The 72,089-nt window shown below is 42.8% G+C and overlaps 4 protein-coding genes across 8 annotated transcripts; 1 reads left to right on the plus strand and 3 right to left on the minus strand.

The window, feature by feature from the left end:
- Positions 1-1,801: 1,801 nt before the first annotated feature.
- Positions 1,802-10,625, minus strand: s100u (S100 calcium binding protein U). The gene is made up of 3 exons (XM_084311750.1): positions 10,469-10,625; positions 6,367-6,497; positions 1,802-5,717 (listed from the first exon to the last, which is right to left on the minus strand). The coding sequence occupies exons 2-3, from the start codon at positions 6,484-6,486 to the stop codon at positions 5,229-5,231; spliced, it is 609 nt and encodes a 202-aa protein (XP_084167876.1). The 5' UTR covers positions 6,487-6,497; positions 10,469-10,625; the 3' UTR covers positions 1,802-5,228.
- A 3,787-nt stretch (positions 10,626-14,412) lies between these two features.
- On the minus strand, positions 14,413-15,625 carry s100a11 (S100 calcium binding protein A11). The gene is made up of 3 exons (XM_084312768.1): positions 15,519-15,625; positions 15,230-15,382; positions 14,413-14,715 (listed from the first exon to the last, which is right to left on the minus strand). The coding sequence occupies exons 2-3, from the start codon at positions 15,356-15,358 to the stop codon at positions 14,581-14,583; spliced, it is 264 nt and encodes an 87-aa protein (XP_084168894.1). The 5' UTR covers positions 15,359-15,382; positions 15,519-15,625; the 3' UTR covers positions 14,413-14,580.
- A 1,850-nt stretch (positions 15,626-17,475) lies between these two features.
- Positions 17,476-32,070, minus strand: pbxip1a (pre-B-cell leukemia homeobox interacting protein 1a). 4 transcript variants are annotated; one of them, XM_084312246.1, is made up of 10 exons: positions 31,938-32,070; positions 30,906-31,031; positions 30,088-30,172; positions 29,773-29,840; positions 27,329-27,974; positions 26,247-26,489; positions 22,669-22,712; positions 21,895-21,990; positions 20,751-20,931; positions 17,476-20,546 (listed from the first exon to the last, which is right to left on the minus strand). In XM_084312246.1, exons 2-10 carry the CDS (start codon positions 30,975-30,977, stop codon positions 19,450-19,452), a joined length of 2,532 nt encoding a protein of 843 aa, XP_084168372.1. In that variant the 5' UTR covers positions 30,978-31,031; positions 31,938-32,070; the 3' UTR covers positions 17,476-19,449. The 4 variants fall into 4 exon arrangements, with proteins under 4 accessions (XP_084168372.1, XP_084168374.1, XP_084168373.1 ...); XM_084312248.1 differs by lacking the exon at positions 31,938-32,070 and adding an exon at positions 31,743-31,846; XM_084312247.1 differs by lacking the exon at positions 31,938-32,070 and adding an exon at positions 31,711-31,787.
- A 1,902-nt stretch (positions 32,071-33,972) lies between these two features.
- cks1b (CDC28 protein kinase regulatory subunit 1B) lies at positions 33,973-40,978 on the plus strand. 2 transcript variants are annotated; one of them, XM_084312493.1, is made up of 4 exons: positions 33,973-34,108; positions 34,341-34,408; positions 34,598-34,725; positions 40,163-40,978. In XM_084312493.1, the coding sequence occupies exons 2-4, from the start codon at positions 34,350-34,352 to the stop codon at positions 40,210-40,212; spliced, it is 237 nt and encodes a 78-aa protein (XP_084168619.1). In that variant the 5' UTR covers positions 33,973-34,108; positions 34,341-34,349; the 3' UTR covers positions 40,213-40,978. The 2 variants fall into 2 exon arrangements, with proteins under 2 accessions (XP_084168619.1, XP_084168620.1); XM_084312494.1 differs by having other exon boundaries at positions 33,995-34,108; positions 34,338-34,408.
- Positions 40,979-72,089: the final 31,111 nt, after the last annotated feature.

Consider the following 72,089-nt stretch of genomic DNA (forward strand, 5'->3'; position numbering starts at 1 on the left):
CTGACTGGAAAATCTATAGGGGTCATTTGTCTCGGAGACTGACACAATAAACAATAGGGAACCATGGTGACCACAATGCTGTCTGTAACACAATATTGAGTGTGCACATGTTGCTTTTCTCTACAGTCTCTAGTAACAACAATGCACACATACTGTACATTTACTTGCATAGAAATATTTGCATTAAAACATTTCTTGCTAGAGGACATTAAAAACATACATTCTGTGAGGAGAAAGATACGTATATTTACCACCACACTATCATCCATGTATATTTCTACACTTACTATTTTAAATCTATTATATTTCTATATATTCATAATCATTTACGTAGTTACATTTTGCTTTGCCCCATACTACCATCTCCTCCGATCAATTCCTTTGTGAATTAATATCACAAACATGACGTGTCACCAACTGTCCTGCACAGCTCATCAGCCCTTTCAAATCAAACTATACCTGATTAAGAACAATTTCTCTCCCCCGGGCTGTCGTTCTCAAGTCACCTTACAGATCAACAACGCTCGTGAACATCCATGCATTGCCCGATGTCTTCCAAGATATCTGAACTCACTGCTACGAACACAACACCTGATCAAATAAACGGTAAGGCCAATCCCAGGGACCGCTGGTCTGATCGAGGAGAAACGGATGGCATGAATCCATGCAAGCTGTCCATCTTACCTGAGTGGTGGGGAGGGCCTCCTTTTGTCTCTGAAGAGGGAGCGAGATAAGGGCAAGATGGACGAGGAGAGAGTTTGGCAGCGGCTTAAATATCACCTGTTCCCCCTCCCCTCCTCCTACGTCCGCCTCGCCCCTGTCTCTCCATCCTCCCCCTCTGTGATGCTCCCTGTCTCTCTTACACACACACACACACACACACACGACTTTAGAGGGGCAGGTGCTCAAAGGATGAAAAGGGCACTGTGTCTGTGCGCATGCTAAGCGAGCGTGCGAACCACGCAAGCCCGATTTTTGGCCCCCTTTTTTATGCTTTTTGGGGGGGTTTTGGTGATCAAATATTGAACTATAATAATCAGTGCAGGAGCTCACTTATCCTTGAAAGACACTTTCATCACCGACTTAAACTTGAAAAGAAACTTGGCATAAAAAGGGCAGGTGCTCAAGCACCCTTTGGGCTCTATGTGTGCACGTGCCTGCACACACCCACACGTCTTTGCACACTATGTATATAACTCTGTTACACAACTCTACATATCTGTTACTATAACGATGTACATACTGTACGGTTTCATGTTCTACCTCGGATACTTAATTATACATACGGTTATATGTATGGGTATATACACACATATTTAAAACCTTTTTCATCCGTTTACCTTTTAGTTTATTTTTTTATCCCTCATTTTATCCTATACTCTGTTCTGTTGAAACAAAGTCCTTACTAGCCCCTAAATGACATCATCATTAGAATGTTCAGGTTTCAAGTCTAATCTCATTATGTGAGAGATCACACCTGATAGGACCATCCTACACCATCTCCTAATCGTAACCAACGACGCATATTCTCGTTTTAACCCCTCCCCCGAGGGCTAGGAATGGAGGGATGGGCTATACCAAATAAAACAGTTACGGCAACAAAAGGACACTTTCCTTTTTTTTTGTCATGACCCTGAAAATCTAATTGTTTTTGGCAATTGAAGATGCTGTTGTGCCCAATCAACCAATTAGTAGTCTGACATGAGTCATCAGTTTTATAGTTAAGTCAGGGACACACACACACACCACATCCTCTGCAGGCCACAGTGCTCCATTATAAAGTAAAGCACAGACTCCAATGTTCACGTCACAGTTTTTATTTTTTTTTTTATTATTGGTCGTTACACGGATTGGTTACATAGAAAAAAGAAGCAAAAATGATACAGCATTAAAAATGAGGGTCGTAACATTGACCATGGCATTTGCCTTTCTCTGGACATGGCAGTGGCTCAAAAATGAATCAGACTATTGGGTGGCAGTTCTAGTCTGATTGTAAACATTCCACAGTTGCAAATGTGCTGTATTCAGTACCTCAGTCTATACCCAGGAATCAATTGACCGGCTTCAAACACGTCCTCTTTTCTTGATCCTCTGGTCACAACCGTTGCTGAGGGAAGCAACAGTCATGGTTTTGAAGGATCGAGAAAATAGCTTGAGACAGTCAATTTGCATAACAAGCCATGTCTTTTATTTTTTCCAGTAGATTTATTAATCAAACTTTTTTCTCTCTCTCTCTATAGTTTGGTGAGATAAGGGGCTGATAAACACCACCAATCGCACTGCAAACAGGTTCACCTTGGAAAGAAAAGTCATAGATAGCTAAGTGGTTATGTGTTTTAGCTTGTCTAACCGATGGGAAACAACTAATACGGTATGCAGCTTGCCAGTGTATATACAAGATACAAGTGGCTGAGGCCTATGTACACATTGTAAGCAGGAGGCCAGCTGTAGAGGGAGCAAGAGAGTGATATGTTTTTCACAGGAAGTACCTAAAAAGTTAAGTAAAAAAACAGTACTGGGCTATATATAAAAAAAAAAATATATATATATATATATATATATATATATAGGTGTAAATTGGATTAATGATATAGTAGTCTATGTGATTAAAAAAATGCCAGACGAGGCTCTATTGTGTGTTAACTACAATAGATCATGCAGTAAAATGCAGAGTATAGAGTAGTATGTTAGGAAGCCGGAGTGGAGCGGAGTACAGATGAGAGTGTATTTACAATGGGAGTGTCACGACCTCATGACTCAACAAGTAGCTTTTATTTGCCGTGTTCATGTGCCACCAAGAGGGTTTGAAGTGCCAGGTGCTTTTACAATACATAAGGTGCTGAGTTTAGTGCTCAAAACGTTCCTTAGTACGATGGAGCAGACCCTGCATGCAACATGACCCTGTTTGTCATGGTTGCATTATTGATGACAAGACCATTTACAAATCGCTACTCGAATTAACGATTCGTTCCCATAACGACTTAATCTCCATAGTGGTCCGATTAAAGGAAGGAAAACTAAATGTAATTTTTTAATATATATATAATGCTGATGACATGCAATATTGTAAGCAAATAGTACACTGTTAAAAATCACACTACATAGTTCCCCGTCTGATGGCTCAACATTCTGTCCTGTATTTCACGGCCAAAACATTTCGACGACGTAGTGGTGCTTGGGACACACTGCTGCCACCTGGAACGGGCTCGGCAGCCCTGTTTCACTGGAGCCCAGGATTACTTTCAAGTCATTGTTTGTGTCGAGAGGGTGTGTAGCCCACCAAATGCCTAAACCAGTGGTTTCTTAAGCCATTGGGCTCAGGGATCCAGTTGCAGGTCATACAAGGTCTCCCAGAGGAACAAGGGTGTGACCAACTGCAAAACACGCAAACCTAATGGACTGGTAGTAGCACCAGAAGACAGCAGAGCATGAAACACCAAGCAACTTTAGAAAAGCCATCAAAAAACGGTTTCTTCTGTGGCCTTTCACGTCACTACCCCTGTCTGACTGGCTACTGTAGGTGTTTGCTGTTGATTTAATACTTAATATCACTTTTATTTTTCCCTAGATTGAGTTGCATGGAAAAGTTCCCCAGGACCATCCAAGGAGAACAGAAGGTCCTCCCCAGGTCACCGCTCCTATATATATATGGGTCTATTTTTGGCTCCCTGGGGGCCATAAGGGTACCCTGGTGTGCATTCCACCCTGGGGCCTTAATTATTTAGCCAAGGGCCATTATTAGGACAGGCCACACCTGATATTCCAGCTCTTAATCCATGGCTGACTGAGACTAAGGAGCACCGATACTGCTCTGAACCTTCATGACAACTATATATATATATATATATATATATATACACACACACACACACACTCTTGTACGTATATATATATAGAGAGAGAGATGGGTGGAGTGAGCAGCATATACTGCAGAAATGACTAATATTAACTAAATTATTACAATGTTTTGACTGACATGCTAGGACAGCTCCATAGGAATGATTTGGTTGGAGAAAGAGAGAGAGGGGGGTAAATCGCAGTGGGTACGAGTGGCATGATCACATGGCCAGACCCCATGCGTGCAGTGGGCGAGCCAACAGTGACGCGTGCAGGTCTGACCTACTGTACTTATATAGTGGGATGCACGGCCGTGTTTTGTTGCATGACGCAACGCCGGAAAGCTATCTGAGACATAAGAGAGACAGACCCAGATAAAACAAGAAAGCGAGGAGAAGAAGGGATTAAAGATAAATAGTCTGGCTGTAGTGGTTCGGTTGTCGCACTCACGGACACAGCGGTGGCGTGTGTCGGCGTGCTGAAGGCACATATTGGCATACTTTGCATCTAAACTTGGCATCTAAATTTTCATATAGGGATATAGCACGCACATGTTAGAGAATGTCCATGGTTATTATCATTATCATGGTACAAGTCATCGTAATGAGGTATGTGTGCTATATAGTGGGACGTACATACATACATTGACATAGTGGTAAGTACTGATACAACGCGAGGAGTGTGACACACATTATGTCTCATCTATCAAATATAACGAGAGGGGTTTCGCTTGGGATTGTAGTGCTTGGCATTTAGTGTGTTTCATTTCCAAATTATATACATGTACATAATATATGAAAAACATAATGTATTTTTTGTAGTGGTTCAGCAACATCTTTGGGCTGTGTTTCTGTAGTGTAGCGTATGGGTGTGTTTGGTAGTGTGTAGTCGTGTAGTGTGTAATGCTGTAGCGTATGGGCGTGTTTGGTAGTGTGTAGTCGTGTAGTGTGTAATGCTGTAGCGTATGGGTGTGTTTGGTAGTGTGTAGTCGTGTAGTGTGTAATGCTGTAGCGTATGGGCGTGTTTGGTAGTGTGTAGTCGTGTAGTGTGTAATGCTGTAGCGTATGGGCGTGTTTGGTAGTGTGTAGTCGTGTAGTGTGTAATGCTGTAGCGTATGGGCGTGTTTGGTAGTGTGTAGTCGTGTAGTGTGTAATGCTGTAGCGTATGGGCGTGTTTGGTAGTGTGTAGTCGTGTAGTGTGTAATGCTGTAGCGTATGGGCGTGTTTGGTAGTGTGTAGTCGTGTAGTGTGTAATGCTGTAGCGTGTTTGGTAGTGTGTAATGCTGTAGCGTATGGGCGTGTTTGGTAGTGTGTAGTCGTGTAGTGTGTAATGCTGTAGCGTGTTTGGTAGTGTGTAATGCTGGGCGTGTTTGGTAAGGAATGTATTGTCCCCTATGAGACCTCCTCCTCCGTCTTCTTCTCCCCCTCCTCCACTGGAGCTGCGGCTGGCTTCTCCTCAGCCTCCTCCACCTTCTCCCCTGCCGCCGCCTCCTCCTCCGCTGCAACCTCAGCCACCTTGGCCTCCTCCTCTTTCACCTCCTCCACCGCCGGCATCTCCTCCTCCACCTTGGCCGGCTCGGCCTGCGTCTCCTCCACCTTCACCACCTCCTCCTTGGCCTCCTCTGGTTTCTCCTCCTCTTTCTCCGCGGCGGGGGCCGTCTCGGCAGTGGCGGGGGCCGTCTCGGCAGCAGCGGCGGGGGTGGTCTCCGCCACAGCGGCGGCGGTGGCGTTTGCGGCGGGCTCCTCCGCGGCACGTTGCTGGGAGAGCGAGGTTGCCAGGTAACCCACCAGCTTCATGTACTCCTCGAAGCTGACCTTGCCGTCCTGGTCTGCGTCCAGTCCCTGGCGCATGTCCTTAACTGCCTCCGAGCTATCCGTGTCCTGGATGGGGCACAGGAGAGCCACGTGGCATGATGAGGGCACAGGACGATGACCCAACACCGTAACCCTAGTACCTACGCACGCCGGGTTATAGCGTCACACACAGGATTGGTAACTGAACCTTGATCAGTGGCTCTGTTTACCTCGTCATAATGCCGATCAATGTCATTAAATCATATCAGCTCATGTTTCCCTATTCACACACTGGGGATTAACGCAGCGGTCGTTAAGTCGCGATTAGGACGGTAACGTCATTCAACAGACAGGTGGGGATTGGGGCGTGAGGCTACTACTGGACTTACTGGCAATATCGTTTTATGATGTAGTAGAACGTTAAAAGAGGTTAAAGGAGCATTTCCTCTCTGTGCGTTCAATAGAAAGCTAGCCTAGCTTAGCACAAATGAATGGAAGCGGATGCATACCGGCTAGCCTAGCTTAAAATCTTGGAAGAGGGGTTAGTTGGCCAATGCCTAGGATAGCCGCTACGCATCCAGTCCACTTCCATTAATTAGTGCTAAACTAGGCTAGTTTGTAGCTGGATAGCTTTCTACTGAACGCACAGAGGAAATTGGTATCTATCTTCTTTTCTGACGCATTTCCCATAATGTTGGCGTGTTCCTTTAACAGTGAGTGCATATAGATTCCTAACCGTCAAGATGTTTCCCAGCTGGCTCTTGACGAGGCTCTGGAAGTCCTTCCCGCCCAAGCTCTCCTTCCCCTTTGCCGACTTCAGGTAGACCTTCACCACTGTTTGAATGGCCGCCTCCATCGCTCCTCTCTCTGGTAAAAGAAAATAAAAGGGCAAAGGTCAAGGCAAAGGAAGAGGAGGGTGATGAGCGAGGGAAAAAGAGGTGTGTATCTGTAAGAGTGAAAGACAGCAGGAGAGAGTGTGTGTGTTTGTGTGTGTGTGTGTGTGAAGAGAGAGAGAGGGAGAGGGAGTAGGGGCAAAGTTTAAGTTTCAATTAGTTACATTAAGTGGAAACAGGCAGAAATGCTCATTCAAATTCAAGCAGTCATCGTGCCTGGGAATTTGGTTCGATACAAAACATTTGGCTTGTGCTACTGTTTTTACGAATGAAGAACAAGAGTTCTTACTATGCCTGGAGAGAGCTTAAAGGGGAACACTACTCAATTTAACAAGTCTAATGTGTTATTTCCATGGCCTAAGACAGTTAAATCAATATTTGTGAACGTGTGCTACTCTCTCCCAAAGCCAGAAACCAGAGAAGTAAGATTCAAACTTGTGATATGATCAAGTACAACATCTGACAATCATTGACAACGAATGGGAGGCTTCGTGTTCGTTTTTATACACAAATGAGCTTTATTCTATAGTAGTGGTCTCAGTTCTGAATTCGAAAATGTACCTATGAACTCTGGGTGCTCTCAGTGTCATCAACAAAATATTTCCCAATTCATTGTCTATGGAGCAGCTTCAGACTTTATACTTGATACCATCACAAGTTTGAGTTTCTAGTTTTTGAATTTGGGAGAGTTGCTCATTTTCACCAATAGTTTTGTACCGTCTTAGACCAGAGCAATAACATGTTTGAATTCTGAAATCAGGGCGTAGTTCCCCTTCAAGGCATAGTAAGAAGAAGAACTCCAGTTCGAAATGAAGAAAAACAGCTAATCGGAGAAACCCAGAGCCCCTAACTGAGAATCGTGTCCCGAGCACGAGATTATACAGCATCATGATCAGCCAGAGACCCGTCGTCTCTCTGATGGGACGAGGCGAATAACCCGACAGAGGATCTCCTCCGGCCCGGCCTCCAGCCTCCCGCCGGCGCTCGTCATTTTCAGGTGTGCCGACGAGTCTCGGCTCCGCTCGGGAGGCGCGCTGAAGGGATGGATGGGTGACATGATATAAGCCAAAGGGGTGAGATGGGAGTCTGATTGAGAGATAAGCTGTGTGTGATGCACAATGGAAGCCGTGATCTTTGATAGGTCATCGGATCTGATGAAGCCACCATGGGGACACAGTCTTCAGATTACCCAAGGATTATACCTTCCCTTCCTACCGAGCGACTCCGGCGTCTGATCGTCTCTTTCTCTCTCTGCTGCTCTCTAGCTCTCTCTTTCCTCACAACTCTCTTTCTGTCTCCTACTCTACCCCCCCCCCCCCTTTTTGTTTTGGTCTCTGCCATCTCCTCTCTCTTTTCCTCTACCCTTGCCTTCATCCCGTTGTGTACAAAATGCATGCAGACCTTGAAAGTGTTTCAAAATGCACAAGGAATTCTACAGATTTCCCCCCCGCCGTTACATTATATGCAGAAGTTCATTCTTAACAAGAAGCAGTATGTCTGTGAAGGCTACATTGATGTGATATGGTTCTCATTAGCGACAACAGATCTATGTGTCCGATTATTCCACAGACTGCACTAAAATACAATACAAGCCAGTGAGTGACACATCCATGTAGGAATTCCATTCATTGCTGTCCATGGGAGTTCACTTAGACAGGAATTTACAGGCCAACTCTAAGCCAGTTTGCCCCAAAGCAGTGAGGAGATGTTAGAGTTTCATAGTTAGGCAACCATACTTGTCTGTCAACTCTGGTATTCAAATGTGGGAGAGCAAACAACAGCTTGTACTCCACAGAGGGAAACACGCTGGCTCCGTTTTTTTTTTAACAGGACGGACAGGCCTATGTGTTTTGCTCGAATCAATCTGTCACATCAACCATGGGAGGACATGCTGCACTCTGGCACCCTCCACCAACCCCTTTCATGAGTTCCATGTCTCACGCACTTGTGCAATCAGCATCCACAATGACCAATTAGGAAACGACACTCCTACGCAGAGCTTGTCGCTACGCCTGTGCGTTTGTCACAGCCCGCAAAACAGCTTGACAGTGCAACGTCGTCCAACTTCCTGCGTACAGTAGGAGTGTTAGGAAACATGCCTATTAGCCTAATTATGCCACGAGCTGGCGCAGCAGCATATTAAAAGATAGAATTTCATTGGCCCTCCTGCAGGTTGGCCATACCCACAACCCGGTACCAAGTCTCCTTATGCGGTAGCCTATTGTTCTGACCCACTTTGCTGAAGGAGGAGTGACCCTACAGTAGCTGAAAAACACAAATGATTGTGTCTCAGTACTGTTGGTTAGGAGAGTCTCTACAGAGAAAGCAACTTCGAGGCTTGATATACCTACAAATAAAGGCAATTAAAAACGTATGATATGCCATGGTAAGTGTTCATCAAATAGTCAAATAGAAATATTCATTCCAATCTAGCGTCAGGTATTCATGACTGTCTTTGTAAGGGGCTTTGCCAGGTGACTGACACACCCTCTCCAGCATAGAAACCAAAGGGCCAGCCAACACCTCACTTGTAGGCTCTCTAAAAGGGGCAAGGCTATTGGGTCTATTCTTGCTCTGACATTTATGTTCATTCTAACATGTATTATTTACTAGTATCTGGCATATCAAGTGGACAACATCCACCACATGCCGAAGAAGCACTAACATTGACAAATGAAGGCGAGACAAGTTCCATTGTCCCACGTCAGAGAACCTCCACTCGTCCCTCCCAGCTTTCCGACATAAGAACCAAGTAATCCCCATTATTTGTCTTAAAAGGCCAAAAACAACGGCGCAAATAATTAAAACATACACTCGAGGTTTCCCATTTCCCCACCAGAGCCCAAAGGAGATTGAGTGTAGCGTTTCCAAACGCGAATGTGATCCGGTAGGCTACGTGCGCAGAGTAATGACAATACTATGGCTGCATGAAATATTAACAGAGGAACTAGTTCGCCCGGGTTGTGCCTAGAAACTCAGAGTGAAGAAGGGTCGCACTGTACAGCGGCTGTCTGTCTCTCATCCCAAACATCAAGTGGGTAAACAATACAGACGCTTCTTGTCACATACACACAATTCTATCGATAAATGACAGGGTGTTCAAGTTCACGTTTTGTTTTATGTCACATATAATGTACATTACAGTGAAATGCTTGGTTCTGATTGATTGATTGAAAACTTTAACAGATTGCAGAATGGGTACAGTACATACAGTACTGTATGAGCCCCCTGAGATTGTGCTTCATAGTAAAAAAAATAATAATAATAATAAAGGCCAAACACTATACAATACAAACTAAAGTACAACCTAAAGTACAAAATGCAAACAATGAAGTACACAGAATGCATTTAATGCAAAAATGGAAATAAGTGGCATGTTTGATCCTCATCAACCAGGCGAGCCGACAGCTATTCGATTAATCAGTTTGTCCGAGTTGTCAAACAGTTGTGACATTATTTGCACGACAACATAATACAAAGCTACCGAATTCCAAGTTTTAGCTTTGCGCAAAGTTGCACCTTTACGCACACAGGCCTGATATTGAGGTCAAACACTACACGGCCACCGTTTCGTTCCTTTTTATTATTATTTTTTTTTAAATGTATTAGTTGCATCTGTAAATGGTTACAAAACAGCCAAGTCGCCCCCCCCCCCCCAAAGGAGACCACTAAGACAGTGTAATAATAATAATAATACTCAATAGGTACGGCTTGTTATAATTGCCAATTAGTCACGCAATGAATAATAACGCGTACTATTATGAAAGAATGCGACACCAAGCAGACAAACTTCCGAGAGATTCCGAGAGTCGACACCACCGACACTGGAGACGTGCTGCAGTGAGATCGCAGCTTCACGATCTTCCAAGAGTATATCGAAAACGTGGCATAAACCATGAGCTTTAACCCACGGAACAAACCCGCACAAAGACGCAGATAACTCACCATAGAACGTCTGCGGGACAAGGGACGTGTAGAAATGAGCCCAAATGTTTGTTTCTTCCCTCTAATTCTCCGCCTTTCTCCGCTGCTTTGAACCCAGATAACTTGCCAAACTAGTAGGGCTGCAGAATCTCTTCCGTGATTTAGTTTTTTCTTCAAACTTTTCCCCCCTGACAAGTCAAAGGGCGTGTACCTGGGAGTGTGAGTGTTGAAGAGAGGACTCTTCGAGAGCCACATCACTTTTTAGGGAATTACTTAGTTCAAATGTATCAAACTCTTAGGTTATTAGTTGCTCTTGGGATTCTCTTTGGCGTGCGGCCCGGGGATGGTTTACATGTGTGATTTCTGAACAGTTTCACAGCAATTATCCAGGCGTGCGGCTTGGAGTGGATTCATTGACATGGAAGAGAAAACAGTGCATGGTGGGAGTGATTGATTGATTGATTGATTGATTGATTGATTGATTGAACACTTTATTAACAGATTGCAGAATGGGTACAATACAGTACAGCTCAATACACACAATTGTTAAGGGGATGCAGACCAGAGAAAGACTTTCGTCTTGTTTACATCAGGGTCCCCCATTTTCAATTCATCAGGACATATATGACATACATGACATACAGATATTCAGTACTGCTACATCTATACATTTATGACATACCAGATTTGCAAATACAGTACTGTTTGTGATTCAGAAGGAGTTAAGAAAAGGGAGTATATACATTTGACGTAGAAACTGTACATTGGAGGAGGTTGGGTGGGGTTGTGTGGGGGGGTACATTGGGATATTGTCAACCATACTGGGTAATTTACATTGGAGGTGGTTGGGGGGGGGGGGGGGGGGGAGAAACACTGTATAAACAAGCAAAACTGTACATTGAGGGGGGGGGGGGGGACACTGTACAAACAAGCAAAATTGTACATTGGACTGTTGACAACCATACTAGGTAAGTGACTGTACATTGGAGGGGGTTGGGTTAGGACATTTACAGGGGCCAGTTTTCAATTGCAGTCTCCCGTAGGTGTCCCTTGAGAGTGGTTTTGAAAGTGGGTAGTGATCCACATTCCTTTACAGCTTTGGGTAGGGCGTTCCACATTGATGTGGCATAATTGCGAAACGTGTTTAGTCCCTTATTTGAGCCGAATCTGGGTTTAACATGATTTGTGGCGCTCCCTCTGGTGTTGTGATCGTGGTATTCACTGACCTTTGGGAAGTATTTTGACATGTACATGGGTACCTTGGTCATGTAGTGTATCTTGTAGACCAGGCCCATTGCAAGTTGCTGTACTCTGTCGTCTACTCTAAGCCATCCTAGGTTGTCAAAGTGTGCAGGGGTGAGGTGGGTTCTAGGAGTAAGGTCAAGCAGTAGTCTGACCAGTTTGTTTTGAGATGTTTGTAATTTTGTTTTTAGCGCCTTTGAGGTGCTTTGGTACCATGAGGTGCACGCATAGTCGTAGTACCCTTGAATGAGTGCTCCAGCCAGAGTCTTCAGGGTATTCTTGTTTACCAGAGAGGAGATCCGGTACAAGAATCGAGTTCGTTGGTTGACTTTTTTTATTACATTGGATGCCATTTTGTCACAGGAGAGATTAGGCTCTAGGATGGAACCCAGGTAGGTAATTTCATCTTTCCTTGTGACAATATTGTCACCCACTGTAACTGAGAAGTCGTCGGTCTTGCTGAGTTTGTTATTTGAACCGAAGAGAATGGACTCTGTTTTGCCCATGTGTAATGATAGTTTGTTATCAGCGAGCCATATGCAGATTTTGCCTAGTTCCGAGCTGAGGGTTTTTTCAACCTGTAACTTGTTCTTGTCAGAGACCAGCAGGGCTGAGTCATCCACAAACAGGAACAAGTTGCAGTCACAAGCTGACGACATGTAATTTGCATAAATTAGGAACAGTAGCGGGAGGGAGTTGTTCCTCTGAAACTCACTGAAGAAAACCTTTAAAACCCATTCCTGGATGGATTTATATATATATATATATATGCTCATAACTAGCAGTATGACCTACTAGTTTATCATTTACAAATATGAATTTTCAGATCCCACTGCAATTCTACATACAATTCCATTTTGCGTTGCTTAGTCAAACCATTTGTCCTTGTATCAGGGGCTCAGTCAATGTCATACAGAAAATACATGTTCAAACCAATTCATTATTAATCACAAATAAACCCAGTATGTGGGGCATAGTAGGTGGCACAATAGCTGGTGGTGTACTAGCAACCAACTCGGAGTAACATCCCTTTAAAATTACAATACAATCATTGCTTTGCCCTTGATGGACAGTTGTGATCATGGACCCTCAGATAGGATTGACAGCAGGATACCTGCGCTGCGCACACATAGGCATGTAGCCTACACATACACACATATTGGTATTTGAGGATATTACACTGACTTACAGTAATTTCCTAACCCTTATCCTGAACTTAACCATAACCGATACCTGCCTGAGCCCTGACCTTAACCTCTAATCCTAAAATCCAATGTTCCCCATAACCTTAACCCTAAACTTAAAGTACCACTTTGCAGATTTTCAACTTTAATCCTATGGTTCTGTAGGGTGGCTGAGTGGCGCAGTGGGCAAGGCGCTCGCCACTAACGCAGGAGATGCTGGTATCGAGCCCAGCTCTCTGCGTTGCTACCGGCTGGCCGGTCGTTCATACTAACACAATTGGCAGTGTTAGAGGGTGGGAAAGCCGGTGGGTGGGGATTGGACGTTGTGGACAGCGACTCCTACAGGTCGGTTGGGTGACGCCGGTGCGGCAGAAACAGGAAGTATCGGGGGCAGCGTGAGCCTCCCACGCGTTACTCCTCGCCACTGAGAGTTCGAGCTGCTGCGGTGAAAAGATGCGACAGGCTGCCTCCTCGTGTACCGGAGGGGACACGTGATGCAAGGCTTCTATCCTCACTACAGCCGACCAGTGGGAGGCATAGTCTAGCAACGTTCAAGACAGGGGAGGGAAGAATTGGAAATACGAAATTGGGATGGGAGAAAAATAGAAAATGGGGAGAAAAAGTGGATAAAAAAAAATCCTATGGTTCTGTGCGGAGAACATGTGATGATACGGACATAAAACTTAGCAATGTCTTCTCTCCCCTATAACCTTGTCCTTAGCCATAACTGCTACATGCCTGATCGTAACCTGAACCATAACCAGAAAATCGAATTTTTCCCCTGTGACGACTGCCCCAAATGTCCTCTCTCACACACACGCACACACATGCACGCACACACACACACACACATACACACGCACGCACACACAGACCAAAATGAGCTGTGTGTCATGCTGTGTCACTCTTTATCTCCACTCGTTGGTTTGTCAGCAGTCACACCCACTGTGGCACCTTACTGTGTTTAATCAGGATACAAAGTCCACATTTACCATCGGAATTACATTTGAAAGTGCCCCCCTCACAAGAAATGGAATAGCTATGACACAACTGGTGAGTAAGCCAGAAAGAACAAATAGCCTTGTCTAGACGTTTCGAATGAGGGAAAACCTGGCCATGATGCCACAAATACAGTTACTGAATTAACAAGCGCAATGTTATTAAACTAGGAAGTAGTAGAGAGCCAAGCACAAATGTCCAGCCCTCACAAACACAATGGGATGTCTTTGGTGAATAGCTCTATCATTAGGCCTACATATACTACTCTGGCCTCGCTGACAAGACGGGCCAGGCTACACCGTTGCATCACCGCACCTTAACGGTCGGGTTTAACTGGCAGCTTTGTGCAGTCACCATGGAGCTCATTCAGGATGAGTCTGGATGAGGATTAGCCTGGATGGTTGAGTTGTTGGTACAGTAAAGCCTATAGAATTACAATCCAATTGTGTCTTTAAATCAAGGCTGTAATACACTCCCGCTCAAAATGTGCACGTCTGCATGTCATATACTGGTCATCAATAAACCACAAGAGACAAGGGGTCATTGGATTAGAGTTCAAAACAATGGATTCTTTAATTCCCAGTGTGCAAATGGTTAACCAAAACAGTTACACATGTGCCACACTGGCACACAAATAAATCAAAGAGGAAAACTTGCCCTTGAGGATACAGAATACTGTCAAAAGCCACAACAATAGTAGGCAAGAATTTATTGGCTGAAGCCTCCTTGCTTGCCGGCCAGTTTTCCAATCAGCTGCCAGAACTCTGGGAAAGTCAGCTCCCCGTCATTGTTTTCATCCAGTGAGCCCATGAGCTGGTCGATTGCTCCTGGATCGCTGGCGTTCTGCAGGCAATCAAGGACAGGGGACAGTGACCCATTCATGCTTATTCAGGCTTAACACATTCAGTTACAGTAGACAGCTTCCACAGACTCTGCCATCTAATGGTAGAGTGTGGTAATAAATAGGGTACAGCGGATCTGTGCAGTTGCAAACACCCCCCACAAAGAGGAAAATAGATGTTCCAAATCACAATTAAAGCTGCTGTTTGAGTGCCCTTGTGTCATCATCCTCAATTTACAACCACTGATCAAACTAAACAAGTGGGAACAGAGGTGTTTGTAGATCAATATATATATTACAGATCTGTTACTGTACTTACATAATTACAGTCATTGAGTTGTGCCACCTTTGGCGGTTTTGTCTGATTTACGCTACATCTCGAGCATCTTCACACCGCTTTTGTAGAAAAGATGCCATCCTTTCAGAAACAGCTAGTAGCAGACGTGGTCTGAAGATGCTGAAGATACCAGGTAAGAGAGTGTGAGAGATTAGTTAGTTGTGTGAGAGATATTTTACCTTGACAAAGGTAGGCAGCTGAGAAACCACCAGGCTCCTGAACTCGTCTTTGCTCAGGGTGTCTGAGGATCCGTCCTTCCCGGCGTACGTCTTGAACTGAGAGACGAGGACATCGATGGCACCTTCCATTGTGTCTCGTCGTCGAGATGATTACTGCAAATGCGGAGGAGAGGAATTAATAGCAGGCGGCAAACCTCATGCATACAGAATTGACAAAATACAGGATTTAGTCACAACTGTAATCGTGTGAAATGTACGTTTGATTGTTTAGAGGCTTACTGCGTCTCACCTGTGGTGTTGAGGTATGGTCTGTGGTGTGAGCAGGACCTTCTCAGTTCTCAGTCTCAGTTCCTCCATAGTTGACCCCTCTCTATTTATTCCCTCCATCTACTTTCCTTTAATGCAGACATCAGCGGAAACACAGAACCAACCACCCCCATCTCCCCTATCCATCAGCATGGCCTTATCACACACTGATTCCAATTATTCTGGGGATGCACAGCTATACACACACACTCAAACACTCACTCACTCACTCACACACACACACACATACACACACAGGCTGCTGGTTTCACCTTCAAATAACTCATATTGATGACAGGACAAAAAACCCTTTCAGTTATTTTGTTTGCAGAGGAATATACTGACAACATCTTTGTTGTTAGGCCATTCTAATCAGGTGACAGAATCAAGCTTGAATAAGCATGAATTAGTTTATACACAACATCTCATATAATAGGCAGCTGGAAAAATAAGTTCAATTAAATTACATTACATGTAAAACACAATTCTGGATTATTAATAGAAAACGCAGTATAAATATTTCCTTTATTATTATTTTTTGGTACACAGGTTGAACGGTCCTGTGTGTCAACACTTATGCAGTTGTGTTTTCTATGTGTCACCACTTGTGTGAAATACATTGACATGTTATGTCTGGCATCCACAGGGACTTCTCTGCAGAATGTGAGGTATGTTCATAGACAGTCATCCTATCATTCCTATTCAAATCAATGTCCACGAATAGTCGTTTGACTGGTACACTGTAAAATGGCTGCCACGGAATGTTTGATAATGTTGTCATGGAAATCATTGTTGGTTCATTGGATGACACTCGGGGGGAAATACTTGATTTGGATGAACATTGAACATTCCAGTGACTGTGAGTCATTGCACTGTCCACAAGTATTTTATTCAAGTACTACACTTAAGTCCAATTTTGAGCTACTTGTAGCCTACTTTACGTAGGTATTTAAATTTTAGGCAACTTTATACTTTTACTCCACTACATTACAGCATAACTGGACCACATACCACTTTAACATAACCTTTAATCAGAGCAGCATAACTGGACCACATACCACTTTAACATAACCTTTAATCAGAGCAGCATAACTGGACCACATACCACTTTAACATAACCTTTAATCACAACAGCATAACTGGACCACATACCACTTTAACATAACCTTTCATCAGAACAGCATAAATGGACTACATACCATTTTAACATAACCTTTAGAGGTCAATGGATCGAGGTTGGAATGCTCCCAAACACTGGAATACACAAACGTCATGTAGTATACATACCTTTACTTTAGATACGTAGATAAGTACATTCAATAGCAAATACTTTTACTTAAGTAGAATTTGAATGGAGGACCTTAAGTAGAATTTGAATGGAGGACCTTTACTTTTACCAGACTACTCATTTATCTGGGTATTTCTACTTTTACTTAAGTAAAGGAACGGTTTACTTCTTCCACCACTGCTGTCCACACAACGTGAAAAACAATGATAATTTCCATGACCACATCAGCTAAGTCCTCGGCAGCCATCTTATGGTGTATCAAATGAGATGAGCATGATACTCTCTAGGTAGGAAACACCAATTCTGTCCACATCATCAGAGTTCTGTGGCTATGACATTGTCCCTCTGTGGCTTCAAAGTGTCCCAACAGTCCTCAATCATCGCCAGCATATTCAGCTATCAGCAAATCTAGTACTCGAGGCCAACCCTGCCTCACGGGTTAGGTCACTCAAGGTGTGTGTGTGGGTTTACACACGTGTTTTCTCATTACTTATAAGTGTGTCATGCTGTAAATACCTACGTTTGATACTGAGACAATGGATGCCAATCATTCCAATACTTCCGACTTCCTCAAGAGTGAATCATACGGTACGTTTATGGTGATGGTGTAGTTGAAGGAAAGATAACAAATGTTCAGTTTCATGGTGAACATTTTATTGAACTTAACACCGACCTGCTAAGAGGACACGACCGGTAACGGGGACAACAGGGAATACTCTAAATTCATCAAAACATTTAAGGACTTGATTTCATGCACATCTGAGGCAAGTCTGAAAGTACCCCTAAATCTCAAAAGGAAATGAATGTCTCATAAATGTATTTGATAATAGGATTGACATCAAGCTCATTTCCATTCCCTTTGGCCTTAAAGGTTTGCAGGTTCAAACAAAACACATCCCACATTTGTTTATCTGTAAACTATGAGTTAAAGAAATTCAATTAAACACTTTACGGTGTGTAAACTCTTACATTATTTCTCTGCCTTGAACAGTAGGGCCTACTGTTGCAAGTAGTGTAAATCAACGTATTAGCAAGACGTTTTAAGCATAATCAAATAATGAAGATTTTTTGCTCAACAAAGGCACATAAGCAGTAACTGGCCAATAAAAGGCCTTTTGCAAACAAAAAATTACAAATAATTTAATTGACAATTTCACATTCCATGTATGCTGTCTGGGATTTACACAGCTCACGTCTCTTCTTACTGAAATTAAAACAAAATATACTCTTGCAGGACATTTGAAAAGCATCAGCGAGCTGTTGTTTGACCACTGAAATATAAATAAAAACAGTCACACTCATGACTTTTCACTTCACATCCATCTAAAAAGGGGGAGAGGAAAGTTTATGTAAAAAAAAAAGAAGGAAAAGAACAAAAAATTATTCTGAAATCATAAGCTCAACTCTGTTCTTTTTGCAATGTAGTAGGCTAACAATTTGTGCTTTTGTTGCCCCCTTCCCTTTAATTTCTCATTCAAGTAAAAGAACAACGATTTAGCTTTGTACAATATAAGAAACGATTTACAAATCAATTAAAGTGTGTATGATGATTTATATGGCACTGTACCGGGATGAATTTCCCAATAGTTTTTTCCGACATCATGTCGTTTTTAGATTGATTACACAACTTGTAAAGGGGTTTAAAATATCACGTTTTGGTAGTCCATTCTGTTCTAAATCAATAACCTTTTACTTTTAAATTTTTATTCAAGAGAGAAATTAGTCTAGGTTTGTAAACTCTTTTACAAACTTCTTAAGGGTATAAACACACTGTTTAACCCAGCCATATAAGGTATACTATATTATTAAAAGTATTGGATGTCCCTGTGACTATAATCACAACAAACAAGATTACCTAGAACTAGTGGAAGAGAAAAAAAAAACAATTGTAGTGATCAGAATAAGTGGAACAATTATCCTATCAGATACATTTCAAATATGTGAAACAACGTGGCAAAGTGTAAATTCATCCATGGCTATTAGCTTGTTCTATTGATTTATAGAGCAGCATTAAGTCTAACTCATGGTTGTGCAGTTTGTTATAGTGGGTGAAAAACCAGTCGAATCTAGAAGACAAACGCTGAGGGCTCTCAAACAGCACACAGTGTGTTTACCCTAATCTAATAGAGAAAGTCGCTGACACAGAACTGGTCCGACTTGATCTGATTTGAACCACTATAGAGATCCAGCAGGGATCAGATGCTCTGGGATCACAGTGTTCACACACTGCTTTGCTGAAAAACCCCTGTACATCCCCCTCTCTGAGATTTGAGCGTGATCAAAAAATATAACTTAAATTAGGAACTGCAACATGCAATAGGTGCTGAAAAAACACCATACACAGCATATAAGCAAATGCACACAACACAACTGTCAAAGTCACTGTAGGACTTTTGCATTGGGAGACGTGAACTGACAAGAGGTAGGTGACTAAGTCCTGACGGACGAGTACGACTCTAGCTTATGAATAAAGAAGTGGAGGGACATGATCACTGTTTGCGCGAGAAGGGTTTTTTATGACAATCACAGCTGTTCAGAGGAGAGGTTAGGCAACACACGACGCCCCTGCGGTGGTATCCTGCTGTTCCGCTCTGTTCCGCTCTCCTCCGGTTGTGACCGTTGCTGTCTAGGTGGTGGCGGCAAACTTCCACAGAGCCTCTCGTTCGAACTCCTCCATCTCCTGCTCCAGGGCGTCGTTGTCCTCCCGCCCTTCGTCCTCCAAAACGTCCGCCATGTCCTCCAAGATGTCCGCCACGTCCTCGGCGAACGCGCTGAACAGGACTTTATTGTGGACGAATGCGCCGTCTTCGAAGAACCCGGCGGTCAGCCTCCTGACCTGGTCTTTGCTCTCTGTCGAAGACCCCTCCAGCTTGCTCAGGTAGCCCTCCAGCAGCTCTTCGAATTCGGACAGCTCCACCGGGTACAGCCCCTCCTTGGTGGCGCAGTCCTCCACGCCGCGGCAGCCCACCTGGGGACGGACATTGCGTTGGAGCTTCTCCGCCTGTTGCCTCCAGAAGTTGTCGTGGTTGTACTGATGAGGCTGGTGACGGTGTTGGATGGGTTGTTGAGGCTGGTGATGGTGTTGGTTGGGTTGATGAGGTTGGTGATGGTGTTGGTTGGGTTGATGAGGTTGGTGGTGATGATGCTGGTGGCTGTGGGAGTGGTGCCAGGGTTTCTCCTTCCTCCTCGTCTCTCTGTCCATCCTGCGCTCATCCTTCTTCCTCTCCCACTCGTCCTGGTATTTCTCTTTGTGAGAGTTGTGCTTGCCGTGTGACTTCCAGTCCTTCTCTCTCCTCTCGTCTTTGTCCTCCCGTCCTCCCTCTTTGCCGTGTGACTTCCAGTCCTTCTCACTCCTCCACTCCTTCTTCTTCTCCTCTTTCTTCCAGTGTTCCCGGCCACTCTCCTTGCCTCTGTTCCCGCCCTTATTGGTCTCCCACGGCTTCCTCATGCCCAGCTGCTCCACCTGCGCAGAGAGCCTCCTCTGGATCTCCTCCAGGCCGTCCCGGACACCTTTCCTGCTGTCTCCGCCTCTCTTCATCCCATCCAGCCTCGTCCTGCTCCCCTCCAGCAGAACCTTCTGCCTCTGAAGTTCTTCCTTCAGCTTGCCTGGTTCCCTGGGGTCCCTCCTCCACTCTGGCCCTGCTGCGGTCTGGTTGTGCTCCCCAGGTTGACCAGCAGGGTGAGGGGCCGACTGTGGAGTGGGTGTGGGCCTAGTCTGAGGAGCTGTGGAGAAAGCATCATGGCGACCTAGTTATAGGATCTTCAGAAGATGATTACATCAGAAAAAGGACTCCGAAGGAACATCCATCTATGATTAAGCACCTATCCATATGTGTACTTAATTGTATCATTTGTATCATTTGAATAAGCTCTAATAAGTGGTAAATGATGAATTAATTCACTGGCTCTTTGCAGCATTCTACGTACCGGTGAGCTGGGTGAGCTCAGTGACCCTGGCTCTCAGAGTATCGAGCTCCTCTTTCAGGCCAGGTAGAGATGACAACTCGTCTTTCCTCTCAGCGTTTTCTTTTTCCCCATTTCCTCCCTTCTCATGGTCACCCGTGGTCACGGCTGCCTTTATCGCAGAGTCTAGCTCGTCTTTCTGGGACTGGGACAGAAATAAAAAAAAGGTGACCAATTAAATCGTTTTACAGCTAGAATTCAGAGTCATGCAGGGGATACGGGATGATAAGTCGTGTGGTTATGAGGCATACAGGATGATAAGTCGTGTGGTTATGAGGCATACAGGATGATAAGTTGTGTGGTTATGAGGCATACAGGATGATAAGTTGTGTGGTTATGAGGCATACAGGATGATAAGTCGTGTGGTTATGAGGCATACAGGATGATAAGTCGTGTGGTTATGAGGCATACAGGATGATAAGTCGTGTAGTTATGAGGCATACAGGATGATAAGTCGTGTGGTTATGAGGCATACAGGATGATAAGTCGTGTGGTTATGAGGCATACGGGATGATAAGTCGTGTAGTTATGAGGCATACAGGATGATAAGTCGTGTGGTTATGAGGCATACGGGATGATAAGTTGTGTAGTTATGAGGCATACGGGATGATAAGTCGTGTGGTTATGAGGAGAAACAAAGCGGCGCCTGCAGAGTGTAAAAAGCACAGCGATCATCCTGCTCCAGGGGCGGGTATTGAAAGTAGCTAACATTAGGGGGTGACAGCGGCTCAGGAGGTGGAGTGGTCGACCGGTAATCGGAAGGTTCCCGGTTCGATTCTGGCTTCTCCCGGCAGAGTGTCAAAGTGTCCTTGAGCAAGACACGTACTTAACCCCCAACTCCTCCCGATGACACCTTGCAGGGTCGCCTCCGCCGTCGGTGTGTGAATGTGAGGCATAAGTTGTAAAGCGCTTTGGACAGAAGCGCTATATAAATGCAGTCCATTTACATTCGCTAAAATACTGTGATACAACACCACAACGGGCAGTTGTTTGCAATTATGTCATTGTTATTATATATATCTGTCCTTGTAAAGAAAAACATAATATATATATATTTCAAGCTGGGGTGAAACAATTCATATAATAACAATAGGATTTGTCGACTGACCCGCAGTTGTACTTCTAGTTGGGATATTTGTTGATTTTCTTGTGCCAGTTTATCCAGTAGCTCTTTCATGTCTTGCGGGTTACCATCAATCCAGTCCTGTTAAGTAGGTAGTAAGCAAGTTATTAATACAAACATTAAACATGATCCTTTATTTGAATAATCAGATCTCAGGGCATATATAGTATACATAGTATATAGTATGTAGTGTTGTGGTAAATGTGGTGAATGGAATATATGCACATTCCCAGTCAGGTCGGTCAATTTGAGATTTACGAGGCCAATAATCTGTTAATAAGGCTCTAATACACCGAAGACTTGATGGTTTGTATCCTAATCGGATTCAGTTCTCCACATCTTTTCACGCATGTTAGTTTACAAACCCTTACCTCCACCCTAAACTCTCTGGAGATGTCAGGCCAAACATCCTGGCCTAAAATAGACATCACTTGCTGAGACACAGTGAACTGGTCCTCACCTGTTTAAATTATTCATTGTGAACTAAATGTACAGTCGCCATATGCCATGGACGTGTGCGTGCAGGAGGTAATTAAAATATCTTCTCTGTGGTGCGTTTTCCTCTCACATTTACTGGCCTGGTAAGGAATGTACATATATACTGGGAAATGTCCAAAATAACTGTTTTCCCACATTTACCGTAACATACAAATATACTGTATATATATTTTTTAATTTGTATATGTAAATATTGAATTTTTGCAACAAAGCTGACACTGGTAAAGTGAACGACAGAACATCACTGTGATGGTGACAAACCTGGTTTAGTTCCTCATCACTCTGTTCAGAAGAGTCAATATCATCTGTCAGAAAGAAACAACAGAGAAAACGTTTGTAAACATGTTATAAAAGCCGTTTGGGGTGATTTGAACCCTTGCACTGAAGAACCCTACAAGTCAATTTTTTATTTCTTTGGACAGTCCATGCATTTGCAGTTGTGAAGTTAATCTAAATCACTTGGTGTGTGAATGCGATATATATATATATATACATCAAGAAACTATTCAACCTCGGCTGTCTTTGACTATGAGTGAACACAACACTATCTTACAATCTTTAGATGATAAACTTTGAAAACCTAAAACGGACTTATATGGTTCTTCGTCTGAAAAAATATGTGATATGTTATTTTATGAGCTCATGGTACCAGGCGCGCTATGGAGAAATGATTTGGCTAGACAGTTTACCTTCATTACAGAAAAATTTTATGTTAAGTCCAAAAGTGTGTCAGGAAAGACAAGGGGAACAAGTTTTGTAAACATGTTACAACAGACGTTTATTATGACACAACTGCCACACCTAGGAAAAGCAGAGGGTGCTTTTGTTGTGAAATAAGTGATAAGTGATTAGTTCGTCTAACACACTGACAAATTATTTGACATGGTTTATATGCATTACAGAATAATGTTAAGTCGTCAAACCAAACAACTTCTCAGCTTGGGAAAATCATAGGAAACGTCCTGCCAAATACAAAGGAAGTGAATTAGCACTACACTACTACTACTTCTCAAGAATGCATGTTATACAGTATGCCATATGGTGGATACTACTGCCATACACTGCACGTGTGTGAGTACATTGGCAAACTGCCATGTTACACTGCCAGTCTATGAGGTGTAACACCAGAATAGCACTCAAGGTCCTGAGAGTTAGCCAGCTAGCACGGTAGCTTAACCTAAAGGTCCTGAGAGTTAGTCAGCTAGCACGGTAGCTTAACCTAAAGGTCCTGAGAGTTAGTCAGCTAGCACGGTAGCTAAAACTAAAGGTCCTGACAGCTAGCACGGTAGCTTAACCTAAAGGTCCTGAGAGTTAGTCAGCTAGCACGGTAGCTAAAACTAAAGGTCCTGACCGTTAGCACGGTAGCTAAAACTAAAGGTCCTGAGAGTTAGCCAGCTAGCACGCTAGCTAAAGCTAAGTTCCTGAGTTAGCCTGCTAGCACGGTTGGTACAGACACCACAGCTTCAACATACCGGTAATCTACAAGTCTACAATTGAAAGGTTCCACCAAAGACTCTTATACAATTCACATTGGCAATTCAATTGACAACAGTTTGTTCCACAAAGTCACACAAAGCTGTCAAGTGAAATAACTTGAGGATTAAATACAGTGGTGTTCACTGTCTGACTGAGTGCGCTGACTCTGGTATTTCCAAAACAAATTATGTGAACCAGACAACAGGGTAGTTGTTTAATTTTTCACACAAAAACAATGATCAATTCTCGTCAAAAATGTCTCAAATACAGGCTCTGATAGGATGTAAACAAATTCTTGATTCTGATTGGCTGAAACACTTCTTTCAGCCGTTGTTATTTCTCATAACACACTCCATGTGATCCCAGAACCCGCCCACAACCGAATTACTTTTTTTCCCGAATCACTCCGCCGTTCGTGTTTTTAGGAATGAAACCAAGATGGCGGACAATAATCTTTATGAATGGATGTATTGATATCGTCATAACGACTCATTCAAAAACGATTCTGTCACGTGGAATGTGTTAGTTGCTTACACAATGTTGGATTATGTAATTGGTTGGTCATGACTCATTGTGAAACAAAATATAAATCGCGGGAAGTGTGGTGTTAGATGGCATTCATTGTAGAACCTCCCTCTCCTTCAAAAGGACACTGTCATTTCACTGTTAATAAGATTTTCAATCAATAAATCAATCAATCAATCAATCAATCAAATAACAACCGCTAACTTCACTGTTAGATGGCATGCTTTGAAGCAACCTATGTATAGATGTAGCACTGTCTATCTGTATGTCATATGTTATGATGCATTGAAAATGGGGGACCCTGATGTAAACAAGACGAAAGTCTTTCTCTGGTCTGCATCTCCTTAAATTTTTTTTTTCTTTTCTTTTTTTAATCGACCTTTTCTCCTTATTTTTCTATTTTTCTCCCATCCCAATTTCGTAATTCCAATTCTCCCCTCCCCTGTCTTGAACGTTGCTAGACTATGCCTCCCACTGGTCGGCTGTAGTGAGGATAGAAGCCTTGCATCACGTGTCCCCTCCGGTACACGAGGCAGCCTGTCGCATCTTTTCACCAGACAGCTCGAACTCTCAGTGGCGAGGAGTAACGCGTGGGAGGCTCACGCTGCCCCCGATACTGCCTGTTTCTGCTGTACAGGCGTCACCCAACCGACCTGTAGGAGTCGCTGTCCACAACGTCCAATTCCCACCCACCGGCTTTCCCACCCTCTAACACTGCCAATTGTGTTAGTATGACGGCCGGCCAAGCCGGAAGCAACGGCGAGAGCTGGGCTCGATACCAGCATCTCCTGCGTTAGTGGCGAGTGCCTTGCCCACTACGCCACCCAGCCGCCCCCCTTAACAATTGTGTGTATTGAGCTGTACTGTATTGTACCCATTCTGCAATCTGGTATTACAATTTTCAATCAATCAATCAATCAATCAATCAATCAATCAATCAATCCAATAACAACCGCGAACTTCACTGTTAGATGCCATGCTTTGTAGCAACCTGCCTCTGCAAAGGACACTGCGACGAAGCGATTTCACTGGATGTCCCGGACACAATGGAAGTATGGATATATTCGTAACGAATAATTTAAAAAAGATAACATTAACTGGAATATGTTAGTTGTTTACACAATGTTGGATTATGTAATTGGTTTTGTTAGATGGCATGCTTTGAAACACTGCACCTCCCAGCTGTTTCTAGACACGGAGGCAACTTCACACGGACGCAATTTTTTTTAATTTTTTTTGGGCCTACTTTTTCTGCGGATGGTTTTGTGAATAAATCTCCACTATGCTTCAATTACTGTGTGTCTATTGTATAGCAATAAGGTTGGATGAATTCGGCCATTGTATAAAAGCACTACATCACGCGACAGAGTGTGTTATAGAAATTAGAACACGCCTATGGGGGTCTAACGACTCTCGGCTGCGCCTCGGGCCTAACAACCACCCATAGGCGTGATCTAATTTCTATAACACACTCTGTCGCGTGATGTAATGCTTAAATGATGCACTATGATTACATGCTCAAACAGTTTGAAATACAAGGATCAACTTCGGATATAACTTGTGAAACTACTGTAGCGATCTCGCAGAGATACACACGATTGTCCACAGGTTGCATAAAGTTCACGAATGACAACGATGACTTGTCAACAACTACCCACAGCTACATATTCGCTGTAGATGCATTGCCACTGCTTTAATACTGTGCCATGATAAAACCACAGATGAAGTCTACGAACGGTTAACAGTGTTGAGTGTCGACTAGTGGTTTTTTATCAACTATTCCTAGTAGTTAGTAGTAATAGTAGTTAGTAGTATGTTTAGAAGTCAGTTGAACTCACCTGAGAGGAAGAGTGAACCAAGACACAGCAGGACCAGCGCAGCCACAATGCACCTGTTCATAGAGAAACCGCGCGTTTCCTCCTCCTTCCTCTCCGCCAGCCTGAACTCCAACTCAGACTCCTCGTCTTCTTCGTCCGACGTTCGTCTCGGCGCCTCGAAGGACGGTACCTTCCTCCTCCTCAGTCCATCGTCGTCGCTACTCGTATCCACCCTCGGAAAGTCAAAGCCGCTTTTTACAGGAGCTGGAAAATGTGAGACGAGAGGTGAGAGAGGAACAGAATAATTACATTTGGTAAAAAAAATAAAATAACAAGCAAGACTATGCAATACTAGTTAAGCTGGAACCCAGGCCATGACACACTCACGCATGCGTGTTTCAACAATGGGGAGTCAGTCAGTCAGTTAGGGACATTCGCTATTGTAGGTCGGCCCACCAGGTCCGGCAAAATTAACTAATGTGGGACTAATGTGTGTCTTTCATCCTGAGCCCAAACCGAAACCACACGGGCTCGGCCACACCCCCGCAGTCTCCAGACACAAGAATCACCATCAATTTCGCTGCAAAACTGTCAACACTTGATCTGTTCCCATCGATCAAATGGAGCCGAGGGTTCCAAAAAGTACGCTTCACAAATCATCCGTTGGAAGAAAATTAAGATCTGATGAAATGAATACAGTATGAAACAAATATCTGCCAAAAGAAAGTCAATAGAGCTCGAGGAATGGTATGAATTATAACTAGTAATTTCATGCGTGGGGAGGTTTCTCATTTCCCAGTACAGTGCATGCCTCCTTGGTCCCCGGAGACCCTGGTCGCCGTCACACGCCTGTTGCAGATAAGGGACGTGTCCCTCGAGTGTTCCACAAGAGGATTCCCCCATTTTCTCATTCTATTGACCTACACTGATTACAAAATGGAGATTTACCTGGTTCATGACCAAATACAACCCCACCAGAACAAATCGGTGTCTGATACCACCTATCAGAGCATTACAAACTGTCCCCTGGAAACCTTCCCTCTCCTAATATACCCAGCACGCATCATACTAAATTACCCCGTCGGATAATCCCAATCCCATACCTTCTTCCCTCTCGACATGAGTCACCTTCTCTGGCAACTCCGCCTCCGCCTCCTCCTTCTCCGTCTCCTCCTTCTCCTCAGTCTCGTCTGTGGTCTCGGCTGAAGCGATGGTCTCCGGCAGACTGTCGGTAAAACTAACAGGGATGGGGCTTTCTGCTGCCAGGCTCTCTGGGATTTGACTGACGGCTTCAGGGCTCTCCAGGGAGGGGCTGACGCCGGCGTCAAACTCAGAAAATGTCTCGATGGCTGTAAGGCTTTCCACTGGGACACTAACCTCAGGTTCTGCACTGGGTACGGGTCTTTCTACAACGGGGTAGAAAGGCTCGGTAATAGGCCCTATGTCAGCAGGGGTATCGAGGCAGGGTTCTGCGGGGACAGGGACCTCGGACTCGGGAGGGGGAGGCTCAGGCTCCATCTCAGCCGGAAAGAGTTCGGCGTCGGGGATGTCGAGCGGAGCCCCCAGGTCGAGGTTGGTGACAAAGGGCATGGCCCCCAGGTGCTCGTGGTCACCGGGGGAGCTGGTCACAATGTCATGGATAACTGGCGCCTGAGTCTCTGGGTCAGAGTCGAGGGGACCGGCATGAAGCGGGCTGGACCGACTGGGACTGGGAGGAACGCTGGTCTCCGGAGACGTCTCTTGACACACCTAATAAAAGGGCATTGAAGAGAGACGTTGAGGGTTTTGAATTTCAGGTGGTTATTTGTCTCCACCAGGTGCATTCACATTGTGGTAAAACGTTTCTACTGTATGTTAATTCTTCAGTTTCCCTAAAATGTCTTGTTTAACATTGTTAGCATTTCGCATTGAAACTATGGGACACAGCTAGCCCCACAATTTCAATGTGGAAGTAGAGAACAATGACCAACCGTAACTCAAAATATCAAAGCATCCCTTTAACAGCACCTCCATGCAATTCAGTAGTGCTCTATATAGGGAGGTGTAGTCTCTTTGGACGTCACTTTGGACCACCCGCACGGTCCACCCGTTTAGGGATTTATCATTGGGAAAATGTATTGTTGGCTATTGTAATAATTCTGCTCCATGAACATTGGCAAGCTTTCCATTTTTGCACAAAATTAGTTTAACATTATTGTTAAAGCATTTTTGGTTGAAATAAAATTCAACGTAATTATTTTACGATGAATTGCTAATTGTTTCATGTTGAGCTATAGATTGTGGATGAATGCACACAGAAAGGTACACCATGCCAATGTTCATGCTTTATTTGTTTTAAACGAGACGATTTACAAATGTGTCCATTGGAAATACATTACAATTTCAAGCGAGGTGGACCGGCCGGAAACAACAATGACGTAACCACTACACCTCCCTATAGGGGCTTGTTGGAGATATGGAAAAAATTATACTGTGATAATATGGATTATTTTCTAATATCGATACATATGATATCTGCTGACATGCATTGCATTGAACTGCATGGCAATGTAAGGTGTGATATCAAATTGAAAATCGTCAAATTCTTCAGATATAATTTTGCAGGAAACCTTTGGTAATTAACTCTCGTTATCATTCATTAAAATTTTAGATGGCAGAATTGTGTACAGTACCATGATATCATCATTTCATCACAATATGATTCCATTGAAAGACGATTTGATTGATTGATTGAAAACTTTATTAACAGATTGCAGAATGGGTACAGTACAGCTCAATACATACAATTGTTAAGGGGATGCAGACCAGAGAAAGACTTTCGTCTTGTTTACATCAGGGTCCCCCATTTTCAATTCATCGTAACATATATGACATACATGACATACAGATAGACAGTACTGCTACATCTATACATTTATGACATACCATATCTGATATTGAATTGTTGCTGTGATATAGTTAAAGCTGCAATATTCATTTTCTGACAGCATTTTCAAAACTTCTTATGACCACCTGCTATCAGAGGGTCTTGTTGAGTCATGGTGTCCTACTCTATCAAACCTGCGCCACCAGCGGCCAGTCGGTTGATATTTCATCATTTATTTTCTTTGTTGCCAAAAACAAGGTCCATGCTTTAGCGCCACCTACTTTATAAACACATTCATTTTCAGTTAATCTCTTAATTACATCAATATTGTACTGTCAGAACAGTATTATGTTTGTATTGTAGGTGAAGTATTTACCTACCTTGTGTAACAACCAGGAAATACCCAAGACAAAGTTGTATGTATTGTTGAAATCTAGTAATTGATGCATGAAAACAATAATATTTTCATCAACAAGAATGTGACATGAAGGCAGTGTTATGTTTGTACATGATGTAATTTACATTGATCCCTTTGGCGAAACAAGACAAGGCTTTCATTTTGGGAGAGTGCTGTGTAAACAACGGGTCCTTGCTGCCCTCTAGTGGTCAGAAAATAATTATTGCAGCTTTTACATAATAGTAGTCTATTTAGTCATTAGAGAACTATTGGTGTCAACTGACCTGGTGACCCTCCTCAGAGAGGATAGTTTCTACCTGAATCTCACTTGGCTTTGATTCCACTGTGGCCCCTGGAATAGCACCCAAAACAAAGGAAAAAAATAATTCAAACTACAACATCAAACCACAGTAGCACTTTACAAGGCAAGTATGATGAAACTCTCTTACTTAGTATTCCTTTTAATTTGGCAGAGCGACATTCACAAGACTGACTTCTCAGCAGATGACAGATTCAGACAGATTCTCATAGATAATGAAGACACAACCCCCCATAACACACTGCTTCTATACACACTCTTCACAAATCAATCACTATACCTGCCACTTCCTCAGAGAGACTGGGGACATCTCCAAGGCTCTCTGTGCCATCATCTACTGGGCCTATATTCTCAACAGTGGCTTCCTGTGGAGGGGACAGATCACAGGAGCTCAGGGCGATTACAGGATCTGAGCCAGGAACTCATTCCATTCACCTCAACACTCAAACCAGTACCCATCTCATTCACCTCAACACTCAGAACTATTACTCATCTCATTCACCTCAACACTCAGAACTATTACTCATTCCATTCACCGCAACACTCAAACCAGTACTCATCTCATTCACCTCAACACTCAGAACTATTACTCATCTCATTCACCTCAACACTCAAACCAGTACTCATCTCATTCATCTTGACACTCAGAACTATTACTCATCTCACGGGGGACCCTGATGTAAACAAGACAAACGTCTTTCTCTGGTCTGCATCCCCTTAACAATTGTGTGTATTGAGCCGTACTGTATTGTACCCATTCTGCAATCTGTTCAATAAAGTTTTCATTCATTCATTCACCTCAACACTCAAACCAGTACTCATCTCATTCATCTTGACACTCAGAACTATTACTCATCTCATTCACCTTGACACTCAAAACGATTACTCATCTGATCCATCGACACTAGGCAGTGTTAAGGCACTGTTTAATAGTTGGACAATATTATTCAACTGTCATCGTGGGCTGCGGGTGTCAGGTGTGAGTGTGTGACACACACGTAAGATCTATCTACAAGTCATGTGAATTTCCCCCCGGTCAAGGAGACATTTAGGGAGCTTTGTGGGGGGCTATTGTGCTGGCAGAGCCGTCTCTCTTACCTCTGGGGAGAGGATGGTCCAGCTGTTTGTAGACGAGCCACTGCTCCCTGTGCTGTTGCTGTTGTCAGTCATCGCCCTCTTGAGGCTCAGCGAAGCAGAGCTCGACACAGGATTCACCCGTTTATTCTGCAGACGACGGCAAAAATAAAAGATTCTTCAGTTCAGTGCACATGCCTTGTTGTTACATGACTTGCAGTGGCACTGGTTGACCAATACTCTTAACAACGAAGGATAGCTGCAACTCGGATAATGAAAATGTTGGACTCAGCACTTGGATGAATGAGAGTGAGACCGTAGAACATGCATTATTTATCATTGCGTCACATCTTTTCTTATTGTATAGTGTATGCTTTCATCTGGCTGCTTATTGTCGACCAATGAATTGAAAATGGGGGACCCTGGTGGAAACAAGACGAAAGTCTTTCTCTGGTCTGCATCCCCTTAACAATTGTATGTATTGAGATGTACTGTACTGTACCCATTCTGCAATCTGTTAATAAACTTTTCAATCAATCAATCAATTGTAGAAAAACCGCCTACTACACGTAAGACGTAAATAGACCGAATGATTGTGTCACAAATTATATAACAGCGTGTGTTGTTGCAGGCTGCTGTTGTTACTTACAAACAACTGTCAAGAATACACATCTATTATTGATTACATGCAACAACATCAAAGCCATTTCCAAGCAAGCACGAAATGCATCCAGTGAATCTGTGTGCCAGAGATGACCAAAAATGGTCAAATCCAGGCAGGCAGTATATTATTATACGAGCACATAAAGATGTATACTGAGCTACGAACCCATGCTTTATCAGCTGCATTTCTATCCGTACCTTGACGAATGAATATTAAAGGTATGTGATTGTTGTAGCAACCAAATCCAAGGTCCACTCATGGTGGTAAACAAAGGATGGTGGTTGAAAAATGCCCACACCCCCTCTTCCGCTTTCTCAAGCCACATGCACGCACACTGGCGTCTGAACCAGCTGTTCCATTCGAATTACAATTACAAATGAGATTTTTTTTACCTCGTTTGCTTACACTTCCAATTCCTCGGGGTTTTTCTTTTCCTTCTATGCGTTTTCCTTACACACACACACACACGGCGCTCTTCCCGTGAACTTGGAGAAGTTTGGGAATTCCAAGCTGCGTCACACCGCCGGAGACTCGTCTTCTCCAATGGGATCTCAACAGGACCCATTCGCTGCCGCCCTAAACCAAGGCAGAGCCAATCAGATTTAAGTGTCGTGTCAGGAAAACGACGCATTTCTCATCTTGATTGACGTCAGCAGGTGACAGTGGCAGGTGATGGATATATATTTCCTTTTCATTCGCTTACTGGGTGAACATAACACTGAAGATACAGGCACGCACATGTATACTGAGGGAAGAGGCAAGGCGACCGCAGCCAGCAGTGCATTGACACGTCTGCAGAGTTATATTTGTCTTAGTGTGGGTAGTTACCAGTTATAGCCATATAATAATATATAACTCATTTCATCATCTGCCTCCATCATGTGTAGTTCATCTGAACTGTGTTGTCTATGGTGGGCACCTTTGTCATTTCATGTGTGTGTGCCAAGCCAAGAGCAAGACACTTTAAACACCACACCATATTTTATCTATTTATTACTAAAGGATTTACACTATACATCCCTACCTAATTTTTTTGCATTTTAAAAAGCATTTTGTACTTCATTGTTTGCACATATAGTTATATTGTAATAATTTTTTTAAGTGTTTGGTCTTTATATAGCAAAACTTGAAACAAGGGATGAATGAATGAATGAATGAATGAATGAATGAATGAATGAAAACTTAATTTAACAGATTGCAGAATGGGTACAATACAGTACGGCTCAATACACACAATTGTTAAGGGGATGCAGACCAGAGAAAGACGTTTGTCTTGTTTACATCAGGGTCCCAGATTTTCAATTCATAGTGACATTTATGACATACACAACAGAGACAACATACATGACATCATGACATTTATGGCATGGGGACATACAGGTATATTACTGTTACATTTGTGACATATACGATATGCAAATATACAGTACTGTTACCCATAGATCCTAACAGGGAGACTGCACATTAGGAGGGGGTTGGTGGGTGGGAGAAAAAATATACATACGGTGGAGAGAAAATATATACATACGGCGGGGAGAACATATATACATACGGTGGGGAGAAACGCTGCAGGAGTTATTGTATATATATTATCATAGGACTGGACATAATACAATTATATAGGTTTGATTAGGGTGCGTGGTAATTTCAAAAGGATGGAACAGTTAATCATAATTTGATCCCCATGGCAACGATACATTTGACTGTGCAATGTGGAACGCCCTACCCACAGCTGTAAAGGAATGTGAATCACTACCCACTTTTAAAGCCACTCTCAAGGAGCACCTACGGGAGACTGCAATTCAAAACTGGCCCCTGTAAATGTCCTAACCCAGCAGGACCCTCTTCTTGGACCAAGTAAGGTTTTGTCGATAATTCAATGTACAGTTATCCGACCCCAACCCACCTACCCATCCCCCCCCCCCCACCCCACCCACCCAACCACCTCCAATGTACAGTTCCCACCCCCACCCCACCCCACCTACCCACCCCACCTACCCACCCCCCCCACCTCTTCCAATGTACAGTTTTTTCGTCAAATGTATATACTCTCTTTTATTTTTTGTAAATTTTTTTTACTCTTTTTGTATCACAAACAGTATACTGTCTATCTGTATGTCATGTATGTCATATATGTTATGATGAATTGAAAATGGGGGACCCTGATGTAAACAAGACGAAAGTCTTTCTCTGGTCTGCATCCCCTTAACTGTACTGTATTGTACCCATTCGGCAATCTGTTAATAAAGTTTTCAATCAATCAATCAAAGCATACTGGTCAGTGTGTTACGTCATGTAGGAACAGGTAACCAATCGCAGCCTCGTTCTGCTTCACAGACCAATCGGGAGACCGATCGGAGTCTTATGGTAATTTCCGGCAAGAGGACGGGCCAATAGGAAACAGCGAGGGCTTTTTGAACGGTGAAAGGCGGGTCCAGTGACATTAGAGAGGGAAACGAGGAGCAGACAACAAAGCTGCCTGCGTAAGCAACAGCAGAGGCTGCAAAATCTCAATAATTCACTGATCAACACTCATCTGGATATATATCAATAATCGCGTAGCGTAAGTATCACGGCGCATACATTATTTGGACAACAGCAAAGAAGATCAGCTGCATTATTGACTAGATATCGCGATTGCTAGCTTGCTAACTAACGTTACGTTAGCCACCCCATGGTTGGCAAATGCAATAGGAGGCATTGAACTTGCTAGTAGCGTTATCATGTCATGACATTTGTAACATCTGCATTGGTTGCCCACTGCCAGTCTGCTGACGTTTTGCCCTTTTCAGCAGGTCACCATCATGTCTCAGAAACAGATCTACTACTCTGATAAATATGACGATGAGAAATTCGAATACAGGTAGGACCCAATGACACCCTCATTGCTAAACGTATCTATGCAATCCAGCAGCACCCACCTCCCAGCGTGGTAGTGCCAGTTGCGTTTGGCTGTTAAGCAGTTAAATTATGTTATCATATGTCTTTAGTCATCATGAGCCGTTAATATAAGTGCTATACGTTTTCAAATCCCCCCCCAATCTGTCTGTAGGCATGTAATGCTGCCAAAGGACATTGCTAAGCGTGTCCCCAAGACCCATCTGATGTCTGAGACGGAGTGGAGGAACCTGGGGGTCCAACAGAGTCAAGGATGGGTGCACTACATGATCCACCAACCAGGTACCTACAGTATAGCAACAACTAGACGACTACACACACACACTGCTGTCTCTCTAGGCTGTAGATGAAATGGTGAACAGCGGTACTCGATATAGTCTAGGCCAGTGTTTGATCAAACATAGGGCCGTCTCTAGGATTTCATTGACACTGACATATTATTGAGTATAGAAGTAGAAGACTGTTCTCTAGCGCTAGTTCTAGTGATCCCTGAGAGAGAAAGAGAGAGATATGACCATTTGCACGTCCCCAAGACTAAAAAGGCAGGTAAACACTGCTGTGTCTAGACTCTAGAGTAGACTGTTGTTTGTGTCTACATAACACAGTGGGGGCTAAGAAAACTAGCAGCTACAGGGTCACTGCAGCTTGAGAACTGTTTACAAAGCTACTCCTACCACTGTGGATAACCTGGAGCAGTTTGAAAGTTGTGTCTTCTAGGCCTGGAAAAGTGAAATGATTAGGCTACATACAGCAACACTACACAACAATTCAGTTTCTGTATATAACACCTATCCGTGTTATTGTATGTTGGGATTTTTCTTTTTTATATATCTTTAATTGTGGTACACAATTTGGTTGTATTAATGTAACAAAGTAGACTTTAAGTGAGATTTCTCTCAAAATAATCTGAAACATTTGAGTACAGTAGTTATTTGACCCGTAGCTCTCTTTCCTACTTACCAATGATGTGGTGGTCAGCAATGATGCTGTTTGTCCTGCTGGACACCCGTAGCTCTGGCTAATCGGCCACAAAATGACCGCTTCAGTCCGTAAAAGCCCTGAAATAAGTACTTTACATTTAGTCATTTAGCTGACGCTTTTATCCAAATCGATTTACAAGTTCTGTATGCGACAAGTCAGCATGACGGGTACAACTCTTTCAGCTGAGTAACAATGACCATCAAACAGTGCTGAAACGTGGGTGCTGCCGTATTGAGTGCATAGACATATTAGTATAGTAGGAAGAGAGCATGGTAGTATAGGACCGTAAGAAGGTTAGTGTTTTATTTTTATTTTTCATTTCAGATATTGATTTTAGTTTTGAGGAAGTGCAGTGGCTCCATTAGCTTTGACATGGGTTTTGTGGCTAACTAGGGGATCAATCAAGGGATATCTCATCTTAGCTGAGTGTCCAGTACGAAGCGCAGCATGGATTGTGCTGAGGAAGCACTCTACCTTTCACAACATCATCAACAAGGGAACAGGGCGTACCCTTGTCACATGCCATTACTACGCAGTCCAATAAATGATGACCATCAATTGGATTATCTAACGTGTAATTTTCCATACCCAAGCAGATAACCTGATATATATCGACCAGATATATATCGACTAATGTGGGGGGGGGGGGGGGGGTCCTCTGAATATTGTGACCCCCAGCCCTATTACATATTCAAAATGTTTTGACAATGAATGTGAATGCACAGTGCACACATTTCCATACAATCAGTTTTTTCCCCTCCCAACTAGTCAGTTTCAGCACCGGCAACATTAATTGCCGGTAGATCTCTAGGTAGTCTACGCCTTTTAAAGTAATAATAACCAAAATAACTTCCCGATTCCAGTGATTATTATCGTTATTCCTATCGCCAAAACATCAACATCAGCTTTTTAACACAAATATGAACGTAGTAACTGACAAATATTGGTTGTGGAAATTCTAATGGAATTTGTCAAATGTACCAGGAAGTTATAACTAGTAGCCTACTATGATGGACAGAGTGAGACCCTGATCACTGGGAAGCTCGGCTTCCACATTTGATGCCCTCTGCTGTTCACTGTTAGGCTTGTTTAAAAGGAAATGCCACTCAAATGTAAAATTATAATATGCTATTTATTTGTGAACATGAGATACCAGCGGCACGGTGGTGTAGTGGTTAACACTGTCGCCTCACAGCAAGAAGGTCCAGGGTTCGAATCCCGCTTGGGGACCAGGTTTCCATGATGCCAGTTACCCAGGTGGGGTATCTCCCAGGCCTTTCTGTGTGGAGTTTGCATGTTCTCCCCGTGCTCGCAAGGGTTTCCCCCCCCGATAAGATAAACCCACTGGAAAAACATGCACAACAACAAGATCGCTAACGCTGTGGCGTCCTTGACGAAGACGGACAGGAGCACTTGGATTGGTCCCCTGGCGCGGCTCACGTGGCGCCTGTCTGCTCCCGGCTGCCCTTGGGGGGGAAGGACGACGGGATGGGTTAATCGCAGATACGCATTGTATGCATGGTTCGCATGTGTGCCAAATGGTGACCTCGGAGCAGGTCCTAAATTATTATTATTATTATTATTTCCCAAAGCCAGAAACCACAGAAGTAAGAATCATTGTGACGTCATCGAGTATAAAGTCTGGAGCTACTCCATTGACTATCAATTGGAGATGGATTTCTTGGACCCACAGAATGTTTGTCTTCTTTTCTTTTTACCTTTTTAAACTTTTTATATATATATATATATATCCAAAGGAGCTTTATGCTATAGTAGTGGTCTCAGTTCTGAAACAGAAAATGTACCACATTCCCCTGGTCGCTCTGTCATCTATAAAATATTTCCCAATTCATTGTATACGTCAGACTTGACATCACAAGTTAGCACTCCTAGTTTTTGAATTTGGGAAAAAGCTGCACATTTTCACAAATATTTTTGTACTGTCTTACACCAGAGGAATAACTGTCTTAGACCAGAGGAATAACATGAACTCTGAAATTGGGTGTAGTCCCTCTTTAATAGGTGGTGACACCAGTCTGAGTTTCTACACGGTCACTCAAGTCTGACTGACTGCTCTTTATGGAGACTAGTCGGACCAGCACAGCGGATTGAGTCACAGAATTTGGCTCACACACAAAGTAATATTTTAGTGTCTGTTCTTCAGCACATACCATTACATAGGAGGAGGGGAGCTCCATGTAGTTAAAATGAGATTGTTACATTGTTCTGATGCCTTGTGCGACGTGCTGCTCGGCCCAAAGTTGCAGCAATAACGATAATTTAATTATAATAAAGGAGACAAAATAGCTGAACCTTGAGTTCACTAATGTTGTCCATATTTGCTAGCTAGATCCCACAAAAGATGTTAATGTCAGTTGGTCGATACCAATATATATATATATTTAAAAAAGGGCCAATATTGGCCCCATATATCGGTCAACCACTAATCCAAGTCGAGTCAAATTTATTTATAAAGCACATTTCATACACCGGCAATCCAAAGTGCTGTACACAAAAAAACAATACATAAAAAGAAGGCACAGTATAAAAAAGTGATTATCTGGAATTAAAAAAATATATATAAAAGGAACACAGAAGGGTACAGTATAAAAGTGGTACATTCTCACAAATAGATTGTCAGTGCATTAAAATAAACAAAAGAAAAGTGCAAAAAATAGTGCAGTGGTTTAGCAGCAGTTAAAAGCAGAAAACAAAACATAACGGTTTTTAGCCTATTCTTAAAAATAGGCAGAGTTGGGTCAGATATCTTCTGGCAGTTTCAGCTATGTGTGGCATAGTAGCAGAATGCGGCTTCACCATGTTTTGTTCTGGTCCTGGGAACAGTTAGCAGACCAGCCCCTGATGACCTAAGAGGTCTAGACTCTAGAGGGTTCATATTGTAGAAGCAACTCAGAGATGTATCCAGGACCTGACCCGTTGAGTGATTTATAGACTAGCAACAGTATTTTAAAGTCTATTCTATGACACACTGGTAGCCAATGCAGAGATTTGAATCCAGGTGTCTCCCTACTAGCCAGCTTGTTGTTTTGACGACGCTGCTCCAGATGGAAGATACATCTTTCTCAGGGACACAAAGCCACTTTTACAGACAATGCCAACGGGTGTTTGATGTAGCTGAACAGATGCAGGCACACTTTTTTTTTTTTTTTTTTTTTTTTTTATAAAGAGAAAGCATACATTGGCCATATATCTGGTTACTAGGCTAAATCTGCAACCTTTGACAGGTGTACTGGCCACTACCATATGTTCAACGGGTGTGCTGTAGAATGTCCTTGACCCCCCCCCCCCCCAAAGCAAAACCTTTTGATGGCTGCATAGAGATTCTTGTCACAAAAGAAATGATTGTTTTGTGTAGTATTTGTTAGGGTTGACTTGGGTACCGAACTGACCGACCAAAATTACATCGGTACTACAGAGTAATTCACACAAGATCAATCGGTACCAAATTTTCGGTACCTTTACATGTTTAGCATAAGACTTTAATATAGACGAGGGAGCTTTTTCCACAAATATATATATAACTGTCCCATTTCCTGGGTCTTTGGAAAGACCAGACGAGGTCAGAGGAGTTTGATAATATTTACAGAGGATGGCCAGATAATGTTGATATTTAAACATTTTAAAAACAATACATGATCATGCAATTTATTTTGTGTGGTGTGTTACAACAATAAATAACAAAATGTTCTAAATAAATAACTGTTGAAGTTGAGAAGTTTGTACTTTTTTTTATTTTTTTTTATTATTTTTTAACAACTGAAATTCCTTTTTTTTTGTTAAGACCGAATTTCTTCTACCACTGAGTACCGATACCGAATTCCAGGAACTGGTACTGGTACCGGTATTGGTTAAAATCTGAACGGTACCCACTACACAACCCTAGTAATTGTACAACTAATCGTAGTGAGATTGTTATGCGGCCACTGTCACTCACAAAACGCTGCTGCCAGGCTACTCACTAGGTCCAAAAAATCATGCCACATCACCCCATCCTTGCTTCCCTGCACTGGCTCCCGGTAAACTCCAGGATAAATTTCAAGGTCCTGGTGTTAACCTACAGCCCCCCCCCTACATTAACAAGCTCATCCATCCACTTTCCTCCAGCCGGTCACTGCGGTCATCCCACCAGGAGCTCCTGAACCTGGGTGCCCAGGGCAAGACTCAAAACCAAAGGGGACTGAGCTTTTGCAGTGATGATGATGATGATGATGAATAGTTTATTTTCTGTCTTTGTTTACAGATAAATCAAAAACACACACATGTGTGGACTTTCAAAAGGAAAAGAAAAAAAGAAAAAATCACAAATGTACTATTCAAAGTAAGCTCGCACACAAAATCCAAACTCAATGACCGAAACAACAAGTGACTGCCCCAAGGCTCTGGAACGCCCTCCCCTTAAACCTGAAAACCGCTCCTTCAGAGCAAATTTTTAAAAGGCAGCTAAAAACGTACTTTTACAGGCAGGCTTTTAAAACACCCATATCCGTTTCTTTCTGTTTATGTCTTGTTGTTTTTTTAGTTTTTTGTTGTCTATTCTGTTGTTTTAGCAAATGTTTATGTTTTTTCTTCTCTTCACATGTTTTATGTCTTGTATTTTCTACTCTGCACTCATGCTGAGAAGGGCACTATAAAAATAAAGTTTTACTTACTTACTTACTCTGCCCTTTTCTACACATGAACTCACTTTCTCCTGTTGTTTTCCTCTCTTCCCACACAGAGCCTCACATCCTCCTCTTCCGACGCACCCTGCCCCCCACCCCCCAGTGAGCCGAGAGAGAGGGATTATCTGGGTTCAGAGGAGATCAGCTCTACTGAGGTGCCCCCCACAACATCATCTATTAGGGATCACACACGTCGATGTCAAGATCGACACGGCCGTTTTCTGAGTCTTAAGACGATTCGTAAACGATTCTGCCGCAGCCGGGCTGATCGTCTTGGACCTAATCGAAAGACTTAACCTCGCGATGAGAAGAACGCTGTTGAAATTGGGAATATTTCGCAGGAAAAATGAACACGCTTTCAGGTGGAACAAGACTTTTCTCCCATGTTGAACCGGTGACGTCACCCATCTCTGTGTTGTCCAAATCAGCTTCCACTGTCCTGTCCTGTCGTGTTCACTCTGTCTGTCTCTTTAATCTGTCCTTTGCTGAATCTTGTTTTTGTTTACTCCTATAGCATTCCAGCCTTGTTTTAGAACAAATGTGATTATGTTAAACACCCGGGAAGAGAAATGTGTTCTGATATCTTTGAATGAACTTAAATCCACAGAGAATTCTGTGCGGCATTTTAAGATGCCACTCATCACACCCACTCTAGAATAGCGAGTTTAGTTGACATAATTATGCCTTTTACAACTGTGATGTGGGGCATGGTTGCTGCTCAATTACACTATAACAAGACAGTTATCACTGTTCTCATGCACTTGAAGTTCAGCATCTACGATGGATAGGGCTGGGTATCGGAATTCGATACTTTTATGGCATTGATCGAATCGCTTCAATACTGACTAGTATCGGGGGGGGGGGGGGGGGAAGCACAGCGGTTCGAAATGTGTTATCGAATCATGACACTGTCGCACATTTTGACACCACAGCATTTTTCCATACCTAATTAGTTTATCTCTTCAGTGTCTGTGAGCCAATAAGCATGTTTGTTGCAGGATATAACTCAAAATCATGCAAAATGTAACAAAGTCTGCCGATTGTCTCATGCGGCACCCGCAATGCGCATAACTCACGCAAAGTAAGGTATCGAAAAGGGGGGGGGGGGGAAAAAAGGATTGTTTTGGTATCCGTATCGAATCCCATGTATCTGTATTGGTACCGGTATCTAAAATCTTCAAATGATACCCAGCCCGATGGAAGCCCCCAGACACTAGAGAGCTTTCGAGTCCCTTTAAAAAAAAAAAAAAAAAGAAGAATATTACAGTAAGTTTAGCTTATTTTTTATCAAGACTCGTTTGTAGGTCATGATTGATGATACTGATCAGCTGCTCAATATTTATGACTTTATGCCCTGTCGGAAATAAAACACAACTTTTTAATAGTTTTTATTTGTGTTGGGTGATATATTAATTTAATCAACATTTTAGGCTCTTACTGTTCATGTCAAGAGGATGACTTAACATACATTTTGTCATGCTTTCACAAGAACTTCCCTTTGTTGGTTAAAGGGGAATTCCACTCTGGGTCTCTTGTATTTGTGTAAAAGTCACATCAGGCCAGAGATGTAGGCCGAAACTACTTTCCCCAACTCCAACTTCCTGCTTTACAAAGGACTACACTGAGGCGTACAAGGGGAAGGTACAAGGGGAAGGTGTTGGACAACTGCAGTCAAAGGTTACCACTCGTGCCAAACGCATACAAGGAGGAGAGGGACTGTTCGTTTACTTCTTGTTACTTTGTTAGCTGATGATAAGAGTGGGAAGCTTGTCGAGATGGACGATCGAGGTATCGGGGTAAATTCAAACGACCTGCCGTTTGAGTTTTTCCTACATTTTAAGTGAGCGTAGAGCTGTTCAATTAGCATTGTCTGCTGTTGATTTCTGAGCAGTGATTGCTTTGGCCACAGATGATTAATAAGTTATGCCTCAATATGGTAAATTAGTTAATGTTGCTTTGCGGTGGAATTTCCCGCACTTTGATATGGTTTTTCCACAAAGAATGTCCAATAAATGACATCCCTACACCTTTACCCTCATTGAGAAGAATGCAAGGATCTATGAACGCCCTGCCCCCTCATGTCTTCCCCCAAGCTAGTGGACCTTCTCATTTTCCACTTAAAACGGTTCGTCAGAAATTCAATTCACCCAAACAACTTTTACATGATCTTATTTTAACTATGAGATTTGCTGAAAAACAATTGTTTCACTACATATATCGACTTATAATACGGGTTTTATGTTAGCAGTTCGCATTTCCTGGATGAAGGTGTGGTCAGCTGGGCAACAGCGACTCTGATAGGTTCCCAGGATTATTTGCGTCACACAGGCGGCTCAGGTTTTGAGGAAGTACAGAAGCCCCTCTCCAGTGGAGGAAAGGGGCCCTTTGGTGACAAGTTCTGCACAAGTAATAGTAGTCAAAGTCAGAGAATTGACGGTAGAAAATTTGAGTTCAGAGGACGTTGTTAGACACCCATTTGCCGCTATTATCATACATTTGTTTGATGTACTGTGGTAAACTAAGCACTGTAAACTGTTGGTCTATTCTTAAGTACAAATGCTATTTACTGCAAATAGATTAAGTGTGATGAACTCTGATACCAAGATGCATATTTGATCAATCTATTTAATTCAGAGGAAGACACAATGGTTCTTTTGGCACTGGGCCATCATCCGTGTTGTCATGTGACAGCCTGGTGCCCAGACACCCCCCCCTCCCCCATGAATTATATAAATTGTTAAAAGCCACATATGTCCTACTTTTTCTTTAGTACAGACTATCTTGTTCAGTTGACCGTTTCCCCCTTTTTATTACATTATTTTTATTATCCTATTTCTGAGTGGCAGTGTCCTTGTAAACTATCAGGGTGACTGTTACAGTATGTTACCTAGTTAGGGTTCCTGAGATGACTGGTTTACTGTTACAATGTGTTATCTAGTTATGATACCCTGAGATGACAGGGTGACTGTTACAATATGTTACCTAGTTATGATACCCTGAGATGACTGGTTTACTGTTACAATGTGTTATCTAGTTATGATACCCTGAGATGACAGGGTGACTGTTACAATATGTTACCTAGTTATGATACCCTGAGATGACTGGTTTACTGTTACAGTATGTTACCTAGTTATGGTTCCTGAGATGATTTGTCTTCCGGAGCATCATCTGAGGGAGGGACCAAGACTAAGTTATCGTTATCTAGGTTGCTGGTTTTGCTGTGATATATTACAGTGTAGCATTTGGTTGTACTTTCATAATGCTGTTACAAAACCAGTCTGCAATTAATGACATACATTTTGTGTGTGTTAATGCCGGGAACTCCGGCAACTAAATATACAGTGTATTATATACTCTATAGTCTATATTATGTCAGTTGATTTATTTATCTATTTTCTATTTTTAATTTAACAAATGTTCTCCTTGAGGGGCGGCTAAGTGGCGCAGCGGGCCACTAACGCAGGATATGATGGGTTCGAGCCCAGCTCTCGGCGTTGCTTCCGGCTTCATACTAATACAATTGGCAGTATTATGGGGTGGGAAAGCCAATGGGTGGGGATCGGACGTTGTGGACAGCGACTCCTACAGGTCGGTTGGTGCGCCTGTACAGCAGAATCAGGAAGTATCGGGGGCAGCGTGAGCCTCCCACGTGTTACTCCTCGCTACTGAGAGATTGCGCTGTGCAGGTGAAAAGATGCGACGGCTGCCTCCTCGAGTACCGGAGGGGACACGTGATGCAAGGCTTGGTCCACATTGCAGCCGACCAGTGGGAGGCATGGTCTAACAACGTTCGAGACAGGGGAGGGTAGAATTGGATAATACGAAATTGGGATGGGAGAAAAAATAGAAAATGGGGAGAAAAAGTAGATAAAAAAACAAAAACAAATGTTCTCCTTGTTGGCATCACCTTTGGTAGAAAGACAAGGCCAGCAAACAGCAGTGTAGCAGGATCCTACTACACTGCATTCTTTGGAATTCATACTTCAACTTCAACTTTTTAAATATTTGCTTAGCAGAACAACATCACATGAGGGACTGAAACTACCTCTAAGGCCAACAGCTAGGGGCCTCATTGTGACCCTCTGTCGTGCTGTGCTTTGTGTTAGGGTGAACTACAGGATAAATAGGCATTGTGGCATAAAGGCATGTTCTGGAGAAACGGGCAGTGACGTGTGTGCTGCACCATTGATGACTATGACTATTAAGTATTATTATGTATTAATTAATACAGTATGCTGCAGTGAATGATTGGGTCAAGTCTCAACCACGGTGATGGCGGGTAGAAAGGACCAAATCATTGCCAGATTTGTCACATTTCCCCTCGTCTGTAGTAGGCATGTGCCAATATGTACATGTCAAAAACTTGGCCTCAATTTATGGTATTATCTCGGATTATTGAAATAAGCTGAACATCTTCAAATAATACTGAAACATAAACACATCACCATGTTTTGTGTTGGGGGGGAACTATTTGCATCACTCTCTCTTCTATTTTTTCTCCCATCCCAATTTCGTATCGTCCAATTCTACCCTCCCCTGTCTCGAACGCTGTTAGGCCATGCCTCCCACAAGCCGGCTGCAATGTGGACGAAGCCTTACATCACGTGTCCCCTCCGGTACTCGAGGAGGCAGCCGTCGCATCTTTTCACCTGCACAGCGCAATCTCTCAGCGGCGGGGGTCTGTGTGGGAGGGACACGCCACCCCCGTCGCTTCCTGATTCTGCTGCGCAGGCGCACCAACCGACCTGTAGGAGTCGCTGTCCACAACGTCCGATCCCCACCCATCAGCTTTCCCACCCCTAACACTGCCAATTGTGTTAGTACTGTATGAACGACCAGCCAAGCTGATAGCAATGCGGAGAGCTGGGCTCAAACCCAGCGTCTCCTGCATTGGTGGCGAGCGCCTTGCCCACTACACCACCTAGCCGCCCTATCACTCTCTCTTCTTAACACTTTTCTAAAGTCCACTGACTCCACCATACACTGGCTGGGCTGGGCTGACCTCAGGGTCAGAGCAATGTGCCATAAGCACTCCTCTCTTGTTGCTCTGCAAAATAACACTACAACATAATCCCTCTGTAACGATGTTCATGTTGTTGGTTGTTCAGCTTAGGTTACACTATCAATCAGTAATCAAAGTAGGGATGGGAATAAAGAAACAGAACACAAAGAAGATGATCCATATTGTTTATGTTAAGTTATCAGGTTCTGCATGCGGAATGGACCTGTCTCAAACCCTGCCCTCTTTTCTTGATCCTCCAATCACAGCTGTCGCTTACCTCGGACTTCCTCGTACAAACAAAGTTTGTACGAGGAAGTCCGAGGTAAGCGACAGCTGTGATTGGAGGATCAAGAAAAGGGGCAGGGTTTGAGACAGGTCCATTGCCTACAAATGAACATTAGCTGCAACTTGTTCTTGTTCGCGGACGACTCAGCCCTGCTGGTCTCTGACAAGAACAAGTTACACGTTGAAAAAACCCTCAGCTCAGAACTCGGCAGAATCTACACCTGGATCGCTGATAACAAACTATCATTACACCTGGGTAAAACAGAGTCCATTCTCTTCGGATCAAATAACAAACTTGGCAAAACCGACGGCTTCTCAGTTACAGTGGGTGACAATATTGTCACAAGGAAAGATGAAATTACATACCTGGGTTCCATCCTAGAGGCAAATCTTTCCTGTGACAAAATGGCATCCAATGTAATAAAAAAAGTCAACAAACGAACTAGATTCTTGTACCGGATCTCCTCTCTGGTAAACAAGAATACCCTGAAGACTCTGGCAGGAGCACTCATTCAAGGGTACTACGACTATGCTTGCACCTCATGGTACCAAAGCACCTCAAAGGCGCTAAAAACAAGATTACAAACATCACAAAACAAACTGGTCAGACTACTACTTGACCTTACTCCTAGAACCCACCTCACTCCTGCCCACTTTGACTACCTAGGATGGCTTAGAGTAGACGACAGAGTACAGTAACTTGCAATGGGCCTGGTCTACAAGATACATGTAGTAAATTCCCACAGACTTTCTACAATAATTTGAGGTTATTGTAGCACAATACAATGAGATTGATTATCTGGAAGGAGGAGGAAAGATTCATACTTGATAGAATTGTTGGTCTCCTCATTCTGACTTAGCAGATGAGGAATAAAACGTGTAGGCCAGACAAACCAGAATTGTAGTTCAACTCAGCTGATTTATTTGATCAGAGCCAGGAGTCCAAGGTGAATAGAACAAAGGATTTATCAGAAAACATCAACATGGCTGCTGTGTACAGGAATCAACAATCAGGTTTGCATCTCAAACCTAAATACTGCACATCAAACAGTCACTTGGTTAACATAATTTGAACATACATTGACTATGCTGTACACATTTATACATGAGTAAATCTGGTTTCAGATATTAAGGATTTACACTAAACTTTAAACAACAAATGGTGTTTTCCCATGATTTACTCACGTAAAATGCAATCAGCTCACAGTAGTCTCTGGGTGGACGAAGCGGTGGAGCCCCCAGACCCCCTGTGGTTGGGTCCGGCCTGAGAGCTCTCGAATTATCATTTAGGGCCCTCCTATATACTATCATTTCTAGCCAATACTACATATGGCTGGTCCAATCCAGCGTCTTCTTGTGGGGGTTGATCTCTTGTGGGGGGTTGGTGTTTTCTTCCTGTTGGGGCTGGTTACCCCTTTGATCTCCTGTGTGGATCTTGACTCAATACCCAGAGGGGGCCGCTAGTGGCCCCCGTCATTGTCTTCCTGATGGTTCTGTCCCAACAGGTCCCAACTTTAACATTCCTTCTATATGGCTATAGATGTCTAATATCATCCCAGTACAGTCAGTGCTTTCTTAGACTGATACCAGACATCATATGAGACCTTTTGATACTAAACAGTTGATTAATAGATTACTTTGTCTGTGAGTTAGTGTCCATGCTTCAACAAGTCTAAACTGGTCTGCCCTGTGTTCAACCCAGCTGTCTCTGCGGTAATCTGGTCACAGTAGGTGTGACCCTTGTCTCTTTGTTCTGAGCACATTTGTTAGTGGGGGTTTATTGACTATTTCTGTAACACCAGTATCACTTAAAACACCCTCTACTGTTGAAAGGGCACACATTCCTTTTTGCAGTATGGTTCTCTAATTTATTCACACATATTAATTATGAAATTCCAAGGCAATATTACCACATACACTACACGACTAAGGGTACCCATGTACATGTCAAAATACTTCCCAAAGGTCAGTGAATACCACGACCACAACACCAGAGGGAGCTCCACAAATCATGTTAAACCCAGATTCGGCTCAAACAAGGGACTAAACACGTTTCACAATTATGCCACATCAATGTGGAACGCCCTACCCAAAGCTGTAAAGGAATGTGAATCACTACCCACTTTCAAAACCACTCTCAAAGAGCACCTACGGGAGACTGCAATTCGAAACTGGCCCCTGTAAATGTACAGTAAATGTCCTAACTCAATAATACACGGGACCCTCTTCTTGGGACCAAGTAAGGTTTTGTCGATATTCCAATGTACAGTTTTGCTTGTACAGTTGTACAGTTTCCCCCACCCACCCCGCCTACCCAACCCCCCCTCACCCACCCAACCACCTCCAATGTACAGTTCCCCCACCCCACCTACCCAACCTCCTCCAATGTACAGTTTCTACGTCAAATGTATATACTCTCTTTTTTAGACTCTTTTTGTATCACAAACAGTACTGTATTTGTAAATCTGGTATGTCATAAATGTATAGATGTAGCAGTACTGTCTATCTGTATGTTGTGTATGTCATATATGTTATGATGAATTGAAAATGGGGGACCCTGATGTAAACAAGACAAAAGTCTTTCTCTGGTCTGCATCCCCTTAACAATTGTGTGAATTGAGCTGTACTGTATTGTACCCATTCAGCAATCTGTTAATACAGTTGTCAATCAATCAATCAAGCAATCAGCTATGTGGTATGGTTGGGTTTGTGTCTCCATTGTGTTTCTTGTAAACTCTGGTTGCTAGGCAACCTTTCAAATTAATTCACACCTCCAACTGTGGCATACAAGCTAAAGCATGATGCCCAGCCTGGTTTTGGCCAGGTTCTAAAGACAATGGAGACACTCACTCAAGGCAAATCTTTCCTGTGACAAAATGGCATCCAAGGTAATAAAAAAAGTCAACCAACGTAAATGTCCAAACCCCCCCACCCCCTCCTGTTAGACAGTCTCCTCCCCACCGTATGTATATATTCTCTGCCCACCGTATGTATATTTCTCTCCCACCCACCCACCCCCTCATAATGTACAGTCTCCTCCCCACCGTATGTATATATTCTCTCCCCACCGTATGTATATTTCTCTCCCACCCACCCACCCCCTCCTAATGTACAGTCTCCTCCCCATCATATGTATATACTCTCTGTCAGGATCTATGGGTAACAGTACTGTATATTTGCATATCGTATATGTCACAAATGTAACAGTACTATATACCTGTATGTCATGTATGTCCCTATGCCATAAATGTCATGATGTCATATATGTTATGTATGTCATAAATGTCACTATGAATTGAAAATGGGGGACCCTGATGTAAACAAGACGAAAGTCTTTCTCTGGTCTGCATCCCCTTAACAATTGTGTGTATTGAGCCGTACTGTATTGTACCCATTCTGCAATCTGTTAAATAAAGTTTTCAATCAATCATTCATGCCAGACAGGCCACAGCACGGCTAAACCCTGGCTAGTGGAGACGAGGCATAAGAAACAAGAGGTGAAGGAGGAGGAGGTAGTCTATGGTGAAAGAGGCAGCTAGCTACCTTGTGCTCCAGTGTGAACTTTAACAACCAACTGTTAACTAGTGAGTGTGTACAGCCATGGAGAAGAGTCGGGTAGTCTTACTCTATGAACTCACAGAAAAGCTAAAGGGATTTGGGTTATTAGGGGAGATTTCATCGTTATCCTCGATCCACATGTCGACTTCTCCTCTTTTGACAAAGAGGGGGAAATGTTTATGTGAATCTTCTGATGTTAAAAACCCGTTATTCAGAGATTCCTATTGTTTCTGGACCCGGTAGATCGCTGGAGGAGGCTGCATCTGACAACGAAAACATGCACTTTTGGGGACGGGTTCCAAAATACCCATGATGCTGGACTTGCTTTTTGATGGCAGATGGTTGGTTGCCTGTGGCTTGGTACAGTGTGAAGTCAGACACCAAAGAATCAAAAGACAGTTGAAGACTAAATCATATTAGATTTCAGCTCATGATCTTATATACCTTGAGTTAGCACAGTACTTACTTCCATGCCTAAAGACTACAATATTTCAGTGCAAGAAGCAGTGGTGTCCATCAGTACAAAATGGTTGGAACCAGGGCTGGCAATATGGACAATATATCATATCAATATATTTCTTAGTTTCTTAATTCCTTTGTCTTTATCTTTTTAATACAGTTGTCGGGGTGGTCATTCAAAATGGTCTATTTTCGTTTACTTTCTTTTTAAAAATGTACTTAAAACTACAGTCTACAGAATGTAGGCCTTTGTTTGCATGGATCCATTAGTCTGAACACAGTGTTCTGGCAACACAACATGGATAGCCTTGTGAACTGAACAATGAACATGAGATCTTTGTAGTGCCGTACGGCCCCTGATTGAAAGTCATCACTGTCTGAAATAAGACCTGGTTGCATTCTGCTTTCCAAGAAGAGGCACAGTCTTCACTTAATACCGTACCTGGAACTTGTATTCAACAAAATATTTAATGGATCAGTAGACTTGTCTTTCAATAATTCATCCCCCATAAGAGGGACTAGGGGGGGCATGTATTATTTGATCTCTGCATATTTGCAAGGTGTGTGAGTGGATGTTGATAAACTACAACAATGTATGGCTCTCCCACGAATATTAAAAGATTTGGCAAAAATCGGACTCCGTGCCCAAATGGGAAACACACAGGGCTGCCCTCTAACCCCAGTGATGAATACCCTTCACCTTCAACGTGTGGCTGAAAAATGTCTTTGGATTCCAAATGTGATCATCTGTTTGCCAAAAGGATTTCCCTGAAAGGTTTTTAGACATAAAATGTAAGCTGCTGTAAGGCTGAGTAGGCTTTGTAGAATGACGATATGAAATAAAGAAGCCAAGTCAAGAATGTTGTGACCGTCTATGTGTATGTCAACAGAAGTACTGTAGTAAAACTCAGGTAGACCCACACAGTATATTACTATCATCCTCTCCGGCCTGCTGTGCCCATCATGGAAAGCTCACATACCGCTTTGTAACAATGGATGTGTCAAAGAATGATATACCTTCTCATACTTGCTATAATCTATCTCAACACACTAATGGATCACTGTAATCACATAAATGGGTTGTAAATATGCAGTGACTTTGTCACTAAAAACTGGACAGTTTTGTGTGGTTGTGGATTTCAAGAGATCTACTTGAATGAATGAATGAAAACTTTATTTAACAGATTGCAGAATGGGTACACTACAGTACGGCTCAATACACACAATTGTTAAGGGGATGCAGACCTGAGAAAGACGTTTGTCTTGTTTCCATCAGGGTCCCCCATTTTCAATTCATATAGACATTTATGACATACACAACATACATGACATTTATGGCATAGGGACATATAGGTATTTAGTACTGATACATTTGTGACATAAACGGTATTCAAATATACAGTACTGTTACCCCTAGATCCTGACAGAGTATATACATATGATGGGGAGGGGACTGTACATTAGGAGGGGGTGGGTGGGTGGGAGAGAGATATACATACGGCGGGGAGGGAATATATACATGCGGTGGGGAGGAGACTGTCTATTAGGAGGTGGTGGGGGTTTTGGGCATTTACGGTGGCCAGTTTCGAATTGCAGCCTCCCGTAGGTGCTCTTTAAGAGCGGTTTTGAATGTGGGTAGGGATTCACATTCCTTTACAGCTTTAGGTAGGGCGTTCCACATTGATGTGGCATAATTGCGAAACGTATTTAGTCCCTTGTTTGAGCCGAATCTGGGTTTAACATGATTTGTTGAGCTTCCTCTGGTGTAGTGGTTGTGGTACCAGGCCCATTGCAAGTTGCTGTACTCTGTCGTCTACACTAAGCCATCCTAGGTTGTCAAAGTGGGCAGGGGTGAGGTGGGTTCTGGGGGTAAGGTCAAGTAGTAGTCTGACCAGTTTGTTTTGTGATGTTTGTAATTTTGTTTTAAGCGCCTTTGAGGTGCTTTGGTACCATGAGGTGCACGCATAGCCATAGTACCCTTGAATGAGTGCTCCTGCCAGAGTCTTCAGGGTATTCTTGTTTACCAGAGAGGAGATCCGGTACAAGAATCTAGTTTGTTGGTTGACTTTTTTTATTACATTGGATGCCATTTTGTCACAGGAAAGATTTTCCTCTAGGATGGAACCCAGGTAGGTAATTTCGTCTTTCCTTGTGACAATATTGTCACCCACTGCAACTGAGAAGCCGTCGGTCTTGCTGAGTTTGTTATTTGAACCGAAGAGAATGGACTCTGTTTTGCCCATGTGTAATGATAGTTTGTTATCAGCGAGCCATATGCAGATTTTGCCTAGTTCCGAGCTGAGGGTTTTTTCAACCTGCAACTTGTTCTTGTCAGAGACCAGCAGGGCTGAGTCGTCCGCAAACAGGAACAAGTTGCAGTCACAGGCTGACGACATGTCATTTGCATAAATTAGGAAGAGTAGCGGTCCTAGTATGCTTCCTTGTGGAACACCACAGCTCACTGTGAGGGGGGGGGGGGGGTAGAGTACCGTTTACCTCTACCATCTGTTCTCTCCCCTCCAGGTAGGATTGCATCCAGCTCACTGATAAGCTATCAAAACCAATTGCTTTTAGCTTGTCAATCAGAATGGAGTGATTGACAGTGTCGAAGGCCTTTTGTAAGTCCAGCATGACCATGCCGCAGTATTTGCCCGCGTCCACCTCTTGTTTGATGTGGTCGTTCAAATAGAGGAGGCATGTGTCAGTGGAGTGGGACGTTCTGAAGCCAGATTGGAATTCGTAGATTAGATTTTTTTCCGCCAGGTACTTTTCGACCTGTTCGTAGACTATTTTCTCCATGACTTTCGAGATGGAGGTAAGAATAGAAACAGGGCGGTAGTTGCCTGGGTCTAATTTGCTGCCCTTTTTGTGCAGAGGGGTCACTCTCGCAATTTTGAAGTCCTTGGGGACGTGTCCCTGTTTTATAGAGAGGTTTATTATGTGAGTGATGACTGGGGTGATGGCGGCTGCTGCTTCTCTGAGGAATTTGGAGGGGATGTTGTCATGGCCAGTGGCCTTGTTAGGTTGGAGGGCACTCAATTTTTTTAGTACCTCATCGGTTGTTACCATTTCAAGTTTGAAGTCGTCTTTGTGGACCCCTAGGTTTTTGTAGTATGCTACTATGTGTTCTACCCCATAATGCCCTGAGTGGGAGGGTAGTTTGTTTACCAGTGTTGTGGCTATGTTTGTGAAGAAGATGTTTAAGTAATTGGCTACATCCAGCTTGTCTGTGATGAGCGTGTTGTCCGTCTTTATGTTTATGTTTGAGAATGGAGACACTCACTCAAGGCAAATCTTTCCTGTGACAAAATGGCATCCAAGGTAATAAAAAAAGTCAACCAACGTAAATGTCCAAACCCCCCCACCCCCTCCTGTTAGACAGTCTCCTCCCCACCGTATGTATATATTCTCTGCCCACCGTATGTATATTTCTCTCCCACCCACCCACCCCCTCATAATGTACAGTCTCCTCCCCACCGTATGTATATATTCTCTCCCCACCGTATGTATATTTCTCTCCCACCCACCCACCCCCTCCTAATGTACAGTCTCCTCCCCATCATATGTATATACTCTCTGTCAGGATCTATGGGTAACAGTACTGTATATTTGCATATCGTATATGTCACAAATGTAACAGTACTATATACCTGTATGTCATGTATGTCCCTATGCCATAAATGTCATGATGTCATATATGTTATGTATGTCATAAATGTCACTATGAATTGAAAATGGGGGACCCTGATGTAAACAAGACGAAAGTCTTTCTCTGGTCTGCATCCCCTTAACAATTGTGTGTATTGAGCCGTACTGTATTGTACCCATTCTGCAATCTGTTAAATAAAGTTTTCAATCAATCATTCATGCCAGACAGGCCACAGCACGGCTAAACCCTGGCTAGTGGAGACGAGGCATAAGAAACAAGAGGTGAAGGAGGAGGAGGTAGTCTATGGTGAAAGAGGCAGCTAGCTACCTTGTGCTCCAGTGTGAACTTTAACAACCAACTGTTAACTAGTGAGTGTGTACAGCCATGGAGAAGAGTCGGGTAGTCTTACTCTATGAACTCACAGAAAAGCTAAAGGGATTTGGGTTATTAGGGGAGATTTCATCGTTATCCTCGATCCACATGTCGACTTCTCCTCTTTTGACAAAGAGGGGGAAATGTTTATGTGAATCTTCTGATGTTAAAAACCCGTTATTCAGAGATTCCTATTGTTTCTGGACCCGGTAGATCGCTGGAGGAGGCTGCATCTGACAACGAAAACATGCACTTTTGGGGACGGGTTCCAAAATACCCATGATGCTGGACTTGCTTTTTGATGGCAGATGGTTGGTTGCCTGTGGCTTGGTACAGTGTGAAGTCAGACACCAAAGAATCAAAAGACAGTTGAAGACTAAATCATATTAGATTTCAGCTCATGATCTTATATACCTTGAGTTAGCACAGTACTTACTTCCATGCCTAAAGACTACAATATTTCAGTGCAAGAAGCAGTGGTGTCCATCAGTACAAAATGGTTGGAACCAGGGCTGGCAATATGGACAATATATCATATCAATATATTTCTTAGTTTCTTAATTCCTTTGTCTTTATCTTTTTAATACAGTTGTCGGGGTGGTCATTCAAAATGGTCTATTTTCGTTTACTTTCTTTTTAAAAATGTACTTAAAACTACAGTCTACAGAATGTAGGCCTTTGTTTGCATGGATCCATTAGTCTGAACACAGTGTTCTGGCAACACAACATGGATAGCCTTGTGAACTGAACAATGAACATGAGATCTTTGTAGTGCCGTACGGCCCCTGATTGAAAGTCATCACTGTCTGAAATAAGACCTGGTTGCATTCTGCTTTCCAAGAAGAGGCACAGTCTTCACTTAATACCGTACCTGGAACTTGTATTCAACAAAATATTTAATGGATCAGTAGACTTGTCTTTCAATAATTCATCCCCCATAAGAGGGACTAGGGGGGGCATGTATTATTTGATCTCTGCATATTTGCAAGGTGTGTGAGTGGATGTTGATAAACTACAACAATGTATGGCTCTCCCACGAATATTAAAAGATTTGGCAAAAATCGGACTCCGTGCCCAAATGGGAAACACACAGGGCTGCCCTCTAACCCCAGTGATGAATACCCTTCACCTTCAACGTGTGGCTGAAAAATGTCTTTGGATTCCAAATGTGATCATCTGTTTGCCAAAAGGATTTCCCTGAAAGGTTTTTAGACATAAAATGTAAGCTGCTGTAAGGCTGAGTAGGCTTTGTAGAATGACGATATGAAATAAAGAAGCCAAGTCAAGAATGTTGTGACCGTCTATGTGTATGTCAACAGAAGTACTGTAGTAAAACTCAGGTAGACCCACACAGTATATTACTATCATCCTCTCCGGCCTGCTGTGCCCATCATGGAAAGCTCACATACCGCTTTGTAACAATGGATGTGTCAAAGAATGATATACCTTCTCATACTTGCTATAATCTATCTCAACACACTAATGGATCACTGTAATCACATAAATGGGTTGTAAATATGCAGTGACTTTGTCACTAAAAACTGGACAGTTTTGTGTGGTTGTGGATTTCAAGAGATCTACTTGAATGAATGAATGAAAACTTTATTTAACAGATTGCAGAATGGGTACACTACAGTACGGCTCAATACACACAATTGTTAAGGGGATGCAGACCTGAGAAAGACGTTTGTCTTGTTTCCATCAGGGTCCCCCATTTTCAATTCATATAGACATTTATGACATACACAACATACATGACATTTATGGCATAGGGACATATAGGTATTTAGTACTGATACATTTGTGACATAAACGGTATTCAAATATACAGTACTGTTACCCCTAGATCCTGACAGAGTATATACATATGATGGGGAGGGGACTGTACATTAGGAGGGGGTGGGTGGGTGGGAGAGAGATATACATACGGCGGGGAGGGAATATATACATGCGGTGGGGAGGAGACTGTCTATTAGGAGGTGGTGGGGGTTTTGGGCATTTACGGTGGCCAGTTTCGAATTGCAGCCTCCCGTAGGTGCTCTTTAAGAGCGGTTTTGAATGTGGGTAGGGATTCACATTCCTTTACAGCTTTAGGTAGGGCGTTCCACATTGATGTGGCATAATTGCGAAACGTATTTAGTCCCTTGTTTGAGCCGAATCTGGGTTTAACATGATTTGTTGAGCTTCCTCTGGTGTAGTGGTTGTGGTACCAGGCCCATTGCAAGTTGCTGTACTCTGTCGTCTACACTAAGCCATCCTAGGTTGTCAAAGTGGGCAGGGGTGAGGTGGGTTCTGGGGGTAAGGTCAAGTAGTAGTCTGACCAGTTTGTTTTGTGATGTTTGTAATTTTGTTTTAAGCGCCTTTGAGGTGCTTTGGTACCATGAGGTGCACGCATAGCCATAGTACCCTTGAATGAGTGCTCCTGCCAGAGTCTTCAGGGTATTCTTGTTTACCAGAGAGGAGATCCGGTACAAGAATCTAGTTTGTTGGTTGACTTTTTTTATTACATTGGATGCCATTTTGTCACAGGAAAGATTTTCCTCTAGGATGGAACCCAGGTAGGTAATTTCGTCTTTCCTTGTGACAATATTGTCACCCACTGCAACTGAGAAGCCGTCGGTCTTGCTGAGTTTGTTATTTGAACCGAAGAGAATGGACTCTGTTTTGCCCATGTGTAATGATAGTTTGTTATCAGCGAGCCATATGCAGATTTTGCCTAGTTCCGAGCTGAGGGTTTTTTCAACCTGCAACTTGTTCTTGTCAGAGACCAGCAGGGCTGAGTCGTCCGCAAACAGGAACAAGTTGCAGTCACAGGCTGACGACATGTCATTTGCATAAATTAGGAAGAGTAGCGGTCCTAGTATGCTTCCTTGTGGAACACCACAGCTCACTGTGAGGGGGGGGGGGGGGTAGAGTACCGTTTACCTCTACCATCTGTTCTCTCCCCTCCAGGTAGGATTGCATCCAGCTCACTGATAAGCTATCAAAACCAATTGCTTTTAGCTTGTCAATCAGAATGGAGTGATTGACAGTGTCGAAGGCCTTTTGTAAGTCCAGCATGACCATGCCGCAGTATTTGCCCGCGTCCACCTCTTGTTTGATGTGGTCGTTCAAATAGAGGAGGCATGTGTCAGTGGAGTGGGACGTTCTGAAGCCAGATTGGAATTCGTAGATTAGATTTTTTTCCGCCAGGTACTTTTCGACCTGTTCGTAGACTATTTTCTCCATGACTTTCGAGATGGAGGTAAGAATAGAAACAGGGCGGTAGTTGCCTGGGTCTAATTTGCTGCCCTTTTTGTGCAGAGGGGTCACTCTCGCAATTTTGAAGTCCTTGGGGACGTGTCCCTGTTTTATAGAGAGGTTTATTATGTGAGTGATGACTGGGGTGATGGCGGCTGCTGCTTCTCTGAGGAATTTGGAGGGGATGTTGTCATGGCCAGTGGCCTTGTTAGGTTGGAGGGCACTCAATTTTTTTAGTACCTCATCGGTTGTTACCATTTCAAGTTTGAAGTCGTCTTTGTGGACCCCTAGGTTTTTGTAGTATGCTACTATGTGTTCTACCCCATAATGCCCTGAGTGGGAGGGTAGTTTGTTTACCAGTGTTGTGGCTATGTTTGTGAAGAAGATGTTTAAGTAATTGGCTACATCCAGCTTGTCTGTGATGAGCGTGTTGTCCGTCTTTATGTTTATGTTTGAGAATCTGGTTTTAAGTTTTTTACTGCAGCCTAGTTGATTATTGAGTCATTTCCAAAGTTTGCAGGGTTTGTTTTTGTTTTCCTCAGTTTTGTCGTTGATGAAATTTCTTTTTGCGGTTTTGATCATGGTGTTTACGTCATTTCTTAGTCTGTTTCTTTGAATTTTTAGTTCAACCACGTGGGCTTGGAGTTCACTGTTTGAGCTTTTGGAAAGCTTTGTCTGACTTTTATGAAGTTCAGAGAATTTTTTGTCTCTGGTTTTCATAGCGGCCAGTATTTCAGTGTGCATCCATGGCTCAGTGCGATTTTTAACCCTGGTGGTTCTTATGGGTGCCATGTTGTTGAGTATTGCTGTGAATTTTGTTTTGAATCCAAGCCATGTTTCTTCAACCTGTGTACCACTGAGTTCATCTGACCAGTCCAAGCTCCCCAGTTCTAGGTTAAAGGCCTCTCTAGAGTAAGATTTGAGGTCTCTAGATGTGACTGTTTTGTGACAGCCGGCCTTCTGATTTAGCTTTTTGCGGGTACAGAAAATCATATAATGATCACTTAACCCGCATGCTATCACCCCTTTATTGGAGATCATGGACTTGTCAGAGGTCAAAATGAGGTCAATGGTGGTTTGTGTCGAGTCACATACCCTTGTGGGTTGGGTGATTAGCTGGCTGAAACTGTGCAGATCAGAAAATCTACTGAAGGCCTTGAAGACGGGTGCTGCTTTACGCTGCTTTACTTCAAATAGGCTTTGGTTCTTCTTTGAGGAAAATTGTATCAACCTTTTTAGAATTTATTTCATGGAACCATTGAAGTAATAATATGTATATATAACATACGGTATTGGACCTCTGTATATGTTTCTTACCTTAGTGCTAGTTTTCTTTATTATACCGTATGTGACATTTGTTTTTGTATGGTTTGTACTGCATGTGACTAAAGCGTGTTCCTCATTATCATAATAAACATTGTGTTGCTACACCAACGATGGAACCTCAGTAGCCTATGTTTCTGTTCAGAGTGACAAGGACATCTATTCACAGTGCCTGTAAGCCAACCAGGTCAAATTTCACAAATTACCCATGTGAGTCCCATCCAAAAAAAAAAAGCTGCAAACAAAATGTTATACATTTACATTTAGTCATTTAGCTGACACTTTTATCCAAAGCGACTTACAAGTTCTGTACGACAAGTCATCAGGAAGGGCACAACTCTATCAGCTGAGTAACAATGTTCATCAAAGTGTTGAGTGCTACAGTGTAGGTTAGTATATTAGGACAAGTGCATATAAGGTTAGTTAGGTTTTTATTTTATTTTTATTATTATATATATTTTTCAGATAATGGTTGATGAAGTGCGTCTTTAGTCGACGGGGAAAGATTGGACGGGTTTCGGCTGTCCTAACTGGTGGGCAGTTCGTTCCACCATTGTGGGGCAACAAGGACTTGAGAAAAGGCGGCTCCTCCTTGATGACCCTCCCGGAGCTCGGATAGGAGTGGGTCTGAGACGTCCAGAAGATGCATATATGATATTGTTATGTATTATCTCGATAAAAAAGTAATATCTTGAGGGGAAAACAATAAATGTAATTCTCTTTATCAAACAACAAAAACCAAGGAGCCGTACCAAGGAGCCGTTATGGTTTTCCCCTGCTGATATGATCTGATCTCCCAGGCCGCACGCACCTCTGCTTCTTGACGACACCAGCAAGATTACCCTACTGATCATACAAGCCATGTATCTTTTAAATGTTACAGTTTGGACTGTAGGGGGCAGTATAACACAGCTAGGGAAACATCTGGCTAATCTGGCTGTATTCAGCTGGTAGCTGGATGCAGACGTCTGTATTCCTACATTGTCATCTTCTGCCTAGAGAGAATCTGCCTCTTCCCTTCTTTTCATGTACAGTACATTTATATGAATTGTTTCATTGCTATGCCGTTACTTTGCTGTTGGCTAGCACAAGTCGTTTATTTTGACGGCGGTTCACGTTGGCAGCAGTCCCAGACGCCACGGGTACAATTTAAGGAAGGTAACGATAATGGAGCGAAATGAACATGTCTCTGGGAAATCACAGGGAGACATTTTCCTACAATTGCCTGGAAATGCAGAGGCTGTCAATCACCCGGCCATGGTCAGCAATTTCAGGCCCCCGCTGAGATGTGAGGAGGTTAGAATGAGACTTCTGACACTTCATGGCAGGGGGAAAGTTGATTTGCTGCTCAGTGGTATCTATGAATCATGCTGAAATAGGTTTCTGTTAAATGCTTAAAAGGAAATGATAACCAAAACTTGTGAACATTTTTAGGGGGCAGCTAAAAATATACGGTATTTGTTCATTTTTAAGGCCCTTATTGGTAAGCTATACCTCCTTTACATCATTATTGGAATGGCATTTTGGTACCTATGGAACCCGTTCTATGACTGGCTGGTCCGTAAGGTCCCTCGAGTTTGCTCTGAATAGGGTAAATCTGCATTTTGCTATGATGCCTCCTATAGCTCATGGAATGAACTCCAACAGTCCTTGAAGCTTGAGATTATCCCCTATTGGATTCTATATTACTATTGTATTATGCACATCGTTGCGGGCAAGACCCCCCGCATTTAATTGTATACTTGTATGCCGTGACAAATAAAACTCTTGACTTGACTTGACTCTGTTGCAGATGCAGAGTTTAAAACCTTGATCTCCATCTATCAATCAAGTTGTACGTGTTTTAATTGATGTTATCCTTACGAGTAAGTGAGTAAGTCCAGTGAAACATTTCTAGTTTGAAATGGAACAATGACTATGAGGTTAAAGTGCAGACGTTCAGCTTTCATTTGAGGGTGTTTACGTCCACATCGGGGGAACCATGTAGGAATTCTAGCCCTTTTATACACAGTCCCCCATTTTAGGGGACCAAAAGTAATTGGATGAATGAACATAAACTTAAATAAAGTCATCATGTTTAATATTTGGTTGCAAATCTTTTGCAATCAATAACTGCACAACTGAAGTCTGTGACCCTTAAGTGGTCATTTGTGAAATTATTTAGTCTTTCCTGCTAAGTGGAGACCAATGTCCCTCAAAACATTTGAATGCAAGTTTATTGGTATTTTAGGTGTACAGTTTAGGCAGGGCCGGACTGGGGAAATAATTCCTACTTGGAGATATAGCGCGAAATATAGCCCCAGTCAGGCCACTTTTTAAGCGGGGGGTCTGGGAGTCCCCCACCAGGAACATTTTAGTTACAAAGACTTAATTTCCTGCATTCTAGTGAATTTTAGTGCATGTGAATCACAAACTAATGAGCCAACAATTGCTTAGTTATGAACCTCAAATAAAACCAAAGGTACATATCATTAAGGAGGGAGACGACACAAGGACTAACGTTTAACCAATATTTATTAAATAATAAATAACTAAATAAATAACTAATGTACAAAATCAGTGGTGGGTGCAGGTTGTTGAATGAAGTGTATGGGTGTCAAACTAGAGTAGGCCTAAGTGTCAGCTTAGCTGGAGGTACTGCTGCAGGAGTCAGGAGGGATGGACAGCAGCACAATACCCTATTCAGTTTACTGATGCACTACCCATCAAAAGTAAAAATAGCCCTTTACACAAACATTAAATAACATAGACCTTTCATTAACAATACTATAATTACAGTAGCCACTGCCAGAATAGTGTGACACGTGTATCGTGTGTGGTGAGCACACGCACGCATGCACAACGAGGACAGAAGACTGCGTTGTCTCAATAATTTTAACTATAAAATTATGAGCTCAAAGTATGAGCTCACTGACTGAAATTTTCAACAAAAAGCATCAACTGTCAAATAATATTGATCACATTAACTAGACTAAATGTTTTTGAGGAAATTAGAAAGGGAACAACAACTTAACCCTTGTGTCTGATCAGATTCTTATTTATTTTGATAACTTTGCAGTGATTATGTTTGTAGCCAATATATGTGTCAAAGGTGTGTAATCCTTTAATTATCTTTGACATTTTCTTGACTTTCTCTTTCATAAATTGTTTATTCAACATCAGCCCTGATCATAACCACCACATTGTTTTTTTGTAATGTCAGATTTAACAAAAACTCTTTTCAGAAAAGTGGGAGTATTTTATTTTTAATCTGACATTACAAAAAAGGTAAAATGGTTATGATCAGGGCTGAAGTTGAATAAAAGATTTATGGAAAAGAAAGTGGGAAATTATTTCAACATATAATATTTGTATGGTGTTTTTTCAATTTAGTCCCCTAATATGGTAAGAGTATAACACTTTAGTTTTCAGACACAAGGGTTAAATGATTGTTTCTTGGCAGATTTAACATTGGGCTTTTGACAGGGGAGATGATGATGCTAGCTAACATCCACGTTTTTTTTTTATCACTGACTAACCTGGTGGTCCCTCGACCTTCTTGATGCAAGAAAACATTTGATAAATGTTGCCGGATTTAGCAGCATCTCCTGCAAGGGCCTTTCTTCTTCTTTTTTTCCCCCTGCTCCACCCTTCCTCTTTTTTCCACCGTCCATCTTGACATCAAGGCTGAAGTTCAAGCGCATGTTATGCTTGACGACAATTGTCTTTCGCTCTATCTCTCCCTCACTACCTGTCATTCTGCAGAGTGCCATCTGCCATTCCATTTGCTGTCTCCGCTGTCAATCAGTTGTATGGCCTAGTCCCGCCTTCACCAATCACATGCGGCGGCTCCATTTGTGTGTGTGTGAGCGAGAGGGAGAGAGAGATAGAGAGAGTTAGTTCTCCAACTCTGTCGTAGACAGTGATCGGTTGTTCCCCACCCAAAAAATTAAATAAATAAATTATAATTATTTTTTATATAAATAAAAAAAGAAAAAAATTGTATCTGTGCAGGCCAGGCCACCGGGAAAACTCCCGGTGCTCCCGATGGCCAGTCCGGGCCTGAGTTTAGGTGTACAGTTGACTCTCCCATCAAAATACTTTCGATACGGTCACTCTGCGTTGCCAGGATGTGTAATTAAACGTAATGTATGAAGGAGATACAATGGTTCATCAATATAATCTGGCAACACATATCCCCCAATACAAAGCCAGATTTCATTCATGTCATGATACATCTTAATTACATTTTTTTTTTGTGAAACGGGAGATTATATTGTTATACAGAATCTGTCAAAATTTGGCTAATGTCATCTGAATCATGCATGCAAGGTATTTGTTTGGTATCACAACATTATTTGGCTATATTTAATTTACCAGCTGCAAAAATAATAACGTTATGATGATGAAAAAGCATACATTTAGAAATATATGGGACATTTCAGCAAAAACTGCCCAATCAGCCTCATGAAATATGAAATGTTCTTTTCCTGCCTTTGGTCCGGTTTGCATTCACACCTCACTTGCAAGCGAACCGAATCGACCACCCCAAACCAACCAGAAAATTAACCAGGGTTTGATTAAAGCAGACCAAAGATCTCAGGTGTGAAAGCGACCTAAGTGAAAGTATGCAACGTCAATAACTTTTTCCGGCCCCACTTTCTCCATTGACTTCCATAGTAAAAATCTGGACACGACGATGTGACATTGCGTTATCAATTCCTACACAGTTCACGTTCACCTCAATGATATAGATGTGAACACACTCAAATTGAAGCACGAGATTTAAAGAGGTCCCCCCCTGTGCATGATTGCACGTTACAGATTTGTTGATGAAACCAACGCATCGATTAGTCGACAAAGTCCTTTCACTGTTAGCTGACTATTAGCATTCTTGCAACAATAATGATTTTTTTGGCCTCCAGGCTTCCTTCAATAGTGAATCAAGTAAAATAGTCTGAAGGGGGAAAATAACAAGTCATTGATTGGTGTCACATCTCACAGCTCAGCACCTTATACACACCTGATTCAGGAAACTCAAAGTAGGCCTCCCTTCGTTTTCTTTTGCCACCGTGAGTCAGAAGAGGTTTGAGGAACACAGCTATTCACATTATTCTACCGCATGGCACAATATGATCATCTAGTGTGCATGCTGAGGTTCCATACCAGTGTTCCATCTCTCTGACACTGTTCTAAATGTTTTGACAACCGACAATTTCTTTTTTTACACCATATTTAATATGTATTTATTCGTTTAACAGTATTCTTTACTGTATGAAGCACAATCTCAGGAGGGTCATACATAACCAAGCATTTCACTGTAATGTACACCTTATATGTGACAAATAAAACAAAACCTGAACCTGAAACTTGAAACTTGTATACAGCCTCCGGCGGTGGTCCTCTACCCTTTTGACACGTGACAAAGGAAAAACAAACCTTTTCATGAACCCCACCGCGGTCAAGCATAGACACAGTGGTGAAGTTTTACAACAACAAATGGTTAGCAGTTTCCCCCCTCAGGCTATTTCACTTGATTAATAATTTGAGCAGAGCTGTAGACTTCAAATATTCCTTATTTCATAAGGGAGGGGGGTGGTCTACATAGGGAATAGGAAGCGAGACACAAAGACGACAAAGCCAAGCAGGGCGAAAGGCAAATCTCCATGAAAGGATTAGAGGAGAGAAAGAGAGATGTGAGTGGAGGAGAAATGCAAAAAGGGAATGAGAGATAGAGAGAAAGAAGGTCAGACAGAGATGGGGAAGTGCTGTAGCGAGAAGGGGTATTTATGTCTGGGTGTCGCTAGCGCAGTGGGGTGCTTTCTAAAAGCACGGAGGCAAGTTTGATACAGAGGGAGAGAGAGAGGGAGAGAGAGAGAGAGAGTGGGTGCTGCCATCAGAGAGGAGCCTGATGGAGACAAAGAGCCTGAAGATTGCTCCATTAGAGTGTCTAAAGTATTCTGTAAAAAAAACAGAATTTAATAGCACTAAATCATTTACAAGTATAATCTATAGAAGTGTGTGGAAAAACCTCATTCTAAGCTTGATATTCAGCGAAACAACAAACTGTCCTCGATAAATTGGTTTTTGAATAATGTATTTCACAAAATGTATAATTCAGTTAACATGATTGGTTGATTTGCCCTAGAGGACAGTATCACAGAGAGTGAGAACTCCAAACCCAGGAACGCCTCGCTTTATTTTCAAAAAGAAAGCAAAAATACACGTATTTATTATTAATTAATTTAATATTTTAGCGTCAGAGCCAAATAATTGAAACTCTCGATGAGATCAATAACAAATAGTTCAATTTGACGACTTGGATCAGAAAAGGCCCAAGTAGGTCTTCACAAAATACCTTTCTTCAAAAGAAAATAACATGTATTAATATATACTATATTAATATAATGTATACTTAAAGGTGGTATTTCTTTGTTAAAATAACTGCTCTACATGTTAAAATAATAGCTATACATTCCGACAGCCATCACTGATATAGAGTGTGGGTCTTCCAGTCCCTCAAATAAATTTTCTGGTATCCCATTCCCACTTTATCCAACCAGGAGAGAGAACTCCACACTGCAAAAATGGTCTGACGAAAATAAGAAATAAAAACGAGTTTTACGCAAATATGTGCTTTAACAAGTAAAATAATCTGCCGGTGCAGTAAAAAAATTTGGCTTGGCAAGATGTCTTGAAATAAGTAAAAATATATATGGTTCTCTCTCCTGATTGGATAAAGTGGGAAGGGATACCAGAACATGTCTTTTCTGTTTACCGCAGAGCTGAGGGACTCAAATACTCTATATCAGTGATGGCTGTTGGCATGTAGAGCTATTTAACACATATTGTAACAAAAGAATACCACTTTTGAAACGTTTTCAATAAAATCCAGTCGCATGAATAAATGTGATTTAATTTTCACCAAGAACCTTGAGATGACTTAGATACTGTATGAATACCTTGCACTGTATGAAGTTGAACTGTTGAGGTTGAACTGAAATGGATTTAGATTAGTTTTTCCCAGACATAGATTTCATATTCATAAACTGTAAGCAAGACCTTCCTGTTACCTTTCATTATTTATTTATTTTCTCATCTGACATCCTATCCAACTAGCCTTAGTAATCGTCTTCATTTACCTTTCTGTCCAACGTCTAGGCACCAATTTAATATCAAATTCAGAGGACAGAGCGGCTAGGTGGTGTAGTGGGCAAGGCGCTCGCCACCAATGCAGGAGACGCTGGGTTCGAGCCAAGCTCTCCGCATTGCTATCAGCTTGGCTGGTCGTTCATACTAACACAATTGGCAGTGTTAGGGGTGGGAAAGCTGATGGGTGGGGATCGGACGTTGTGGACAGCGACTCCTACAGGTCGGTTGGTGCGCCTGCACAGCAGAATCAGGAAGCGACGGGGGCGGCGTGTCCCTCCCACGCAGACCCCCGACGCTGAGAGATCGCGCTGTGCAGGTGAAAAGATGCGACGGCTGCTTCCTCGAGTACCAGAGGGGACACGTGATGTAAGGCTTCGTCCACATTGCAGCCGGCTTGTGGGAGGCATGGCCTAACAGCGTTCAAGACAGGGGAGGGTAGAATTGGACGATACGAAATTGGGATGGGAGAAAAATAGAAAATGGGAGAAAAAAGTAGATAAAAAAAAAAAAATCAGAGGACAGAGGGAATTCTGGAATACCTCGAGCTTGGCTCTGAGATCTACATAGTCTCAGCCAACTTCCAGGAAGCAAGAGAGGGACTGTCTCATTTTGATTACGGACATGCATTCTTTTCTTCTTATGTATTCTAAGCTTGTTATGTAATTGTATCTTTGTTTAGTTTTTTTCTCTTTAAATGTGTTTAAATTTGTTTGTTTTTGTCTTGAGTTATTTTTTTTTACCTACTTTTTCTTCTCCTTTTTCTGTGATTTTTCTCTTATCCCAATTTCCTCTCGTGCCAATTCTCCCTCCCCTGTCCTGATCGTTGCTTGCATGTGCCCCCCACTGGCCGGTCATAGGGAGGGTAGAAGCCCATCACATGTCCCCTCTGATACATGTGGAGGCAGCCAGCCACTTCTTTTCACCTGCCAGCGCGGACTCTCATTGGTGAGGTGTAACGTGTGGGAGGCTCACACTGCCCCCGCCATTTCCTGTCTTTGCTGTGCAGGCGCCCTGACCGACTGTAGGAGTCGCTGTTTACAACGACCAGATTACCACCCATCGACTTCCCTCCCGCTGACTCTGCCAATTGAGTCAGTATGACGGTCGGCCCAAGCCGGACGCAACGCTGACAGCCGGATTCGAGACCGGTGACTCTTGCATTGGTGACAAGCGCAATGTCCGCTGCGCCACCCTTTGTCTTGAGTTTCTTTATAAAAAAGTATTTCTTTTTTTTGTGACCAACTTTTTATTTTATCTTTTTTTAAAACAAGTTCAGAGGAAAGAGACATTCACATCAGCATTTCATATTAATTCCCACAGTGGCATAAAAAAAAGTGTCTTTTCAGTATATACTGTAGATTGTCCGTCAGTATAGTCATATACTGTGTAGCCTGCCTGCTTGCAGTTGTGACAGTCTTTTCCTCCGGTCTGGCGGTCCTGTGGCTGCAAGACAGCCCAGGTCGCTTCTTAACCCCCCTCCCAGACCCCCGGGTTTGCATTGACATTTTAGGGGAAGGGGGAAACCATGATGCATACATGTATAGGATACAATTAAATACAAATAAATCATAATTGTGTTTGTTAGATAACCTCTAATCCTGTTACAAAGTAATAGGGAAAAATACAATTAAAAAAAAACGACAAAAAATACAACAACAGTAAACAGAAAAAAGTATTTCTATTCGTTTGTTTGTTTGTTTTTTCTTTGTTTTTGTTATTGTTTCATGTTTTGAGTATATTTGTCTCGTTTTTTATTCTTGTTCTTGATATGAGGCGAACTCTGTACAAACCCTCTGGGCTTCCTTTCTCCTAGCACTATTGTGTTATGCGCTGAATATATAAACAAAATTAAACTAAACTAAGTACTTCTAGATTTAGCTTGTTCTGAGTTTAACTACTCTTGTTTCTTAGAGAATGATTGGAGCTTCTTCAGGACTAAATGGGGCCTTATTGGTATGTTAAACCTCCAAGGAGGTAGCCAACTAGGTTCAGCTCGTGTTATTGGCTGATGGTAGTGAAGGAGAATGGGCTATACATACATGGTGACCACCGAAACCAAAACTTGCCAATGCAGGTAAATCAAATATGTTGATTGTGATTGGTTTTGCTATCATGCTATCTCTCCTGAATCCATCTTCAGATTCAGATTTGCCATATGCAACAAGTACAATGGAATTCTTACTCTCCGTTTGCTCCACAGCATAAAGGAATAAAAAGCAACAATTAACAATTAAAAAAGCAGGTTTTTATATACAATAAACTGTCAGCGGTATGTGCAATAACATAAATACAAATACAAAAATAAGTACACATTTGACAAGTTAAAAATAATTGCACATTATATTGATGCACGACGAGGGTGCAGTAAAGTGGCTGAGCATTGTAGCAGCATTTGAGTCCAGTAATGAGCGGATGAACTGTTCATCAGGCGTACGTACGTGGGTAGAAACTGTTCTTGTACCGGTTTTTGTTTGTTCGTATGCTGCGGTACCGGCGACTGGGGGGAAAACAGCTGGTGTCCCGGGTGGTTGTGGTCCTGGATGATGGAGATCTCTTTGTTTCGACACCTGGACTCATGGATCTCCTCGATGGACAGCAGTGAACACAGAGAGCTCTGGTTGACAAAATGTATTTGGGTGTGAAGATTCTCAAATCCAAATCATCTATCCAATTCTCTTGAATCCAGCTTTGGCCCACTGCCTCTGTCTGTCTGTCTGTCTGTCTGTCTGTCTGTCTGTCTGTCTGTCTGTCTGTCTGTCTGTCTGTCTGTCTGTCTGTCTGTCTGTCTGTCTGTCTGTCTGTCAGTCTGTCTGTCTGTCAGTCTGTCTGTCTGTCTGTCTGTCTGTCTGTCTGTCTGTCTGTCTGTCTGTCTGTCTGTCTGTCTGTCTGTCTGTCTGTCTGTCTGTCTGTCTGTCTGTCTGTCTGTCTGTCTGTCTGTCCGTCTGTCGTCCGTCCGTCTGTCCGTCCGCGGATTTTCTCCAGAACCGTTCATCCGATCAACTTCAAACTTGGCGGGTGTATTGCTGAGGTCCCAAGAAAGTGCTGTGTCGAGTGTGAAGTTTACTGGATGAGAGGTCCTTGAGAAAGCTGCAAGCAGCAGCACCAGAGGCCAAGCAATCGCACTAATCGCACTGCACTTAGTCCACATTAGAAATCTACTGTATCTTTGGTTACATCTCTCCATTTGAACCATCTTCTTCAAAGGTTCAGCTATTCCAGTTTAAAGCATGTTGGCTTAATCTATATGTCCAAGTCATGATATTATTGGTTGAAACTGGTTTGTGCAAGTAAACACACAGCTTATTTTGTTTTACAGAGGGGTATATAAATACATTGATATATTTAAGTGTGATTCAAGCAAGATTAAAAAAATAGACACAAAACTAAAAAGGTCTTTAGTTTTAGTCTTTGTCAATTTTGGTCAAATTTTGTCAACATAAATAGCATGAGGAGGCATTGGTGCATAATGTTCATTGAGACTGGGATGATGTCTGCATGACTGTGAGTCAATTACCTTCATAAAGTGATGTGTTTGAATTACACAATACCTATTCTGAACTTCTCAAATCTTGCCCCTGACAAATACCCCTTATATAATATTAATAATAATAAGGGGCGACAGTGGCTTATTAGGTAGGTAGTGCAGTCGTCTGGTTATCCGGAGGTTCCCGGTTCGATTCCCGCTCCTCCCGGGCAGCGTGTCAAAGTGTCCTTGAGCAAGACACTTAACCCCTAATTGCTCCCGATGAGCTGGTTGGTACCTTGCATTGTTGCTTCTGCTGTGAGTGAGTGTGTAAAATGTGAGGAACAAATTGTATAATTTTCGAGATCGCCAAATGATTGACGGAGCTAGAGCCCCCGGAGGTTGGGGGTGGTAATGTGTACTTTGGTGCACGCCTCACATATCGGCATGTAACTCAAGAACCGCTGAATGGATTTTGTCACCTGAAAGGGCAATTGACAGGCAACAAATAGGGCTTTAATTCTATCCATATATTGTATTAAAAGAAATGCACACCCAAGCCGCTAGAGGTTGGCAAAGTGGCATGTCGCGAATCGTCCTCATGAGGGCCCACATGTGGGCCCACATGTGGGCCCTTGGATGTTAAGAGGTTCTGTTTTATTTTTAGAATTTTCTTTTAGCCAAGAGTAAATACCATAACCCTATCAAAACAGTAGTCAAAGTGTATATTTTCATTTTTACCGAAAAAAATTATATCTCTTTTATCATAAAACCGCAAGGAAATGACTAAATCCAGATTCAACCCTGCCATTGGAAAGAGGAGCCTTTTCCCTATCCATAGATGTATGATTTGGAGATCGAGAGACTACTCTTGCACACCAAGCAACGTTTTTTCGAACAGGGGGATAAGGCCGGAAAATTACTTGCGTACCAAGCACGAGTGGTGAGTGCCTCTAGACTGATTCCCAGGATAAAATCCCAATTAGGTGTCACTACAACAGACCCTATGGAAATTTCTGAAATTTTCTCTGACTATTATTCCAAACTTTACACGTCGGAATCTTCACAGCAGGACTGGGATCGCCCAAACCCCCTTGAGTCTCTCAAGTACCCTCAAGCGAATAGAGCGGAGGCTGAAGAGTTAGGCACGCCTATAAGCATCTCTGAAGTGACTGAGGCAATCAAATCTTTACAAAGTGGTAAATCACCCGGGCCAGATGGCTATACTACAGAATTTTATAAAACTTACTCCGTGTTGGTTGCTGCTTTCCTACTGAGAGTATATAACGACTCCCTTCTAAAGGGCCAAATGCCACCCACGCTATCAGAGGCGTCATTATCCCTGCTGCTCAAAAAAGGTAAAGACCCTCTCCTTTGTATCAGTTACAGACCAATCTCCCTCCTTAATGTGGATTGTAAGGTCCTTTCATGCCGTCTTCAGAAGGTGGTCCCGTTCCTGATAGACCCGGATCAGATGGGTTTCATCATGGACAGGCAATCCTTCTTTAACACCAGAAGGCTGCTAAATATCCTTTTCACAACCACGACTGGCGCGCCAGAAATGGTACTCTCCCTAGATGCTGAGAAAGCGTTTGACAGAGTGGAATGGAGGTACCTGTTCCATACACTTTTATTTCATGGATAAGACTCCTATACTCGTCCCCGGTGGCCTCGGTCAATGTGAATGGTACCAAGTCGGGCCAGTTTGCGCTCTATCGCGGTACTCGTCAAGGATGCCCACTTTCTCCCTTGTTCTACGCGCTCGCCGCAGAACCCTTAGCCATTTGGCTTCGCAGTGAGGTTAGATTTGAGGGGATTGAGAGGTTCGGCCTGGTTCATAAACTCTCATTGTATGCCGACGATCTCCTACTTTATGTCTCCAATCCGTCATCGTCCATCCCTGTTATCCTTGATATATTAGAACAACATAGGCAGCTCTCTGGATACAAACTCAATCTCCAGAAAAGTGAATATTTACCGGTTAATGCGTCTGCGGAACGGCTTCCTCAATCGCTTTTCCCCTTTAAAAGGGCCATGGAAGGATTCACATATCTAGGGATTTTTATGGCCAAATCACAGACGGAGCTCTTCGCAAAGAATTTCCATCCTCTGCTGGAGCGCTTTAAGCTAGATCTGACGAGATGGTCCTCTCTCCCCCTCTCGCTTCTGGGAAGGGTTAACCTGATAAAGATGGTGGTCCTACCCCAATTTCTATACGCTTTTCAGCATATACCGATATTTATTAATAAAGCCTTTTTCACTTCGATTGATCAACTTATAGGTTCATTCCTGTGGGGTAACAAAAGAGCACGTATTAAGAGGACGATTATGCAACTTCCCAAATCGGAAGGGGGTTTGGCTTTGCCTAACCTTCGCTATTACTACTGGGCATGTAATATAAACAAACTCCTTTATTGGAGGACCAGGAGGGAGGAAGAAGACCAACCCCAATGGGCTCGGATGGAAGTCTCCTCTTCAAAGTACTCACTCTGGTCTGTGGCAACATCCCAATTACCCATTTCGATCCCTATTAAACAGGTGGCTCAGAACCAAATTGTGACGAAAATTTTGAAAATCTGGAGTCAGTTTAGGAAACAATTTGGCCTACACGCTCCGTCAGGGCTAGCTCCAATCTCTCGTAATCACCTATTCTTACCACCCTGTTCTGATCCTGTATTCTCCCAAATTCCCACCTTTTCCATTTTTTTCAGATCAGACATTTTGTTCAGAACCAATTCCCACAATTCCCTGGCCGTCCTCCAGACTCTAGGACTGACCCTCTCCTATTGCTCGGTACCGGGCGGAAAGGGCTCGTCTCAATTTTATATGATAAAATATTTTGGATGAACCCAACTTGCTTAGACTCCCTGAAAGCCAAATGGGATGAGGATCTGGGAATTATCATTACAGATGAACAATGGGATCATATACTAGACCTGGTACACACTTCCTCTATATGTGCAAGACACAGTTTGCTGCAGTGTAGGATACTGCATAGAGTTCACTACACCAATGCGAGGTTAGCAAAGATATACCCGGATAGAACGGATGCGTGTAATAGATGTAAACAATCTCCAACCGATTATATGCACATGTTTTGGACGTGCCCCAAACTCACAGAGTTTTGGACTACAATATTCGATACACTGAGTAGGGTCCTGGGAGTGGCGTTAGACCCAGATCCACTCACTGCCTTTTTCGGAATCCCGAATACCCCTACGATAATATCTAGGGCTGCAAAACGAGTTGTGGCGTTTACTACCCTCCTCGCTAGGAGACTTATTCTCTTTAAATGGATACACCCTTCCCCACCCACTCACAACAGATGGATACATGAGATACTACATTGCGTTAAGCTTGAGCGAATCAGATTCTCCCTAAAGGGCTCCCTTGAAACATTCCAAGTGACCTGGCAACCATTTCTGCAACACATCGATACCCTGACTATCAATGAAGAGACTTAGAAAGGATAGAGCTTTACACTTCTAACTACACTTCCTT

The sequence above is a fragment of the Notolepis coatsorum genome, assembly GCF_963971535.1.
Source record: "Notolepis coatsorum genome assembly, chromosome: 4".
In the NCBI taxonomy this organism is placed as follows: Eukaryota; Metazoa; Chordata; class Actinopteri; order Aulopiformes; family Paralepididae; genus Notolepis; species Notolepis coatsorum.

Coding starts and splice junctions, on each gene's coding strand:
- pbxip1a (XM_084312246.1), bottom strand. CDS start 30,977: ATGACTGACAACAGCAACAGCACAGGGAGCAGTGGCTCGTCTACAAAC. Junction 29,841..30,087: donor TCTCTCTGAGGAAGTGGCAG/GTATAGTGATTG, acceptor GTGCTATTCCAG/GGGCCACAGTGGAATCAAAG. Junction 20,932..21,894: donor AACTAGAAGTACAACTGCGG/GTCAGTCGACAA, acceptor TTTCTGTCCCAG/TCCCAGAAAGACGAGCTAGA.
- cks1b (XM_084312493.1), top strand. CDS start 34,350: ATGTCTCAGAAACAGATCTACTACTCTGATAAATATGACGATGAGAAA. Junction 34,409..34,597: donor GATGAGAAATTCGAATACAG/GTAGGACCCAAT, acceptor ATCTGTCTGTAG/GCATGTAATGCTGCCAAAGG. Junction 34,726..40,162: donor CTACATGATCCACCAACCAG/GTACCTACAGTA, acceptor CTTCCCACACAG/AGCCTCACATCCTCCTCTTC.
- s100u (XM_084311750.1), bottom strand. CDS start 6,486: ATGGAGGCGGCCATTCAAACAGTGGTGAAGGTCTACCTGAAGTCGGCA. Junction 5,718..6,366: donor AGCTGGGAAACATCTTGACG/GTTAGGAATCTA, acceptor TGCCCCATCCAG/GACACGGATAGCTCGGAGGC.
- s100a11 (XM_084312768.1), bottom strand. CDS start 15,358: ATGGAAGGTGCCATCGATGTCCTCGTCTCTCAGTTCAAGACGTACGCC. Junction 14,716..15,229: donor AGCTGCCTACCTTTGTCAAG/GTAAAATATCTC, acceptor GATTGCCTGCAG/AACGCCAGCGATCCAGGAGC.